Raw genomic sequence first — 72,089 nt, forward strand, 5'->3', positions numbered from 1 at the left:
GTCAATGAAAGAGATGGTTCCTTTGTGATAATGAATATTAGCTTGATTCTTATGGAGCCAATCCATTCCAAGGATTCCATCATAGACTCCCAAGGGTAGGACTCTGAACTGGCACTTTGTTATGTTTCCATTTAGACTTAACTGAATAAGGTCTCTCTCAAGGTGTGTTAAAAGAATCTTTCCACTGACCAATTCCACTTGCATAGGTTTCCCTGATTTTTGATTTAGGACTAGTTTACGCAGACATCCTGGGGAAATAAAAGAATGAGTACTACTTGAATCAATCAAAAGCTTGAATTACTTACCTTGGTACTCTGTTGGAGTCTGGAGGATTGAAAATTGATAGTTATTCCCCTGATGCTCTATTGCTGCATAGATCTTTCCTTTTTCTTAGAGAAGTTTGTAATTTGAAGAAAAATTCTAGGCGATGGGTTGTACCATTGACCAAGCTTTCGCCCACCATGACCCCCCCATCCAGAGATGTACCTAGATATTTATCAATGGTGAGGCTTTGGGGCGAGTGCCCTCTAGTGCATGAGTATGGATATGTATGCATGGAGCAGCTGCTACATTAATAAGAATAGTAAGCTATAAGCTTAACAATTATATAATGGCTATAAGATCATTGGAAAAGTGTTAATGCATGAGATGGCTTAATCTGTGATATGGCTTAACTCGTGAAAGTGTAGGTTTTTAAGCCGAGATTGTAAATTCGTGAAAGGGGTTAATCCATGAGAAGCTTAACCTATGAAAGTGCAGGGTCTTAAGCTGTGAGACTCTTAACCCGTGAGAGAAACCTGAACTCATGAGATTATAGGGTTTGACCTGTGAGATTCCAAGTTTTGACTCGTGAGATTGTAGGGTTTGACCCCGTGAAATTGTTGGTTTTGACCCATGAGATTGTAGGGTTTTGACCCACGAGATTGCAGGTTTTGACCCATGAGATTGCAGGTTTTGACTCGTGAGATTGCAAGGTTTTGACCCGTGAGATTGCAAGGTTTGACCTTGTGAAATTGCAAGTTTTGACCCGCGAGATTGCAAGGTTTTGACCCTCTGAGATTACAGGTTTTGACTTGTGAGATTGTAGGGTTTGACCCCATTGGTTTTTGATTTGGAATGATTCTATGGGTCAACTAGGGCATGACATATGAGCAATAGGTTCTTGTGCACTCATGCTTCACATCGAGAGGGGTGACAAGAGCATTGTGAGTTTGTATGTGATGTGCTCATAAGTCTCTGTTATGTAAACATGGGAATTGATTCTTGAATTTTTGGCTCAAATGTTGTCAAGGCAGTAGGTAAGATTGCTGGTTGGTTACCATTGTGGGGTTGTTTGAACACACAAGCTCTTGTGTAGGTGTTGAATGCATGAGAGTGGTTAACTGACTTGCTTGGTGTTACGTGGGCCTCCATTCTTGTCAAACTTTAGGTGAAGCTGTTGGGTTTGAAGTTTGTTTTGAGGCTTTCTTCAGTACATTGCTCAATTTTGGCAACCATATGATGGGATTACCATCATAGTATCCTTATTGTTGAAGCACATGCACCCATCTTTGATGAACATTATAAATTGGTGTGGTTGATGTGTTTGGTGATGAGGTTTTCTTCTATATGCAAGCTTAGGGGGCTTTGTGATGTGCATGGAAATCCAAGCATTGGTATTTCCTTGGTAGTACCCTTGTGCTTGTAGTAATCGCTTTGGTACTACCCACACTTGTTGACTTGGTGGAGTTCTTTAATAAGGAACTCGCATAGGTTTTTGTGGACGGTGTTGTGGAGTACTTTAATTTTTCCTTGGCCTCTGACTGCTACGTTAAGAAAGAGGCTTTGACTATCGAGGCACCCTAATTTGATTGGTGCCTTCATAGTAGCCTTGATCTACAAGTAGCTACTTCTCCGCCTACATCTTGATACCATTACGATACCTTGATTTTGGTTGTCTTGGTGGAGTTTTCTTTCCAACCATGAGAGAAAAGCATTCCTCCAAATGAGGTTTTAAGAGATTGTTTTAATTTTGTAAGTGAATTATCGAATTCCTCACGTGTTTTCTCAACCACATAATTTGTGCAATCTGTCTCAAATGATTGTAGTATGTCTTTCTCTTGAAAGGGAAAGCGGTACTCTTTTGAGCTTTGTATTTTGGTTGTTTTTTAAGGTTTGGTATTATTAGGCTCAATCACAACCGATGATTTTGTAAGACACTTGACCAATGTAAGCATGATCTCCTAAGCTTGCTTTTTGCATTCCACATATGTCATATGATCATGATTTTCCATTTGGGGTGGTTGGGTGTTTCTTCATTGGTTTACGAGGTGCACTGTGAGTGAAGAGTTAGAATTTGTTTCATCCTCACTTAGTGGTGGACGTACTAGAACTTATTTCATCTTCTAACTTTCTTTTGATCGTCAGGTTTTCTTTATGTTTTCCCATGGGACGAGATCGAATTTGCCTTTGGGTTTTTGTATCCTTTGTCCCACATATGGGTTTTGTGGTTTGTGTGGTGGCCTTTAAGGTGGATGCTTATACATCATTTGTAGCCTTTGGCTCTTTTGGGTTTATGTCCTCCACCATAGGCTCCTTTTACCTATCCTTTATTAAACCTTGGTTTTGATAGTTTGTTGTTCCTCGTTTTTCTTGAATTTTGAAGGTTTTGTTTTTTTTTTCTCTTGTAGGTTCAACTCTAGCTTTTATTTTTTGTTCTTCCTTCACCATAAGTGTAGCTTCTATGACTTAAACTTTGGATCATTAAGTTTAAATATGGCCCACCAATAGTCCAAACTCTACACTTGGCATAGTCTTTAACAGGTGCTCTTCCTTCACAATAAGTGGTGTAGCTTCTATGCATTTAAAATTTGGGTGAGAAATATTTCTCGAGCTGGCCACCAATGGCCCAAACTCTTATTAACGTGACATGATATTCAATATGTTCTCTTCACTAGGATGGCAATGTAATCTTCTTCTTCCAAGAGGGTTTTAATACTAGCTAAATGTTGCATGTTTCTCTTCATTTTATTAGCAAGTGTAAGAAAAGAAACTCTATTTGCTATTGTGCTAACTTCTTCTATACACATCAATGTGAGAGCTATGAGTGCCCCCCCCCTTTCCTTTTTGAATACCACTTACTTTTATGTCCAAACCAAAAATATATATTTTAAGGCTTATTTTGGAGTGTTTTCCCTTTGCGTGTCGGTTTGCTATTCGATGTGTGACTATGCCATGCATACTTGTAGTGTCACATTCTCGTACATTACAGATGTCCTTAGCTGCTACTGTGTAGACTCGATAACTTGTCAACAATGGGAAAGACTTGTCCATGAATTGATCTTGATCAAACCAAACTTACTCTTGGATTAGGTAGACCTTTCAAACTTTAGAAGATATTAGAGATATGTTTAGCTACCACACCACTTGTACTAGTTCAAAACAACATTCTTTGGTATTGAGACCTCATGTAAGCCTTCATCATCCCACCAAATCAAGTTCATCCTCATCTACTAGAGTGCTCTGTGATACTCTACAAAATTGCTTAAATAAAACACTAGATGCATCCTCCAATGGATTGGTAGATCTAGCTTAAAGACCACATCACTAAGCTTCTTAATAATCTTGGATTGGCCTTTCCTCTTTGGAGCTAGTTTGGAAGTAGCTTCCCCAAGCTATTTGAGCCTCTTCTTCATTATGATCAACTAAACACAATCTCTTTCTTTGAAGGTACTATCCTAATGATGTTTGTCACCCTCCAAACCCTGAACTACAAGGAATTTCAAGGTCTATGGTTCCATGGGGAAGTTTTGAGAGCTCACGTCATCATGTTAATCATCGGAGAACCACATGCCACCTTAAAAGGATAATTCTTGGTCTATGAATGCACTTAATCATTGGTGGCATGCTCCACCAATGGAAAGATCTCCTCCCAAAGAGTTTGATGCTCCTGAGAATAACACTGCAACATCATTACCATAGTATTTCTCATGCTCTCCATGTGGACATATATCTTGGAGTGAAAGGTGATATTAAAATATAAATTTATCCTTAAAATCCCATAGAACAAGGCCCTTGTCCACTATCTACCCACAAAATCCCCTCCAAGTCACATAGTTTAGATATATACATTACATGTATGACTAGCCTTATATACCACCCATTTTATTTGAAGGGTGGATATAACTACAATAGGCCCTCATAAGGACTCCCAATCACCTCTAAGGAGCAACCAAAATTATCCTGGAAATTCAACGTGCTCCTTGTTGTAGATACTCCCGCTTGATCATACAATCATGAGTGGCCTAGAATAATATCCACCTCATCCAAATGTGACACCTTGAATGTGCAACATTTCAAAAACTCCCCAAAAACCCACAGGAATCCTCTAAGGTCTTCACAACCCAAAATTTGTTCAATTACTTTTGCTTTCCTCTCATGGAAATGGCTAGGACTACACAATCTGTGTTCACTACCACACGATCTCTAATTATATCCTAAGGCTCCTTCAACAAAGAGTATGGACACCAAATGTACATGAATCATCCCTCGGCATATTGTTGTATCATGTCAGGCCAAGGACTACTTAGATGCTTCTAGACTGGGTAAGTGAAGAGAAGTTATGGTATTGCTGGGATGGTTAGGGGGACTAGATGGTGCTCGTGTCGTAGATATTAGTCTTCTCTTTGGACTTCTCCATTCCTTACCATCCTTCCTCCTTGTGTTATTAAGAGAATCCCTTCCAACATGCTTGGTGGAATCACAATTAAAGAATTTTCTAACAACTATCTTGATGCAACACTCTTTAGGGGGGGTGAGGGAAGTCACACTAAGGCTTCCCCACTTACCTTGTGCTTACGATTCTTGGACTTTGGATTGGCTACCCTAGTTGTTTCCTTCTTACCAATGTTAATGATTCCTAGACTTGGAAATCTCCTACGTGTTAAGGGTTTTATCAAGACAAACCGTATCTAAAAGTTCACGAGGCTACTGTGCATGAATGTTTACATGGAAAGATGGTTTTAATCCAATCCACAAATTTCTCCAACTTCTCTAACTGCCAAATAGTCCCTCAAGATTATGAGAAAACACTTCAAAAAATAAGCAAGATAGTCGGTTTATCAATTTGCCAGGTTTTATGTCATAAAATGCTCACATAATTTCCATGGTAATCTATAAGAATAAAGTCCAAAAGGCCACTTTGCAATCATCCAACAAGTCACGAACTCATGCCTAAGGTGTTCTTCCCCTCATACAAGACGGAACCCATCAAGGTTGTATGCATCAAAATTGGAGTTGGAAAAAAACTCAACCACCTTTTGATGATGCCAACATGGCAGCTATCTTGAGGTTTCAATTATTCAATGTGCTCAAATAAAGCCTTTAAGTATGTAGATGGACATGAAAATTGAAATTTGATTAAAAAAGTAAAACATGACTTATTTTTGAAGTCAACTTTCACATACAGCTGATTTTGACAATTCTGCTCGCGCGAGGGATTGTAGACCGCATATGTTTTGGTAATTTTAAGTACACACATGAGTAGTTTCTGATCACTGTGCACAAAGTTATACCTATTGGAGGTTTGCAATCCTAACAACAGATTTGAGAGGCTTTCCATATCTACAAATAACTCCTCCACAACTTCTAGAGAGTAGACATGAATTACCAATCAATCAAGACATCAACAAATATATTGAGAAATTACACAAACACTATTTTGATTATTTTGCTTTAAATTCTTTTGATATTAAATAAAGAAACTGATAAGTGTGTATACGAGAGAATCTGAGTCGATATAGGGCGTGCTTAATGATGAGTAATTCTTAAATTTCTTAATTATGCATGATTGCCTTAGTCTATACGACTCATAGAATAAAACTTTTGGTGGGATAAAGAATTAGAAGATAGAATATTTGACTAGTTTATGTCTAGATTTTAGGTATAACCTTCATTAGTGGCTATTTTGCGAAGAGTTTATCTTTTCGTGTATTTAGAATCAGATGTCGAGATAAACACAAATGTAAGATTCCTCCCCAGCCTCTCAAGATGTCCAGCATCTTCCCGTGTAATCAAATCCCTCTTCAGAAATATAAAAGATCTTATTTCTAAGTGTTTTAGCCTAGAGAGAGAAAATTATTCTAGAGAGAGAATATTCAAATTATGAATATTTTTGGATAGAAAAATAACTCATCCTATTAAAATAAGTTTCCCTGAAACAGAAATTCAAAAAGAATTTTCCAATGTACAATTGGAATTAATTGGAAATAGGTATAAAGGACCTTAGTCTAAGGGTCTAGATTTTCAGAAATTTTTGGATTATGGTCCAATTAAGGTTCCTATGGGCCAATAGCATCAATCCATGTGTAGGGAGGAGATAAATCCAATTTGTAAAAGAAGATACCCAAAAATGAGTAAATGCTCACATAAGATGAAGAGTTGAAAATGTACAAGGTTTATTAGTAAAAAAACTATGAGCAATATTAAAAATATGAGATATTTTGGGTATCCAAAAATGAGTAAATGCTCACATAAGATGAAGAGTTGAAAATGTACAAGGTTTATTAGTAAAAAACTATGAGCAATATTAAAATGATTCCATTATGACACATATGTAAGGAAGGGGAGTTCTTTAAAGGAGGTGCATATTTCACATAAGATGAAGAGTTGAAAATGTACAAGGTTTATTAGTAAAAAAACTATGAGCAATATTAAAATGATTCCATTATGACACATATGTAAGGAAGGGGAGTTCGTTAAAGGAGGTGCATATTTCACATAAGATGAAGAGTTGAAAATGTACAAGGTTTATTAGTAAAAAAACTATGAGCAATATTAAAATGATTCTATTATGACACATATGTAAGGAAGGGGAGTTCTTTAAAGGAGGTGCATATTTCACATGCTTGAATGAGTTTTAAACTCATAAAAATTGAGATATTTCATCTCTCCTCTCTCCTAATTCAAGTCTCGTTCCAAAAAGTTAGCTTAACTGACCTAAAAATGGTCAAAAATTGACCAAACTGATTTGGAAAATTCTAGAATCAGTTTGTTTGGTTAGGAGCTCAATTTTTCCTATAAATAGAAGCCTCCTCCTTGTTGAAAAATATATAGTGTTTATGCATCGTTACTCTACTCCACCTAAGCCAAGAACTGTGAATTCATTTAATAATTCACTAGTTTTTGGAGCTTCCCTCTTTCTTCAATCCCCATTAGTGGCTCCATCAACATACTTAACCAATTGATTGGTTGGGGGCCTCTACCGTGAACAAAGAATCAAGCAAGTTGTAAGGTAATTAGTGAATATTGATCTTTCTATGATTTCTCAATGTTTCTCTCTTCTCAACCCCTCTCAAGCTTGAGAAGCTTAATTGGTATGTTTTTTTAAAAATGCTATTGAAGTTTATTGGTGAATAGTAGTGAAGAGTTACATAATTTAATAAATGCTATTGAGATTAATTTTCATTTATGTTTAAATTCTAATGATTTTTATGTAAATTCTCTCTCTCACTCAAGAAATGGTCATACTCATGACCCATTCTCAAACCAAATCAAGCTTTTCATAAAGCTTTTCCTTAACCCAAGATTAAGCTATGCTTGAGGCCAAATTAATGGCTTTTTTCTATGCTTTTAGTTTATGTATATTGATGATCCAATCCATTATGGATTAATGATCCAATTAGAGATCATTTTAATTATTTCCTTAATAATAAGCTTTATCCCTTAGAAAAATTGAGATTTATCAGTCATAGCAGCGGAGCTATGGCAAAATTTTTATAAAAATTATGCATAAAATAATTTCATTCAAAGCATAAAAAGAGGACTTCCTACCATATTCTAGGAATTATCATCCTAGATTAATTGAAAAAAATTCATTATAATCATGGAGAAATTGAATTTTAATATCATGCATAAAGGATAAGTTTTTATATCAAAAGTGTTATTTTACCATTTTTATTTTATGCATAGAAGTATGCATAATGGTTAAAATTTTATATCAAAAGTGTTACTTTTACCATTTTTATTTTCATGCATAGAAGTATGCATAATGGATAAATTTTTATATCAAAAGTGTTATTTTATCAATTTTTATTTTCATGCATAGAAGTATGCATAATGGATAAATTTTTATATCAAAAGTGTTATTTTTATCAATTTTTATTTTCATGCATAGAAGTATGCATAAAGGATAAATTTTTATACCAAAAGTGTTATTTTTATCAATTTTTATTTTCATGCATAGAAGTATGCATAATGGATAAATTTTTATATCAAAAGTGTTATTTTTTATCAATTTTTATTTTCATGCATAGAAGTATGCATAAAGGATAAATTTTTATACCAAAAGTGTTATTTTTATCAATTTTTATTTTCATGCATAGAAGTATGCATAATGGATAAATTTTTATATCAAAAGTGTTATTTTTATCATTTTTTATTTTCATGCATATAAGTATGCATAAAGGATAAATTTTTATATCAAAAGTGTTATTTTTATCAATTTTTATTTTCATGCATAGAAGTATGCATAATGGATAAATTTTTATATCAAAAGTGTTATTTTTATCAATTTTTATTTTCATGCATATAAGTATGCATAAAGGATAAATTTTTATATCAAAAGTGTTATTTTTATCAATTTTTATTTTCATGCATAGAAGTATGCATAATGGATAAATTTTTATATTAAAAGTGTTATTTTTATCAAATTTTATTTTCATGCATAGAAGTATGCATAAAGGATAAATTTTTATATCAAAAGTGTTTTTTTATCAATTTTTATTTTCATGCATAGAAGTATGCATAATGGATAAATTTTTATATCAAAAGTGTTATTTTTATCAATTTTTATTTTCATGCATAAAAGTATGCATAAAGGATAAATTTTTATATCAAAAGTGTTATTTTTATTATTTTTATTTTCATGCATAGAAGTATGCATAAAGGATAAAATTTTATATCAAAAGTATTACTTTTATCATTTTTATTTCATGCATAGAAGTATGCATAATGGTTAAATTTTTATATCAAAAGTGTTACTTTTATCATTTTTATTTTCATACATAAGAGTATGTATAAAGATATATTTTTATTATAAAAGTGTTACTTTTATAAAAATTGATTTTAATGTATAGGGGTATTTAAAAAAAAGATAAATTTTAATCGGAGATCGACGTAAATGAATATTCCTCGAGAAATCCATGTTTTGAAATTGTAAATAAATATTCATTGTAGGAAATTTTAGAAAAAGAGAAACTAAGATAGTACCTTTCGAGAAGATAAATTTAGAGAGAACCTTTCAGACCTAAACTCGGACTCAGATTATTGATCAAGACCTAATTCCTTCGTGAGTTTCAATCAATGACGATGTGCCCAGTTCGGGGAAAATGTATTCAATCATCCATCGAATCAAAAACTAAGTTCAGACTTGTGACTTGATCTAAGAATCAAGTTAACAGAATTTGAAGAATTCTGTTTGGAATTGAAAATTGGATCTAGCGATTTATGATATACTCATGGTATTCAAACAAAAATCAAAACTATAAACTTGCATAGAAACCCTGCCTTCTTAAAAGACTGTCTTACGCCAGAATGCTGGAGGGAGCATTTGGCATATATGTTTATCTAAGGGAAGTTCGGTTGCAATAGCTGGCGGGGAGTGTTCGAGGGACAGCTCACGCGGCAAGGCTTGCCGAGGTCTTGACCAGCCTCGGTATGGTTAAAATGGTGCGCTTCCGGTACGATGAAAGAGGGCCGACGAAGCGGTCCCTGAGTGAAGTGCCAGGACACCTAAGGAGGATCCTGGAGGGTTCTGACCAGGTGATGCACGGGCTCGCGGTGCCGAGGACATCCATGCGTATGTCGAGGAAGATATTATATGATGGACCTATGTTTTTTTTTATAATCTATCACTGGATCTCGTTGTTGACTTGCTGGTCTCAACGGAGAGTCCAGAGTGATACTGTTTTGTTGAGAAACAAGGACTCAATGAAAATTTTGAAGTATGACATGTATAAATCGTAAATTGTTTATCAAGGATTGTTTTTATTAAAGTTTTAATAAAGAGGAGTGCGTGCGTATCTGTTTTCTAAAGCTAAAGTTAAAAAAGGCAATTCAATTATGGGTGGGTGAGTACTTATTTGGTTCCACCGATTCCAGTGGTAGGGTGGTGGCTAACCCATGGGCCGGATGGGGTTAGGCTGGAATCAGTGGAGTTTTAATAATCAAATTGCAAAATCTTAGGATTATGCTAAGATTCGAGTAGTTAAATAATCTCCTGATAAATTTTTCAATAAGTAGATCAACGGCTGTGCCTGACCTGGATCAGGAAAAAAGCGTTGAATTTACTAAAATGATCAAATTATATCAGTGATAGTTTCCTTCTATCTGGTTTATCCAGTTAAAGGATAACTTAGAATTGATCACGTTAGAAAAATTCGTTTAAAAAAAAAAATTCATAATGGCGGAATCGCCCCCGCGCTTTCCGGGCATGGGAATTTTTCCCGGTTTCGGTTTTTGGAGTGACCACCAGCCTAGTCTCGTGCCCGGACATTCGAGAGCGAGACCCCGAGTGAGAAACCCCGCCCCGCGCATGTGGGGGCTGCGTCCGTTGTTCGGCTACCGAGAGTCCGGCGCGCAGAGGGGGCGGAGGGATCCCAGAGTTGGTATCAGAGCAAAATTGAAAGCTAATAAAGATAATTAAATTCTTATCTGAAATTGGTAAAAAAAATTCAGAAACAGCATTTTCATAATGTATTTTCATTCCGTAAGTTTCTTTAATGAAGAAATTTTAATCAAAGAAATTGTTTTTATAGATGGAAGTTCCCCATTTATCTGGTATTCCCGACCTCACCCAGTCTCAAGATATGATTGCATTTGCCTTCGAGCATCTCATCTCTTCCGCTTCAACTCGAATAAGCCGAACAAGACTCGCGCGCCATTTCGAGGATTTATATTTTCCTACCCCAGCGGAGAGAATTCAGCATAAGTGGTTTGCAGGGCAATATGTCCACGCCTCTTGCGACCGCCGTGCAATGCTGTGGGAGAACCTCTCATTGGCTATGATCTTGTTAAAGTTGAAAATCGTACGTGGCGTCATTTTGTATCATTCAACGCCTCGAAATTTCAGGCTTGCATGCCAAGTCTACAGACTTCTTAGTTGTTTTATTCCTAAATGGAATATAATAGCTCCCTTGTCAGTAAGTGGACATTTGTATCAGGGCATGGCTATGGCCCAATACCGTCGTCATATGCGTTTCCTGAGGAGATTTTGAATTCTGGAGCCGAGCTGCTCTATGTACATAATGCAACTTTTATATAAATAAAAAAATGTTTTCCGGAAAAAAAAATTTCCTGTTGTATAAATGATCGTTTACAGCAGCGGACGATCTGCTGACAAAGAAAAATCTATTATCGGACATATGTCATAGATCTCCAATAAGATCTTGTCTTGTTTAAGAAATTGTTTTTTTTTAACTCTTAAGTCATAGGATCTTATGAATAATATCAAAATAAAAATTTATTAATATATAAATTTGGCAGAATCATGAGACGAGGAAACCGTGGTCGTCAGCCAGACCCTGTCTCTGAAGATGACGAGCTTGACCTTGATGTTCGCAAGGCTCTTCATAGGACTCAGCCAGGACCCTTCAAAGGAGAAGGGGAGAACTTGGGCGAGGCTGTGGAGAAATGGGTGGAAGCCATGGAAGAGTATTTTGACGTCACAGGATACAATCAGCGGAGCAAAATGGCTCTTGGCCGGCTGAAAATAGTGGAAACAGCCAGGGTAGCATGGAGGAACCACTGTGACACCAATCATCTGGACAGAAATACTCAATCCTGGAATGATCTAAAAACCTATCTAAGAAAGAGATTTTGCCCTCCTGGATTTTTAGAAACCAAAATGAACGAATTCTTAGAACTAAAGCAGGAGAGCAAAACCATCGAGGAATATCACCAGGCCTTTGCCCTTCTACTCAAATATTCACCACCTCTTGATGAAGAGCAACTCATGGCCAGGTTCATTCGAGGAATGAACGAACCCTTGGACACACTGGTCAAAAATGCCAAGCCAGTGTCCATGGCTGAAGCAGTAAGAATGGCAAAAGATTTTGCCAAAGCTTTTGTAGTAAAGGTCCCACCAAAACCTGCACCCTCTAACTTTAAGAGATTCCAAGCCCAGGGAAGTACTTCCAACTTTCCACCCCCAAAGAGGCAGCAAGGCCTGAATCAGAATCAGGATGCAGGAAGATTCAGAAGTGAAGGAAGACCCTTCCCCTAGAGTAATTTCTTAGGAACCTCACCACTTTCAAAAAATCAAAAGGATGAGCTCAGAACTGAAAATCGATGTTTTGGATGCCAGGGTTTTGGTCACCAGTTAAAAGACTGCCCGACTCCTACCATGTCAAGGGGACAGGGAAGTCAAGAACCCCGAATTCAGAGACCAACCCCTTGATTCCAGTCTAATCAGGGTCCGTCTCGCCCTAGCCAGGGAAACCCCAGAAGAATTCCAGCCCAGCCATCTGCCTCTATCCAGAGTAATCTCAGAACTCCTTCCCAGAATTGGAACAACAAAAGAGAAAGAGTTCTACCTCAGACTGCAACAGCCAGAGCAGTCACAATTTCAGATGTAGTAGAAGAGGAGAAAGGGCAGATCTATGCTGCAATTGAAAATCAAGGGCCTAACCAGCAGTTCTCAGTCATCCATACTCCAGCAGAGTATCAGGGTAAGTCTTTCAAGCTTTTGATTGATTCAGGCAGTTCTCATTCATTCATTTCCCCTGGATGCTTGCGTAAGCTAGTCTTAGAACAGAAATCAAGGAAACCTATGCAAGTTGAATTGGCCAGTGGGAAGACTCTTTTCACTCACCATGAGACAGATCTTATCCAGTTCAATCTAGATGGTAATGTAACCGACTGTCAATTCAAAGTCTTACCTCTAGGAGTTTTTGATGGAATCCTTGGAATGGATTGGCTCCACAAATATCAAGCTGACATACACTGTCACAATGGAACCATTTCCTTCCATGACCTTCACGGGAACAAAGTCCATGGAACTGGAGTTTCCGGATCCCCAAACCTTCAGTTAGTAAAAGCTTCCAGGTTACTGAAAGGACTTAGGAAGAAGCAGCAAATTTATGTTGTCAAAATGAACCCAGTAGACTCAAAACTTAAAGCTAAAGAACCAGAATGGTTAAGTGAATTTGATGATCTATTCCCAGCAGAGCTAACTGAAATGCCTCCAATTCGGGAATTAGATCATGTGATTGAATTGACCCCCGGAGCTCAACCAGTAGCCCTACGCTCTTACAAAATGCCAGTTCCTGAAGCCATCGAACTCAAGGAATAGCTTAGGCAGCTGTTAGAACAAGGGTTTGTAAGACCCAGTGTTTCGCCTTGGGGTGCGCCAGTTCTCTTTCAGAAAAAGAAAGATGGAACACTTAGACTCTGTGTGGACTACAGAGGTCTAAATCAGCTGACAGTTAAGAATAAGTATCCTATCCCGAGGATTGATGAGCTTTTGGACAGGCTAAATGGAGCCCAGATCTTCACAAAAATAGATCTCAAATCCGGGTATTACCAGATCAGGATCAATGATCCAGATATACCAAAAACAGCCATCAATACTCGCTATGGGCATTATGAATTTACTGTCATGCCGTTCGGATTAACTAATGCCCCAGCTACATTCAATCGCCTAATGCAGGACATCCTCAGAGAATACTTGGATGACTTTGTTCTAGTTTTCTTTGATGACATTCTGATTTACTCAAGAAATGCAGCCGACCATGAGACTCATGTCCGAAAAGTTCTTGAGGTTCTAAGGAAGCATCAACTCTTTGCCAAAAAGAGCAAATGCACTTTCTCTGCCGACCACGTTGAATACTTGGGTTTCCTAGTATCCAGAGATGGAATTTCTCCAGATTTCGCAAAAATCCAAGCTGTCATAGATTGGCCCGAACCAAAGACAGTGAAAGAAGTCAGAGGATTCTTGGGATTGACTGGTTTGTATAGAATTTTTATACCAAAATATGCTCTCATAGCTTCCCCCCTGACTAACCTTCTCAAAAAGAATATCCCATTTCAATGGTCTGCCAAGTGCCAAAGTGCTTTTGATAAGCTGAAGACCGCCTTGGTAACCAGTCCCATTCTGAAACTGCCAGATTTCTCTCTACCCTTTGAGGTAGTAACTGATGCAAGTGGTTTTGCCCTGGGAGGTGCACTCATGCAGGAAGGTCATGGAGTGGCCTATGAATCCCGAAAGCTCAGAACACATGAGAGGAATTATGCTGTCCACGACTTGGAATTGCTTTCAGTAGTCTATGCCTTAAAGTTGTGGAGACATTACCTACTGGGTAAAAGGTTTACTTTGATGACAGATCATCAGAGCTTAAAGTGGATCTTTACTCAGAAGGACCTCAACATGCGCCAAAGAAGGTGGATGCAGACCTTGCAGGAATTTGATTTTGAAATCAAGTACCGCCCAGGCAAAGAGAATGTGGTAGCAGATGCTCTCAGCAGAAAAACCTCCTTGCTTGCAATTACTGTAATATCAAATCCTTTGATTACTCAAGCAAGTGAGAAGATCATGCAAGATAGATTCTTTGGCCCTATTGCTACCCTACTTATGCAGGAAAGCAAAACTCCGCAAGAGTTGAACAGAGTTCAAGGGTACAGCCTAGATGATGGCATTATGTATTATAACCGCAGGTTATGCATTCCCAATGATGAGGGAACCAAGAACCAAATTTTGAATGAAGCCCACGACAGCCTTATTGCAGGACATCCAGGTTTCATTAAGACCTACATGTCCGTAAAGAAAAGTTTCTTTTGGCCTGGTTTGAAAAAGGATGTGATGAATCATGTACATCAATGTCTGACATGCCAAAAAGTCAAAGCTGAAAGAGTAAAAATGCCTGGGAAGTTACATCCATTGGACATCCCCCAGATGAAGTGGGAATGTATCAGTATGGACTTCATTACTGGATTACCTTCGGTGCAATCAGGTTACAACTCCATCTTCGTGGTAGTCGACAGACTAACCAAAGTTGCCCATCTGATTCCAGTAAAAGAAACCTACACTGCAGTGGATGTGGCCAGAATGTTCCTCAAAGAAATCTTCAGATTGCATGGCCTACCGAGGAGAATAGTAAGTGACCGAGATCCCAAATTTACTTCAAGGTTTTGGACTGCATTTTTTGAAGCAGTGGGAACTTTCTTGGATCTCAGCACAGCTTATCACCCTGAGACCGATGGTCAAACTGAAAGGGTAAACCAAGTAATTGAAGATATACTTCGGACATGCTGTGGTAGGGAACCCAAGAAGTGGCTAAGCTATCTGCATCTAGTCGAGTTCGCCTACAATGCTTCTTATCACCGAAGTATCGGGATGAGCCCTTTTAAAGCTCTGTATGGACAAGATTGCTTAACTCCATTAACTTGGTCTGACCCATTGATTAAGGTCGAGATGTCCAGACAGATGCTTGACGACATGGAGCAACAGATGCAGTCAATTCGTAAAGATATTCGGATAAGAAGAGGACAAATAGAGAATTCAAAGAAGCAGATATGGTCTTCATTCGAGTACGGCCCAAAAGAAGTTCCTTATCTCTTGGGAAGTACAAGAAGTTATCACCCAGATATTGTGGGCCATATCTGATTACAAAGAAAGTAGGTGACTTAGCCTACGAGCTTCTTCTGCCTCCTCATCTCAAAATTCATAATGTATTTCATGTAAGCCTTCTAAAGGAATATGTGCCAAACTCAAATCATATGCTTGATGATGAAATCCTAACCTCTTCAACCCAAGGACAGATGGAACTCCAACCAGAAAAAATTCTCGATGTTCGAGAAAAGCTTCTCAGGAACAGAATTCTCAGAGAATTATTAGTAAAATGGAAGTTCTATCCTTTTGAAGATGCCACCTGGGAGAATGAAGCCGATCTGTTGCGGGATTATCCCCAGTTTGCGAGATGAGGACATCTCGTGTTTTTCAAGTGGGAGAGAATGTAAGATTCCTCCCCAGCCTCTCAAGATGTCCAGCATCTTCCCGTGTAATCAAATCCCTCTTCAGAAATATAAAAGATCTTATTACTAAGTGTTTTAGCCTAGAGAGAGAAAATTATTCTAGAGAGAGAATATTCAGATTATGAATATTTTTGGATAGAAAAATAACTCATCCTATTAAAATAAGTTTCCCTGAAACAGAAATTCAAAAAGAATTTTCCAATGTACGATTGGAATTAATTGGAAATAGGTATAAAGGACCTTAGTCTAAGGGTCTAGATTTTCAGAAATTTTTGGATTATGGTCCAATTAAGGTTCCTATGGGCCAATAGCATCAATCCATGTGTAGGGAGGAGATAAATCCAATTTGTAAAAGAAGATACCCAAAAATGAGTAAATGCTCACATAAGATGAAGAGTTGAAAATGTACAAGGTTTATTAGTAAAAAAACTATGAGCAATATTAAAAATATGAGATATTTTGGGTATCCAAAAATGAGTAAATGCTCACATAAGATGAAGAGTTGAAAATGTACAAGGTTTATTAGTAAAAAACTATGAGCAATATTAAAATGATTCCATTATGACACATATGTAAGGAAGGGGAGTTCTTTAAAGGAGGTGCATATTTCACATAAGATGAAGAGTTGAAAATGTACAAGGTTTATTAGTAAAAAAACTATGAGCAATATTAAAATGATTCCATTATGACACATATGTAAGGAAGGGGAGTTCTTTAAAGGAGGTGCATATTTCACATGCTTGAATGAGTTTTAAACTCATAAAAATTGAGATATTTCATCTCTCCTCTCTCCTAATTCAAGTCTCGTTCCAAAAAGTTAGCTTAACTGACCTAAAAATGGTCAAAAATTGACCAAACTGATTTGGAAAATTCTAGAATCAGTTTGTTTGGTTAGGAGCTCAATTTTTCCTATAAATAGAAGCCTCCCCCTTGTTGAAAAATATATAGTGTTTATGCATCGTTACTCTACTCCACCTAAGCCAAGAACTATGAATTCATTTAATAATTCACTAGTTTTTGGAGCTTCCCTCTTTCTTCAATCCCCATTAGTGGCTCCATCAACATACTTAACCAATTGATTGGTTGGGGGCCTCTACCGTGAACAAAGAATCAAGCAAGTTGTAAGGTAATTAGTGAATATTGATCTTTCTATGATTTCTCAATGTTTCTCTCTTCTCAACCCCTCTCAAGCTTGAGAAGCTTAATTGGTATGTTTTTTTTAAAATGCTATTGAAGTTTATTGGTGAATAGTAGTGAAGAGTTACATAATTTAATAAATGCTATTGAGGTTAATTTTCATTTATGTTTAAATTCTAATGATTTTTATGTAAATTCTCTCTCTCACTCAAGAAATGGTCATACTCATGACCCATAAATTTTTATCAATTTTTATGTTCATGCATAGAAGTATGCATAATGGATAAATTTTTATATCAAAAGTGTTATTTTTATCAATTTTTATTTTCATGCATAGAAGTATGCATAAAGGATAATTTTTATACCAAAAGTGTTATTTTTATCAATTTTTATTTTCATGCATAGAAGTATGCATAATGGATAAATTTTTATATCAAAAGTGTTATTTTTTATCAATTTTTATTTTCATGCATAGAAGTATGCATAAAGGATAAATTTTTATACCAAAAGTGTTATTTTTATCAATTTTTATTTTCATGCATAGAAGTATGCATAATGGATAAATTTTTATATCAAAAGTGTTATTTTTATCATTTTTTATTTTCATGCATATAAGTATGCATAAAGGATAAATTTTTATATCAAAAGTGTTATTTTTATCAATTTTTATTTTCATGCATAGAAGTATGCATAATGGATAAATTTTTATATCAAAAGTGTTATTTTTATCAATTTTTATTTTCATGCATATAAGTATGCATAAAGGATAAATTTTTATATCAAAAGTGTTATTTTTATCAATTTTTATTTTCATGCATAGAAGTATGCATAATGGATAAATTTTTATATTAAAAGTGTTATTTTTATCAAATTTTATTTTCATGCATAGAAGTATGCATAAAGGATAAATTTTTATATCAAAAGTGTTTTTTTTATCAATTTTTATTTTCATGCATAGAAGTATACATAATGGATAAATTTTTATATCAAAAGTGTTATTTTTATCAATTTTTATTTTCATGCATAGAAGTATGCATAAAGGATAAATTTTTATATCAAAAGTGTTATTTTTATTATTTTTATTTTCATGCATAGAAGTATGCATAAAGGATAAAATTTTATATCAAAAGTATTACTTTTATCATTTTTATTTCATGCATAGAAGTATGCATAATGGTTAAATTTTTATATCAAAAGTGTTACTTTTATCATTTTTATTTTCATACATAAGAGTATGTATAAAGATATATTTTTATTATAAAAGTGTTACTTTTATAAAAATTGATTTTAATGTATAGAGGTATTAAAAAAAAAGGATAAATTTTAATCGGAGATCGACGTAAATGAATATTCCTTGAGAAATCCATGTTTTGAAATTGTAAATAAATATTCATGTAGGAAATTTTAGAAAAAGAGAAACTAAGATAGTGCCTTTCGAGAAGATAAATTTAGAGAGAACCTTTCAGACCTAAACTCAGACTCAGAATATTGATCAAGACCTAATTCCTTCGTGAGTTTCAATTAATGACGATGTGCCCAGTTCGGGGAAAATGTATTCAATCATCCATCGAATCAAAAACTAAGTTAAGACTTGTGACTTGATCTAAGAATCAAGTTAACAGAATTTGAAGAATTCTGTTTGGAATTGAAAATTGGATCTAGGGATTTATGATATACTCATGGTATTCAAACAAAAATCAAAACTATAAACTTGCATAGAAACCCTGCCTTCTTAAAAGACTGTCTTACGCCAGAATGCTGGAGGGAGCATTCGGCATATATGTTTACCTAAGGGAAGTTCGGTTGCAACAGCTGGCGAGGAGTGTTCGAGGGACAGCTCACGCGGCAAGGCTTGCCGAGGTCTTGACCAGCCTCGGTATGGTTAAAATGGTGCGCTTCCGGTACGATGGACGAGGGCCGACGAAGCGGTCCCTGAGTGAAGTGCCAGGACACCTAAGGAGGATCCTGGAGGGTTCTGACCAGGCGATGCACGGGCTCGCGGTGCCGAGGACATCCATGCGTATGTCGAGGAAGATATTATATGATGGACCTATGTTTTTTTTTATAATCTATCACCGGATCTCGTTGTTGACTTGCTGGTCTCAACGGAGAGTCCAGAGTGATACTGTTTTGTTGAGAAACAAGGACTCAATGAAAATTTTGAAGTATGACATGTATTAATCGTAAATTGTTTATCAAGGATTGTTTTTATTAAAGTTTTAATAAAGAGGAGTGCGTGCGTATCTGTTTTCTAAAGCTAAAGTTAAGAAAGGCAATTCAATTATGGGTGGGTGAGTACTTATTTGGTTCCACCGATTCCAGTGGTAGGGTGGTGGCTAACCCATGGGCCGGATGGGGTTAGGCTGGAATCAGTGGAGTTTTAATAATCAAATTGCAAAATCTTAGGATTACGCTAAGATTTGAGTAGTTAAATAATCTCCTGATAAATTTTTCAATAAGTAGATCAACGGCTGTGCCTGACCTGGATCAGGAAAAAAGCGTTGAATTTACTAAAATGATCAAATTATATCAGTGATAGTTTCCTTCTATCTGGTTTATCCAGTTAAAGGATAACTTAGAATTGATCATGTTAGAAAAATTCGTTTTAAAAAAAAAATTCATAATGGCGGAAACGCCCCCGCGCTTTCCGGGCATGGGAATTTTTCCCGGTTTCGGTTTTTGGAGTGACCACCAGCCTAGTCTCGTCCCCGGACATTCGAGAGCGAGACCCCGAGTGAGAAACCCCGCCCCGCGCATGTGGGGGCTGCTTCCGCTGTTCGGCTACCGAGAGTCCGGTGCGCGGAGGGGGCGGAGGGATCCCACAACAAATTTTTTAGAGGACAAGAAACTCAACAAGAGTGTATGAGAATCCAGAAAACCAAATCCCTTTTATTTTTAAGTTATTCGAGTGTAAAGTGGGACACTTGGCTATTTTTTACAGTTTTATGTTGAAAACACAACTTTGGCCATTATGAATACTCTCAAAGAGACCTTTGAAGTCATTTTTAGAGAACCATCATCACTGAGAGAAGATTACCAAAAACCGAGCACGGAAAAACCGAGCGAGGACCCAAACCGAGCGAGGACCCAAACCGAGCGGCAAGAGACCGAGCAAGCTGTTTTGACAGTGTCATTTAGAACTCGTAGTCATATCTTAAAGTTTTAGATTCTCAAAGAAAGTGCATACACAAGCCTAGTAATGGAATTCTCCCTCACAAGAACAACACAACAACAACTTACAACACAGCAACAACTTATTGACATTAGCAAAAGAAACTTATATTGTCTCAATCAAGAAAGCGCAAACATAATTCAAAATGCAACTCTGTTTTAATGAACCGAAAAAGGTATGACAACATATAACCATCTATAAGACACTAGAAGAAGAAATTACAGATGTCCCAAAAGTTACTGACTTATCTATGACGCAAACCTAATTTCTTGCTTTACATAATTTCTTGCTTGCCTGCAATTTTCGCATTTTCGCAATGGATCAAAAAATCCAACCAAATGCCAAACATCCCTTATATGTTCCTTCTATATAACACTAGTAGAAGGAATATTGCGGTGTCCCGAGACTGCTTGACTAAGCTCTAACTTTGTAATTGCAGCTTGGTGCATAAATTTGTGTATTGTAGGTTGCAAACCAAACACCCTAATGAACACAAAATATATATGCTCTAATGGCAGGTACGACTCTTTTTTCAGATCCCTCAAAGCAAACTCTGGACAAGAGCACCTTGGAAATTCGCATACATTAACCGCAAAGGAGATTCCAGATTTCTTTGAATCAGTTGTTGAAATCCAAAAAATGTGTGACTCTGCTTGACTGACAACTGTCTCATGCACTACCTCTCCTTCCATTATAAGTACTCTGTTAATGCAATCTTGGCTTGCCTTGCTTATCGTCTCCTTCCATCTTACAATGCGGCCATCACCTTTGCTCGTTGGGTGAACATTGCATGGTGTTGTCTGAATAGTGGAAACACTGTGTTTTACACCCTCCAAAATAAAATCCGCATTGATGAGTTTGGTTGTCTCTTCCGCAGACAAACATGTGCCTCTAGCAACCTTCCAAAGAAGAGGAGCTGACCCACAAGACTTCTGAATCTGCTCATCCACTCTAGCTAGATGAATTACACTCGATGGAGAAAAGTAGAACATCTGCCAACTCACCTTATCCTTATACTGTCGACATCCGTTGAAGCAAGGTGCAGGAATACCCTTCAGTGGCTCTTCCTTCTTGTCAAGAACAAAAGCTCCACAGCGTTTGGCTCTCCCTTCCAAAATACCCCAGCATGTAGATTGACATTTGGGTGGTGTTCTCCGGATAGCCCATTCTTTCACATCAACCTCACTCTCTTTTGGGGTCCCATGAATGCACGAAGCACCCCCTTTTGGTCTCGGAGCATGAATAGTAACGTTCTCATATTATGGCCAATGACTATCTGTATCAAGTATAATTTTTGCATCCATTTTTCTTCTCTTGCGCATCACACTTTTCAGGATTGTCCTCTGAACATCTAGAGCAACAATATCTTGTTCCTCCAACACTGTTGATGCAAGGTCCACAATTTTTTTTTTCGCTCGAACCCCTTCGTCTCCAGACATAAATCTTTTCTTAATTTGATTTAAACGCGGCCCAGACCCCTCATGTCTTCTTGTCAAGTAGGGCTTATAATGGGCACTTTGCAAGACTAACATGGCAAGGTCAGCTGAAGCAGAGAACAAGCTAACTTGTTGAGCGTATCCCAAAGCTACTCGCATGGATGCATGCTTAGACTCTGAGAGATTAACTGTAGGCACAAATGGACCTCCACCCCCTTGTGTCAATACCCATTTTGCCCAGTGAAATCCCCGCACCTCCCACCAAGATAACCATGTCTCTAATGAATGTAGCTCTCTCTCATGCGCATGTCCCAAACTCGAAAATGTAACAAGTTTGTCCTTTGCTGATGCGGCTGACACTTCACTTGGTGCATCTCTCCACCGTCGATACAAATCCTTATGCTCTTCTTGAAATTGTGGTTTGATACAAACGAGCGTTCTTTGAACATCATCACATTCCTTTTACCTTTATTCAAAATAGTACGCACTGTAAGCCAATTTGCTTGTGCCTCATCAGCCATGAAACTTGCAAACTCTGCACTCTCAAATCCACATTGTTGTAACCTTTCATTCATCAAAGTCCAAAATAAAACCTGTGCATTTGTATTCTCCACCTTGAACTCACCTACTGCAATTGTAAGCAATTCTCTGACAAAAGGGTAGCGGGCCTCATTTGATTAACCAAGTCAATCCCACTTCCAGGACCCACAGAGGACATCTTATATACATGAGGCTCCACATTGCTTGCCAGCTGGTTTGGAAATAAGAGGCTATAAAAGAAAGGGTATCGCCTATTTGTTTTCTCCTTAAGATATAGTAATGCTTCGAGCCCAAGAACCGATCCCTTCACATTTTGACAGGAAATATCCATGGATCTCTGAATCCTAATAAAATACCAAAAGTCAACCATTGCAACATGTGAGTTTCAAAAAAATGTAAACAAAGTTTAGACCTAACCTTTTTCTTTGTACAAGAGGTGTAACTCTTTCCAGAAGCTGCTCAACCCCCAAATCTCCCATATCAGGAGTGATATCAGTGTCATCAAAGAGCATGTCCATAATTATATCTTGAGCTACACCTGTCTCAACCTTTTTACACTTTGCATAAAGGTCATGGGAAGCTCTATCTTGCACCAAAGTATACACAAAAGTCTCATTTGTTTTCGACACCCCAATTGCCACTGGATGCGTATGACTACCTTGATGTATGACACATCTTGTTGTAGTAGTTCTATCTATAGGGTAGCAATAATAAATAGAAGACTCACACATAGCCAAGCATTTCGGTAAAGTAGAGCAATGTCGACAAACTAAAGTGCTGGTTTCAGAACTTAAAAACCCAATTCTGGGCACCTGTTTAAGTTTTCCCTTCCATTGAGATTGATTGCTTCCCTTCATCCGCTCATAATATGGGCACTCCACATTACAACATCTTAGATGGCCCCCACAAGAACTACGCCTAACAACACCATCAAAACATTCCTTTGTACATGTGTTATACTCCACCCACACATGACCATCATTTCTTTGCTCCATCCCAGCCATTGGCTTACCTTGTGGTGCAATAGGGAGCTCAAAAACAATATCCCCATCGTACTATGGTGGAAGTTCATCAACTTTCCTAACTTCAGATGCATTCATTAAAGCATTGAGAAGAGTGTCATTAACAGGCAATCGTCTAATCAGAGACAAGATACTGAGAACTTTATTTTCTATGGGTGTCCCTAAACTAGATAGATAGGGTTCAAGGATTGATGGAGTTCCCAAACAGGAAAAAGAGGGATTTTTTATTGATGAGAATATATGCCCACCATCATCTCTACCATGTACAACATCCTTGGAATGTAGAGATAAAGTAGACACAGTGCATTCCCTTGGCATTGTTGCAGCATATTCTCATAAAACTGAGGGGTCGTCTCCCGCCAACACCTCTTCGCTCTGCTCTTCTTCTTTTGCCTCCGCCAAGCCTCTTCTTGCTCTTTTCTCAGCTGCACAGCCTGATTGTTTCCCTCTTCCTTTGTGTTCGCACCCCGGTTGTTGCTGCAGTGCTGCTCGACAAAACTGGCATTTACATGTAATTTTACCAGCTGGATTTCAGAAAAACCGGCTTCCTCTTCCGCGAACCCCTTCTGCACGGCCGTGGCCCCTTCTTCTGCACTGTCGCGGCCCCTTCTTCTCCGTGTTATGCACTCCCCTTAGCTCCTTCCCACCAAGGGCAAGAAAGCCCATACGCTGGCATATGGGCTTTCTTGCCCTTGGTGGCAAGGGGCTAAGGTCTCATGACAGCAGACTCGCCTACCAACTTCCGGCACACGACTCACACATTGTCATCGTTTCTCTCTCCATGCGGCTGCTGGTGGCGCTATTTGTGGGTGCAGTTTCTTGATGTATGGTGCTTCCGCTAGTTGCCTTGCCGGTTGCACAGTAGACGAGTTGCCGGTGGTTGTAACCTTCTCTCCTTGCTGGCTACACATTTGACGACTTGGCTGTGGTTGACTTCTTGGGCAGTGCGTGGGGGTAAGAACTCTCTCCTTCAAACCTTGTATATGCGCCCCCCACCTTCCCTCCTTGCCAGCTGGCAGTAGACGATGAGAGAGAGAGAGAGAGAGAGAGAGATCTCTTCTAGTGTATGCGCCCCACCGTTCCAACAACGAGATGGAGAGAGATATCCCCTCAATCTTCCATAGTCAAGGCTGCTTTCTGCTCCTCCACCCTTGCCACCAAGGGCAAGAAAGCCCATACGCCAGCGTATGGGCTTTCTTGCCCTTGGTGGGAAGGAGCTAAGACCCTGTGCTTGGTTTGAGAGTTGCATACCCATATAGAGTTGGATTGGATCAATGATTTCTCATTCCACTAGTGAGAACTACTTATAATTGGATAGTGCTTGTGTTTCTTATCTCTAGCAAGAAATAACCCATAGAGGCTACATCTACTTACGTTTATAGGGTAACCTTCTCTACTATAGTAGATTGTGTATGGACATGCATGCTACTTCATGATCTCCTACTAGCTCAAGACACTCCTATGACTATCTACATTGATAGTCAAATAGCACTTGTAGTTGCAAAAGCCCCAGTATTTCATGCTCAAACTAAATGCATAGTAATGCATTATCACTATGTGTGAGAGATGATTCTAGCAAGGGAGATACATTTAGCATATTGTCCAACACAAGATAATGTGTCAAACATCTTTACAGAAGTCTTACCTTGATCCAAGTTTGAAGCTTTCAACAAAGATTTAGGGCATGGTTTCCTTATTGCCACCAAGGGCAAGAAAGCCCACACGCCAGCATATGGGCTTTCTTGCCCATGGTGGCAAGTTGCTAAGGCCACAGACAATGAGACCTTAGCCCCTTGCCACAAAGGGCAAGAAAGCCCATACGCCAGCGTATGGGCTTTCTTGCCCTTGGTGGCAAGAAGCTAAGGCCACAGACAATGAGACCTTAGCCCCTTGCCACCAAGGGCAAGAAAGCCCATATGCCAGCGTATGGGCTTTCTTGCCCTTGGTGGTGGGAAGGAGCTAAGGCCACAGACAATGTTATGATAGAAGGGTTCAATCTTATGATAGGGATAGAAGTGAGTAGAGGAGTTTAGGATGCTTGCCACAATGACTATGATCTTGATTACCTCATGGCCATTTTGTGGCCATGATCCTAATTTTTTGACACTAATATAATCTTATGTGAAATGTTAGGGAATAATCATGCCTCCACGAAAGAGAAAAAGAGCAAAAAAACATAGGGAGTTCGGGTCTCTTACAGTAAGATTTTACATTCAATTGTTGCAGCTTTGATTTCTTAATATTTCAGTGTGAACTAATGATTTATATTTCAGCCAACGAGCAAGGAGAAAGTAGTGTGTGCATCTAGTCCTACAGCAGATGAGAGTGGCAGCGATGATTTCTCTCCTATCCAGGTTCTTGTTTGTATGCTTTTTCTAGGGAATATTTTATGTTGCTTATATTGAGTTTGCCAGTTTCTAAGTTCTATGTTTCAAATGTTGTTTGTTTTGTGTTTGATTAATGTCTTCCTAGGTTTTTAAAAGAAGACAAAAAGAACAAGTATTGTCTCAACCGCTAGCAGCCCTATGCACTCCATGTGTAGTGAGAAGAGCAAGGGGAAATTGAGGTGGTGGAAATTATGAAAGGTGGAGATGTATTGGCTAAATGTAGGGTTTTAGATGTTTCAAGGTGCCCACCCATTCCCCTTTGTAGGATGTTTCCATACCCTAGGGTTCGAGGTTTGAGAAGTGACACTTCACTACTCAAAATAGCGTGAGGGTGAAACTTACTATCCAGAGAAGGGTCTTTTTATTGGACTCTCTGTTGTCTCCCCTTTGGGTGTTGCAATTCCGGTGACAAGTGAGATGAGGGCTTCATGGGGGATGCCCACTGGCGGGCTATAGATAAAGAGTTTGAGAATGAGTTGAGAACCAAGAAGGGGTTGTCTTTTCTTTCCCATAAAATGTTCTATGTGTGGGAGAGGAACCATCGCACAGTGGCTTGGATGGAGCTCATTACAAAGAAATATAAAGATGATAAAGAATGGCATTTGAGGGTCTTTAGCACTGTTGTTGATCCAACTAGACTCAGTGAAGTCTCCTTGCTTGCTGGCTTTCTTCGCATGAATGAGTAAGTTCCTCTCAAAACACAATGCGCATGTGATCCTTCTCATTAAATGCATATGTATTAAATTTTTATTTTTTTTGGAAGCTTGAATGAGCATGCAGTCATAGTCACAAATCTGAAGGATACATTGGTCAATGCTGCAAATATTTGTGAGTGTGACATTAAATCCTATTTGCGAGAGCAACCTGCTAATGTGGCGAAAACCTTGGAAGCCAAAAAGAAGCTTGAATCAAAGACTTTACCCCCATGGTATCCACTAGCTAGAGAGGATTTATTCTTAGGATTGATGAACTTCTAGATCAGTTAAGTGGGACACAAATGTTCACAAAGATAGATATCAAATCCGGGTACTACCAGATCAGAATCAAGGAGCAAGACATCCCAAAGACATCATTCAATATTTGCTATCGGCATTATGAGTTCAGAGTCATGCCGTTTGGATTGACTAATGTACCAGCGACATTTAATCGTCTTATGTAGGATATTCTCAGAGAATACTTGGATGATTTTGTTCTTGTCTTCTTTGATGATATCTTGGTATACTCAAAGAATGGTGCAGATCATGAAGATCATGTGCGCAAGGTCCTGGAAATCCTAAGGAAACACTAACTCTTTGCAAAAAAAAAGCAAGTGTTCTTTCTCTGTTTACCAGGTGGATTATTTGGGATTCATAGTATCAAAGGATGGGATTTCTCCTGACCCCGCAAAGATCCAAGCAGTCGTAGAATGGCCAAAACCCAAGACGATAAAGGAAGTCAGAGGATTCCTAGGATTAACCGGATGGTATAGGATCTTTATACCCATGTATGCTCAGATAGCATCCCCTTTAGCTAGCCTTCTCAAGAAGAGTACACTTTTTCAATGGACTGCAATGTGTCAAAGTGCCTTTGTTGATAAGCTGAAGACAGCCTTAGTAACCAACCCCATCCTTAAGTTACTAGATTTTACCAAACCCTTTGAGGTAGTTACTGATGCCAGTGGGTTTGCCTTAGGCGGTGCTCTTATGCAGGAAGGTCATGCAATGGTCTATGAATCCAAGAAACTCTAAACACATGAGAGAAATTATGCTGTCCATGACTTCGAGTTACTCTCACTAGTTTATGCTCTGCAGTTGTGGAGAAATTATCTCTTGGGACAAAGGTTCACCTTTATGATAGATCATCAAAGTTTGAAGTGGATCTTCACCCAAAGGGATCTCAACATGCGTCAAAGGAGATGGATGCAGACCCTACAGGAATTCGATTTTGAAATCAAGTATCGGTTGGGGAAAGAAAATGTGGTCACAAATGCGCTCAGCAAAAAAGCCTCCTTGCTTGCAATTACAGTGGTGTCAAATCCATTGATCAGTGAAGCAAAGACTCCTCAGGAAATGAGTTGAGTTCTTGGGTACAAATTGGATGAAGGATGCATGTATTATAATAATCGGCTATGTATCCCCAATGATGAGGGAATAAACAAGAGAATTCTGAGAGAAGCCCATGATAGCCTGATAGCTGGACATCCAAGTTTTATAAAAACCTATATGTCTATGAAGAAAAGTTTCTTCTAGCCAGGACTTAAAAAGGATGTACTTGATCATGTGCGGAAATGCTTAATGTATCAAAGAGTCAAGGCAGAGAGAGTGAAGATGCCAGGAAAACTGCAGCCTCTAGACATTCCACAGATGAAGTGGGAATGTATCAGTATGGACCTTGTCACTATATTACCTTCAGTGCAATCAGGTTACAACTCCATTTTTGTGGTAGTTGACAGACTAACCAAAGTTACCCATCTGATTCTAGTGAAAGAAACATACACTACAGTGGATGTTGCCAGAGTTTTCCTTAAAGAGAACTTCAGATTGCATGGCTTACTCAGGAGGATAGTAAGTGACAGAGATCCCAAATTCACATCGAAATTCTGAACTGCATTCTTCGAAGTAGTAGGAACTTTCTTGGATCTCAGCACAGCCTATCACCCTAAAACAAATGGCCAGATTGAAAGAGTAAACTAGGTAATAGAAGATATCCTTCAATCATGCTGCGGTAGGGAACCCAAAAAGTGGTTAAGCCATTTGCATCTGGTCAAATTTTCTTACAGCGCTTCTTATCATCGAAGAATTGGGATAAGTCCTTTCAAAGCTTTGTATGGACAAGATTGCCTTACACCGTTGACTTGGTTTGACCCATTGATCAGAGTTGAAATGTCTAGACAAATGCTTGATGACATGGACCAGCAAATGCAATCAATCTGTAAAGATATAAAGACCGCCCAAGATAGGCAAAAGCACTATGTAGATAAAAAAGATTAGAGAGAGAGTTTGAAGAATCAGATATGATCTTCATTCAAGTACGACCAAAAAGAAGTTCCTTATCCTTAGGGAAGTACAAGAAGCTCTCTCCCAGATACTCTGGGCCATATGCTCTCATAAAGAAAGTGGGCGATCTAGCCTATAAACTTCTTCTACCTCCCCATCTCAAGGTACATAATGTATTCCATGTCAGTTTGCTTAAGAAATATGTACCCAGCAGCCCAAGTCACTTGCTTGATGATGAACAATTGATCTCTTTGACTCTCAAGGGACCAGATGGTACTCCAACCCTGAGGAAATCCTTAACGTTTGGGAGAAGATTCTCAGGAGCAGAGTCCTCAGTAGTAAAGTGGAAGTTCTTCCCTCTAGAAGATGCCACCTGGGAGAAAGAAGAAGAGTTGGCGAAAGATTACCCCCATTTTGCGAGATGAGGACATCTCGTGTTTTTCAAGTGGGAGAGGATGTAAGATTCCTCCTCAGCCTAAATAATGAAAAGGCTCTACTTCAATCCCTTGTAATCATTCCCTGTTTCTAAATACAAGAAAATATTATTTTTACCTAGTGAGATAAAAATTTCTAGAGAGTGGTAATTCAATATTGAGATATTTTTGGATATATAAATTCTACAAATATCAAAAATATGTTTTCTTGAAATAGAATATCAAAATAAATTTTCCAAGGTGCATTAGGAATCAATTAAAATGATTTAAAAGACCTTAGCCTAAGAGTCAAGATTTTCTGAAATTTTTGGATTATGTCCAATTAAGGTTCCTATGGACCAATAAGAGTATGCTACTCATGATGTCACAATAAATGAAAACTGCCCTATCCATGGGCTCACCCATATCACCAAGTAGCTTCTAAAACCAAGCTACCTCACAAGCTACCATAGTAGCACCCCTATGCTCTGCCTCTGTACTCAACAAGGCAACTGTTGGCTACTTCTTACTACTCCAACTCACAACAACACTCCCAAATGAGAACATAAAACCATTAGTAGATCTCCTTTCTGTAACACTATTTGCCCAATCAATCAGCATCTCTATATACATGTAGCTGTATCTCTATACTAGCCTCATAGAAAAGTCTATAATATTGTGGACTTTATGTACCTCAGAATCCATCTAGTCGCATCCAAGTGTGGCTTCCTAGGGGCTTGCATAAAGTGGCTCACAAGTCCAACAACATAACTCAAGTCTGGCCTAGTAATGGTCATGTAGATCAAGCTACCCACTATGCGTCTGTATGTAGTGGGGTTCTCCAAAAGCTCACCTATATTTGCAGAAAGCTTTACATTCTGCTCTAATGGCACTGCAATAGGCTTATAGCCTATTATCTTAAACAACATGCCCAAGCCATATTGCCTATGCGAATAACAAAATGCCATGAGGTGATCTCACCACCTTTATGCCTAAAAAATATCACAGCTCACCCAAACCCTTCATCTCAAACTTTTGCTTCAAAAGCCTCCTAACATCATGTTCAGTTGCAATGGGTGTCTTGTTCATACTATACATAGCGGTTGTTACTGCTTCTACCCAAAAATAATGTGGCATATTCTTTTCAGCCATCCCCATCAAGGCACATGCCACTTCTATAATGTGCTTGTTTTTTCTTTCTGCAACACCATTCTGTTGTTGTTGCAAAGTGTACCTGCATGTAAAATATCTCTTGATTCCGTGCTTCCTTAGGAAATCGTTGAACTTATTGGAGAAATATTCTCCCCCACCATCTGATCTCAGGCATTTGATTCACATGCCTTTTTCTTTCTCTACCAAGGCTTTAAATCTATGAAAGTGAGAAAACACCTCACTTTTCTTCTTCATGAAGTAATTCCACACTTTCCTACTATGGTCATCAATACGTGTAACATAACACCTGCAACCTATAATTGTTGCAGTCTTGGTCAGTCCCCATACATCTAAATGTATTACATCTAATGGCCTTGCACACTGACATGCTTTTTATGTGGGAAAGCATGTTTGGCCTGCTTCACATACTTTGTGCATACCATCAACCTTAAACTTTGGCAAACCTACAAGAATATTTTGGGCTTGCATAGACTTCAGTCACTGTACATTCACATGACCAATGCCCTTGTGCCATATATCAACACCTGTAATGACACCTGCTCCATGTGCAAACATGGCTGCCTTTACTTTAGGCATATTCACATCTAAAGTAAAAATCCTATCGGATGCGTATATCATCACACATGTTTCTACATAACCTAGGTTTTTCATTTTTTGCATGTCTCTAAACTACTCAGCATGACTAGTCATGTGGTTAGAGGTGCCAAAATCCACATACAATGTATCTTGAGATCTTGACACATCTCCTCTTATGGAATTGAGCATGGTGGTACATCACAAATAGCTGCTCACTTTTGTCATCTCCTCCATGTTTAGTAGATGATGCATAGTTGCCTTGCTACAACTTTCCACTTTTAATGTCATTCTGCTTTTTATAGCAGCCCTTTGCCATGTGCCCTAGTTTGCAACAATAATAGCACTCTACGTTATTTGCATTCTTATTTCTTTGCCAACCACTTCAGCCTCTTTGGCGCCCCGTGCCTCTAGACTAGCCTCTTCCACCTATGTATGATTGTTGCTAATGAATCATTGCATATTGTTGTCTAGAATTCTGATTTCCTTGTCAGCCACCACCTTGGCCTCAACCACAACCTCTACCTTTGCCTCTACCTGAAGTAGAGTAAAAGGCATGTTTCGATATGTTCTTGCTTTGTGAACCTAGTTACTTTTCCTCTATTATCAGCATAGACACCAAGTCCTCCGTGGGGCTGCAACGGAGGTCTTGAATGGCTTGTACTCTTTGCCAAGCCCATTTAAACAGACACTCACCAAATCATCACCATCCACTGATACATTGATGTATCCAAGGGTTTCAACAATGCCCTTGATCTTTAAAGCATACTCATTGATAGACATGCTTTGCTTTAGCTACAATTTCCTTGCATTTGTGTTGGTCTGGAACATCTGCACCAGGTTCTACTATACCTGAAGTGTTGGCATCTTGTATATGTCCTATCATTGTGTCTATGACACTAATTGAAAGCCAATACATTACTTTCCTTGCAGCCTGGTTCCAATCCTTGAATGCCTTTATGTCTGCTTGAGTGGCATCTCTTCAGACAACTCAGGAGACTTTCCTTGCGTACTAGTTTCAATCCTTGAATGTCTTTATGTCTGCTGGAGTTTCATTCTCTTCAGACAACTCAGGAGGCTCCTCATTGTCTGCTTTGACATAGTCCCAAAATCCTTTACCCATAAGAAAATTGGCCATTCTGAACTTCCAGGCATGGAAGTTGTTCTTGTCCATCTTCTCACTCACAATCTGATTGATTCCATCACTAAACATGTTTTCTTGCAACAATCAAAAATCTACATAGAAAATTTTTGTATGCAACCTGTAACATAATAGTATCTTATGTGACTACTATAGCAGGGGTATTTCAGCACAACCTGTAGGGGGTCACCAGATCTGACCAGAGTACATGTAAATACACCCAATGTCAACAATACATGTGCAAACACTGTCTACACTCCCAAAAGTTTAGTACCTCCAAGCCTGTGAGACGAGGACAGCTCCTCAATAGCGATGTGTAGCTTCTGGAGCTACCAAGGGGTGTTGTATACCTAAACCAAGAAGGGAAAGAGATGATGATGACCTTACCCCCGTGTACTGCTTCCTTGCTTGCTTGTTCTTGCCCCTTGCTTTCCTCCTTGGCTCTCACACAAACTAGAGCTCTGATACCATAAAGATAATGTGAGGGAGAGAGAGAGAGCTTGTGTAAGATTCCTCCCTCCGGCTTTTGAGATGTGCAGGTGTAAAAACCTCCCCTTCTAATCTTATAATTATTCCCCTCTCTGAAATAAAAGAAAGATCCTGTTTTGGCCTAGAGAGAGAAAATGTCTAGAGGGAGGTAATTCAAAATTGAGATATTTTGGGATTAAAAAATCCTCCTAGTGTCTAAAATGGTTTCCCCTGAAACAGATATTCAAAAAGAAATTTCAAATGTGCAATTGGAATAATTGAAATCAGGTAAAAAGGACCTTAGCCTGAGGGTCCAGATTTTCTGAAATTATTGAATTAAGGTTCTTATGGACCAATTAGATTATTCCAAATGTAGGGGGGAGGAGATAAATTGAAGAATAAAAGAAAATTTCCCCAAAAATAAGTAAATACTCACATAAGATGAAGAGTTGACTAAGGACAAGGTTATTAGTTAAAAAAGAAGAGATATTTAGAAGAAATGATGCATTTTTGACACCTCAGTGTGGGGGAATTTCCCTCATGAAGGAGGCGCCTATTTCACATGTGTGGTTGAGTTTTAAACTCACAAATAATGAGATATTTTCATCTCTCCTGCTTCAACTAGATCCAAGAAGTAAGCTAAACTGACCTAAAAATTGACCAAACTGATCTGGAAAATTCTAGAATCAGTTTGCTTGGTTAGAGGCTCACTTTTTCCTATAAATGAAGCCTCCCTCTTTGTAAATGGTTAATAGTGTTTTATGCACTGTTACTCCACTCCTCCCTAGAGCCAAAAACAGTGAATTTATTGATAATTCATTAGTTTTTGACCATTTCCTCTTCAAAAGAATTGGTGGCCACTCTTGTTGCAAACAAGAGTAGATCCCTCAAACTATCAAGCCAAAGGAAAGCTCACAAAAATTCATGTAAGCTAGAAATCCTACTTTTTCTTTATTCCATTTAATGGTTTTCTAATTTTTATTTTCTTTAAAATGAAAAATGATGCTATGCCTTGATGGAAAGGCTTTCCTCCTCTCTTCATTCTTGAATTCAGCCTTTCTTTATCCTAGATGTGTAATCAAATTGTTAGAATTAAACTTTTCATATTGTTTCTCTTTAAAAAGTGGAATTTGATTAGTTTAGAATGCTTTAAACCAATTGGGATAATTCCTAGTAACGTGAGAATGAAAAAAATTGAAAAATGGTCAGCCATACAAAAGAAGGTTATGGCAAAATTTTCTTAAATTTTGTGAAATAAATTTTTTCTTTTATTATTCAAAAAGAGTAACCCCCCACCGCTTGTGTATTCTAAAAGTGTTATTTTTATTCAATGCATAGAAAAATGCATATTAGAAATATTTTTATAATAAAAGTGTTATTTTCATTAGAATTAATTTCTATGCATAGAAAGATGCATATTGGTAATATTTTGATTATAAAAGTGTTACTTTTAGCAAAATTAATTTTTATGCATAAATAGATGCATAAAAGATTTTTTTATTATAAAAGTGTTACTTTCATTAACATTGAGTTTATGCCTAAATAGATGCATAAAAGAATTTTTTTAATAAAAGCGTTACTTTCATCAAATTTTGATTTTATGCACAGAAAGATACATAAAGAAATTTATTTTTATTTCAAAAGAGTTATTCTCATTAATTCTGACTTTATGCACAAAAAGATGTATAAAGAAATTTATTTTTATTTCAAAAGAGTTATTCTCATTAAATTATATTTTATGCACAAAAAGATGCATAAAGAATTTTTTTTAATTTCAAAAGACTTATTCTCATTAATTTTGATTTTATGTACTGAAAGATGCATAAAGAAATTTATTTTTGTTTCATTCATTTTGATTTTATGCACTGAAAGATGCATAAAGAAATTTATTTTTGTTTCAAAAGAGTTATTCTCATTAATTTTGATTTCATGCACTGAAAGATGCATAAAGAAATTTTTTTTGTTTCAAAAGAGTTATTCTCATTAATTTTGATTTTATGCACTGAAAGATGTATAAAGAAATTTATTTTTGTTTCAAAACAGTTATTCTCATTATTTTTATTTTATGCACTACAAGATGCATAAAGAAATTTATTTCTCTTTCAAAACAGTTATTCTCATTATTTTTATTTTATGCATTGAAAGATGCATAAAGAATTTTTTTTATTTCAAAACAGTTATTCTCATTAATTTTGATTTTATGCATAGAAAGATGCATAAAGAAATTTATTTTTATTTCAATAGAGTTTATCTCATTAATTTTGATTTTATGCATAGAAAGATGCATAAAAGAATTTATTTTTATTTCAAAAGAGTTATGCTCATTAATTTTGATTTTATGCATAGAAAGATGCATAAAGAAATTTATTTTTATTTCAAAAGAGTTATGCTCATTAATTTTGATTTTATGCATAGAAAGATGCATAAAGAAATTTATTTTTATTTCAAAAGAGTTATTCTCATTAAAATTGAATTTATGCATAAAAGATTTATTTTTATTTTGAAAGTGTTATTCTCCTTAAAATTGAATTTATGCATAAATAGATGCATAAACGGATTTTTATAAAAGTGTTATTTTCCACCAAAGTTGTTCTTATGCATAAACGGATTTTTATAAAAGTGTTATTTCCCATTGAAGTTGTTCTTATGCATAAATAGATGCGTAAAAAATCTTTATATCAAAAATAAGAATTCTCTTACATTCTATAAATAGATGTGATATGAATCAGATAGATGAGAATGAAAAGAGGATAGTTTTATAAAAGTGTTATTTCCCACTGAAGTTGTTCTTATGCATAAATAGATGCGTAAAGAATCTTTATATCAAAAAAAAGAATTCTCTTACATTCTATAAATAGATGTGATATGAATTAGATGGATGAGAATGAATAGAGGATGGATGTGATGAGAATAGATGTGATGAGAATGAAAGGTAGATAGATGTGATGATATGTGATGCGAATCAGATAGATGGGAATGAATGGATGGATGGATGTGATGAGAATAGAAGTGATGAGAATGAGAGGTAAATAGATGTGATGAGATGGGATGCGAATCAGATAGATGGGAATGAATGGATGGATGGATGTGATGAGAATAGAAGTGATGATAATGAGAGGTAAAATAGATGTGATGAGATGGGATGCGAATCAAATAGATGGGAATGAATGGATGGATGGATGTGATGAGAATAGAAGTGATGAGAATGAGAGGTAAATAGATGTGATGATATGTGATGCAAATCTGATAGATGGGAATGAATGGATGGATGGATGCGATGAGAATAGGAGTGACGAGAATGTGAGGTGAATAGATGTGATGAGATGTAATGCGAATCAGATAGATGGAAAAGAATGGATGGATGAATGTGATGAGAATAGAAATGAGAATAAAAGGTAAATAGATGTGATGATATGTGATGCGAATTAGATAAATGTGAATGAATAGATGAGATGTGATGTCATGTGAATCAGGATGTAAATGAACGATATAGGATGTGAATGAATGTGATAACATGTGAAACGAGATGTGAAAGAATGATAAGGGACGTGAATGAATGTGTTAGCATGTGAGTCAGGATGTAAATGAATGATATAGGATGTGAATGAATGTGATAACATGTGAATCGGGATGTGGATGAATGATAAGGGACGTGAATGAATGCGTTAGCATGTGCATTAGGAACTCAATGGAGTCTTTTTGGGCCCTTTAATTTGCCATGAGGTTATGGAAACGTTTAACTTTTTGACAAATAGGAGCCCGCCATGTAAGCAAAAACCAATGGTTTGTAAGAGAGGTGTAAGAGTGGTCAAAGGGTGCACTTTTTTCCCCAAAAGGGGGGGGGACAATTTTACAATTTTCGGACCTCCATAACTTCTACATACAAGCTCCGATTTGAGTGGAGATTACAGATCCGCGATCTACGCATCAAGAGCTTTCCATAGATATGTTACATGATATGGTTTTATCCGCTAGATTTTAAATTCCATTTTTCCCCCAAAATTCAAATTCGAATAAAGTAGCCGTTTTGAAGCTTCAAATTAGAAAACGTTTCTTCTTAAGAGAAAAGGTTTGACTCCCTTAAACTGCCAAATAAAAGGGCCCAAGAAGACTCCATTGAGTTCCTAATGGAATCAGGATGTGAATGAATGAGATGTGATGTGAAATGGATGTGATAAGATGCGATATAAACTGGATAGATGTTAATGTATGTGAAGTGATGAGATATATGGGTAGATGCAAGTAGATGTGATCTGATGAGGATAAATGAGGAAATAAGTGATGAGATAGAAAAAGATGTGATTAGATGAGAATGGGAATACTTATGAAATGAATGTGGATTGATGTGGATTGATGTGTGGGTAATGTGGACTCAGGGGGGTCACTATATGTAAATCCTCTATATCACGTGCGTTCAAGGCCTATTTAAAAAGTCCCTTATCTGTGAATTTTTTAGTGAATATAATGTATTCTTTTTCTATTCAAATCTGTAATTTTTTTTAAAATACAATAAATAAATCCCCTCTGTAAATATATTTCTGTAAGTTTTAAATATTTCAAATGTCCTTCTGTTGAACCCACGTGATACTTACATACTTATACGAGTGACCCCCCCGAGAATGTGGATTGATGTGGATGGATGAGTGGATAATGTGGATTGATGTGAATGATGTGGATGGATGTATGGATGATGTGGATTGATGTGTGGGTAATGGGGATTGATGTATGGATTGATGTGGGTGGATGTATGGAAGATGTGGATGGATGTGTGGATAATGTGGAGTGATGTGGATGGATGCGTGGATAATGTGGAGTGATGTGGATGGATGTGTGGATAATGTGGATTGATGTAGATGGATGAGTGGATAATGTGGATTGATGTGGATGATGTGGATGGATGTATGGATGATGTGGATTGATGTGTGGGTAATGTGGATTGACGTATGGATTGATGTGGATGGATGTATGGAAGATGTGGATGGATGTGTGGATAATGTGTATTGATGTGGATGGATGTATGGATGATGTGGATTGACGTGTGGATTGATGTGGATGGATGTATGGATGATATGGATTGGTGTGGATGATACGATTGGATGTGATTTGATGTGGGAATGATGTGATGTGATAGGGATCGATGAAAAAAAATCATGGGAAGATGAGAAAAGATGGGGACTAATGTGAAAGGATGTGGAATCATGAGAAAAAATGGAAATATTGTTGGAAGTGTATTTGTATGTGAAATCTGTTTTTAAATGACTGTTTTACGTCAAGAATGCTCGGGAAGCATTTTGACTATCTTGTGAATGAGGTCATGGAGACATATCTATTAAAGTTGCAACTGCTAGACGGAGAGTCGGAGGACATCTCGCATAGCAACGTCGGCCCAGCCTCGGTTTGATTTAAATGGTGAGCTTCCGGTACAGTGAATGAGGGACCAAGGAAGCGGCCTATGAGTGAAGCGCTAGGTGAACTGCGAAGGATCCTAGCATTAGGACCTCAATGGAAGGGTTCTTGGGCCCTTTTATTTGGCAGTTTAAGGGAGTCAAACCTTTTCTCTTAAGAAGAAACGTTTTCTAATTAGAAGCTTCAAAACGGCTACTTTATTCGAATTTGAATTTTGGGAAAAAAATGGAATTTAAAATCTAGCGGATAAAACCATATCATGTAACATATCTATGGAAAGCTCTTGATGCGTAGATCACGGATCTGTAATCTCCGCTCAAATCGGAGCTTGTATGTAGAAGTTATGGAGGTCCGAAAATTGTAAAATTACCCTCCCTCCCTTTTTGGGGAAAAAAGTGCACCCTTTGACCACTCTTACACCTCTCTTAAAAACCCAACATTTCAGTCCACATGGCAACCCCCCATTTGGCTATTCCTTAATCACCTTGATTAGGGTGGGACAAATTAAAGGGCCCAAGAAGACCCCATTCACTTCCTAATTGAGGGTGCTAACCATACGGTGCTCGGGCTCTGGGTCACCGAAGATACCCACACGTACGTCGGGGAAGATATTGGAACAAGGAGTAAGAGTTATTTTTTGAATTCGAGCATGGATCTGGTTGGTTGACCTTGCTGGTCCTCAACGGATGAGTCCATGGCTCTTTTATATAGATCCGTTGGTTGATCTTGCTGATCTTTCAACAGAGATTCCATTTTGAAATGTGAATATATTGCCGGTTACTATGAGCTAGGAACTATTAAGAAGGCCCCTGAGTGAACAGGTGGTGAGCGTTCTAGTTGCCAATGATGCCATAGGTACACCGATGAAGGAATGAGTGGAAATAAGGATTCAACCAAAGATTTTGAGAGGATTTTGATCAGTGACATAATGGTTTTATTAAATGATTGTTTTAAAGATAGCTGATGCTGAGAAAAAGGTAATTTCATATTGGGTGTGTAAGTCGTGTGACTAGTTTTAAGTTTGCATGAATATCGGGCTAGGGGGCCTGGGAACTCTTTTCCCTGGTACGTGAGACAAAACCTAACCAAATTCTTAATTGGATCCTATCACTATAGTGGTTGGGTGGTTGGCTAACCCACGGGACTGGATGGGGTTAGGCTAGACTGATGGATCCTTAAATTGAGACTCAATTCTATTATGGTACGATAGATGAAGTAAATCCCGGATTAAAATTGTTCTATGGAAAAGAATCAACGGCTGTGCCTCTCAATGAGGAAAAAAGCATTGGTCTCTATGATCCAAGTGCAAGCTTTTCCTTGATCTGATTTGGGACTTACGAGTTCGATCAGATCAGTTCAATTAGTTAAGGCTTTTGACTACGTTAGAGAAAAGTTATCCTGGAGGAATTGCCCGTGCTTTCTAGGCAAGGGAAGTTTTTTCGGGAACGGTTTTGGAAGAACCGATGGATTCTAGTCTCTTGTCCGAATATCCGTGGGTGAGGCCTCGAGTGTGAGACCCTACCCCACGCAGCAAGAAGTGCTACTTCCACTGCTAGAACCCTTGAAATCGTTGTGTGGTGGGGATAGGGACCTCACAGCTTGAGTTCCTTGTAAGCAAAACACACACACACACACACACACACACACACAAGAGAGTGCAAGACACAAGAGAGAGATGGATGACTGAATTTTCTTATATCTTCTTCTCTTCTCTACAACCATAATCTCAGCAACCATGCTAATGGCATAAGTGTTTAAGCTGTCACTCAGGTGGGTCATCAATGTCCTCCGTAGCACTAGTTGAGCTCAATATCTCAAAACAATGTTGCCAAATCCATCCCCGCCAAAAAGTCCTCTGGATCCTCTCTAGCATGCCCATAGAACATCGGATATGAAAGTATAGCTACCATCTACTCTATTGATAACTCTCTAGACATATAAAAAACCATCTCCAGACTCAATGAGGGGGCCACCAAAACAATGATGTGTCCAAAAGAACCTACCCATATAGCCCGTCTGAAGCACACCACCATGAGAAGGAACTATCGCCAACACCACAACAACAAAAGAAGGAAACAGTACACCCCCAAAGCTGATGTCCCCTAATCCTTAGATGACTTAATGGTACACCTCAACAATCCTCAACCTCCATGTCTAGCCAACTGCTTACTTCAATTATCCTCTTAGGTTAGTAGTGACCCCTCCAACACCTCTAATGTCAGACCCCTCTGCTCCCTTTGCGCACCGGATTCCCGGGTAGCTCCCTCTTGCGCGTGGCAGGGTTTCCCACTCGGGGCCTCGCCCTCGAATGTTCAGACACGAGACTAATCTGGTGGTCATTCCGAAAACCGAAATCGAGAAAATTTCCCATGCCTGAAAAACGGGGATGACTCCACCTTTTTGATTTTCTTAACAAATTTTCTAACGGGGTCAAGAGACTAAACTATCCTTCACCTGAATAATCAAGATAGAAGGAAAAACTATCACTCACATAATTTGATCATCTGAGGAAATCAACGCTTTTTTCCTAACCAAAATCAGTCATAACCGTTGATCTACTCATTTGGGAAATTCTTCAGGGTTTTATTTAACTACTCGAATTCTAAGCATAATCCTATTATTTCAATTTAATTATTAAAACTCTACTGATTCAGTCCATCCGACCCATGGGTTAGCCACCACCAACCACTCGAATTGGTAGAGCCAGACAATTACTCACTCATCCACCCATAATTGAATGCCTTTCTGAACTTTTGCTTTAGAATACAGATACGCACACACTCCTGTTTAAAACTTTAACATAAAAATAATCCATTGACAAATAGTTATTGGTTATAGATATCATAACTCAAAATTTCCATCCAGTCCCTTACCACTCTGGACTCTCTGTTGAGACCCACTGGTCAACAAGGAGATCCACTAATATTACAATAATCATTTCGTCCATCAAACGTATCTTCCATGACATACGCATGGGTGTCCTAGGCAACACCACGAGCCTGTGCATCGCCTAGTCAGAACCCTCCAGGATCCTCCTTAGGTGTCTTGGCACTTCACTCAGGGACCGCTTCGTCGGCCCTCGCCCATCATACCGGAAGCACACCATTTTTCAACCATACTGAGGCTGGTAAAGACCTGGGCAGGTTTTTGCCCCGTGACCCGTCCTTTGAACACTCCCTGCCAGCTGTTGCAACCAAACTTCCCTTAGAAAAACATAAATACCAAATTCTCCCTCCAGCATTCTGGCATAAGACAATCCTTTAAGAAAACAGGGTTTCTACGCAAGTTTTCAGCTTGATTTTCTTTTGAATACAAGGAATATTTCTCGAGTCAGTATCCCAAAACTCTTGATCGGCATTCAGAATTTCTACCAGAATTCCTCGAATTCTGTAACCTTGATCCACAGATCAATTTGAAGGGTCTCAAACTTAGTTTCAGATTTGGCGGGAGTTTTAAGAGTATTTTCCTAAAAGTGGTCACACCTTCTTTCCTTGAAACAGGCGAAAGGTTTTGGTCTTGGTCATAGTTTGATTCACGATTCGAGTCTGATAAGATTTTTCCTGAACTTAACTTTCTCGAAAAGGTTTTGTATTTCAATTACCATTTTATCGAATTTCTTTCTTTAAAAATACACTTAACTGATTTCTAAAGTAGTTATGAATTCCAATGAAGAATAAAATGATCATTAATCCGAATATTTTGATCTCGATAGATTTCTTGAATTTTCCATTTACAAACCGTGTGAATATAAAACGAAAGAATTTAAGTCAATATTAGGTAATTTGGAAAAAATCTCACATTTTAGGAATCAATTACTCCATATAGTTTTGGACATATCTTTAACATACTAACTCCAAATTTGTCGGAGATCATAGATTTAGATTCTACTCTTCAAGATGATATGTCACATGAGGGGGTTTGGCAAACTTTTGGACAAGTTCACCATGCTCCCATTTTTCAAATGGGAATGGGATTTTTTCCAAATTATCTAATATGGTGTTATTTTCTCTCTTAAAGTATTTAATTACTCATTTACTAAATACTCATAGAATTTAAACATAGAAATTAAGCGAATTTAGATTTTGATTTAAAATTTCTTTATGCATCTATTTATGCATAAAAATCAATTCTAATGAAAGTAACACTTTTATAATGAAAAAAAATTCCTTTATGCATAAAAATCAATTCTGATGAAAGTAACACTTTTATATAATAAAAAAATTTCCTTTATGCATAAAAATCAATTCTGATGAAAGCAATACTTTTATTAAAAAAATTTCTTTATGCATCTTTCTATGCATAAAAATCAATTCTGATGACAGTAAAACTTTTATAATGAAAAAATTTTCTTTATGCATCTTTCCAAGCATAGAAATTAAATTCAATGAAAATAACACTTTTATAATAAAAATTTCCATTATGCATCTTTCTAAGCATAGAAATTAAATTCAATGAAAATAACACTTTTATAATAAAAATTCCCATTATGCATCTTTCTATGCATAGAAATTAAATTCAGTGAAAATAACACTTTTGTAATAAAAATTCCCATTATGCATCTTTCTAAGCATAGAAATTAAATTCAATGAAAATAACAATTTTATAATAAAAATTTCTATTATGCATCTTTCTATGCATAGAAATTAAATTCAATGAAAATAACACTTTTATAATAGAAATTTCCATTATGCATCTTTCTAAGCATAGAAATTAAATTCAATGAAAATAACACCTTTATAATAGAAATTTCCATTATGCATCTTTCTAAGCATAGAAATTAAATTCAATGAAAATAGCACTTTTATAATAGAAATTTCCATTATGCATCTTTCTAAGCATAGAAATTAATATCAATGAAAATAGCACTTTTATAATAAAAATTTCCATTATGCATCGTTCTAAGCATAGAAATTAAATTCAATGAAAATAACACTTTTATAATAAAAATTTCCATTATGCATCGTTCTCTGCATAGAAATTAAACTCAATGAAAATAACACTTTTATAATAAAAATTTCCATTATGCATCTTTCTATGCATAGAAATTAATTTTAATAATTAATATCAGTGATATCCATGCATAATCATAGGTGAATATGTACATGGAGTAAATTAGAATATTTCTTTTAGAATGCACAAACGGTGGGAACTACTCTTTTAGAATAACATAAAAATAAACTTCCTTTTTCACAAAATTTAAGAAAATTTTATCATAACCTCCTTTGTATGGCTGACCATTATTAAATTTTTAACATGCTATTTTTAATTTATATTAACCCCAATTAGATATAAAGGACTCTAATCTACACAATTTTCAATTTTCAAGAGATAAACAATAAGAAAAGTTTAATCAATCTATTTGTTAATCATTCCAGGATAAAGAAAGGCTAAATTATAAAGAGGAGAAGGGGTGGCCTTTCCATCAAGGCATAGCATCAGATTTTAATCTAATCAACTATAAAAAAATATGAAAATCAGAAAACCATAGATTTGAAATTAAAAAGTAGAAATTTTAGCTTACATGGAGTTTGTAAGCTTTCCTTTAGCTTGAGGGATTGAGGGTTCTACTCTTGTTTGGATCAAGAGTGGCCACCAATTACTTTGGAGAGGATTAAGTCAAAAACAATTGAATTATCAAGAAAATTCAATGTAATTGGCTCTGGGTAGGAGTAGAGTAACAGTGCATAAACACTATTAAGCTTTTACAAAAGTGGGAGGCTTCTATTTATAGGAAAAAGTGAGCCTCTAGCCAAGCAAAGTGATTCTAGAATTTTCCAGATCAGTTTGGTCAATTTTTGATCATTTTTGGGTCAGTTCAGCTTACTTTTGGGATCCAGTTTTGAAATAGGAGAGAGGAGAGATGAAATATCTATTTTATTGATTTAAAAGTGGGAATCAATGAAGAGAAAAAGGTGCCTACTTCATGGGGGGAGATCCCCACTCTAAGGTGTCAAAAATCAGTTTTTTAACTATTTTCCTCCTTGGTCCTTAGTCCACTCTTCATCTTATGTGAACATTCACTCATTTTTGGGGGGTTTTTCTTTTATTCTTCAATTTATCTCCTCCCTACATTTGGATTAATCTTATTGGTCCATAGGAACCTTAATCTAAATTTTTAGAAAATCTGGACCCTTAGGCTAATGTCTTTTGTGTAGATTATAAATTATTTCTAATGCACCTTAGGAATTTCTTTTTGAACTTATGTTTCGGGGGAGTTTATTCTAATAACAAGGGATTTTTTTCCATCAAAAAATATCTAAAAATTAAATCATCTCTCTCTATAATATTTTCTCTCTCTAGGTTAAAACACGTAGAAACAAAATCTTTTATTATTCTGAAGAGGGGATTGATTACAGGGGAAGAAACTGGACATTTTGAGGGGCTAGGGAGGAATCTTACATTCCCTTCCACTTGAAAAACGTGAGATGTCCTCATCTTGCAAAATGGGAGTAATCCCGCATCAGTTCGGCTTCTTTCTCCCAAGTGGCGTCTTCAAAAGAATAGAACTTCCATTTGACTAGAATTTCTCTCAGAATTCTATTATTGAGAACCTTCTCTTGAGCATCAAGGTTTTCTTCAAGTTGGAGTTCCATTTGCCCTTGGGTTGAAGAAGTTAAGAGTTCATCATTGAGAACATGATTCGGGCTTGGTACATACTTATCAAGTAGGCTGACATGAAATACATTATGTACCTTGAGATGAGGAGGCAGAAGAAGTTCGTATGCTAAGTCACCTACTTTCTTTGTAATCAGATATGGCCCACAATATCTCGGGGATAACTTCTTGTACTTCCCAAGAGATAGAGAACTTCTTTTGGGGCGTACTTGAATGAAGACCATATCTGCTTCTTCGAATTTTCTGTCTCACCTCTTCTTATCTGCATACTACTTTTGTCTATCCTGGGGAGGCTTTTATATCTTTGCGGATTGACTGCATTTGCTACTCCATGTTGTCAAGCATCTGTCTGGACATGTTGACCCTAATCAAATGGGTCAGACCAAGTTAATGGTGTTAAGCAGTCTTGTCCACATAGAGCTTTGAAAGGGCTCATCTTGATACTTTGGTGATAAGAAGCATTGTAGGTGAATTCAACTAGGTGCAGATAGCTTAGCCACTTCTTAGGTTCCCTACCACAGCATGACTAAAGTATATCTTCGATTACTTGGTTCACCCTTTCTGTTTGACCATCGGTCTCGGGGTGGTAAGCTGTCCTGAGATCCAAGAAAGTTCCTATTGCTTCGAAGAATGCAGTCCAGAATCTTGACGTGAACTTGGTTTCTAGGAAGCCCGGAGGACAAAACCTCTTCCTAAGGTAAGCTTTAAGATCTGACCAGATCTCGGTATTTCAATTGAGACGGTTTGTCTCGCAATGGTTCCTCCATGCAACCTTGGCCGTTTCCACAATTTTTAATTTGGCGAGAGCCATCTTGCTTCTCTCGTTATAGCCGGTTACATCATCATCATCAAAGTACTCATCCAATACCTCTGTCCATTTTTCTACGACTTCTCCTAACTGTTCCCCTTCACCCTTGAAGGGACCAGGCTGGGATGTTTGCAGGGCTTTACGAACCCTCCCGGATCTAACTCTTCATCATGGAGCGATACTGCGATGGAGACATGCCATGATATACACGATTCATCACTGATAAAGGTGTTGTAATTCTACTCCTAGGAAGAAAGCGGCTAAGAAGTCTTAAAATATGACAAGAAATTCTAAAATTCCGGGGTGAATGATTATAGAGTTGTACATAATTACAACTCCTAGGCTCTAGCCTTATCAAGATCATGGCTAGCGAGATATTCTATCTCAGTCTCCGACGACGTTGATTAGCGTTGACGTTAATACATCGCCCTCCAGAGAACCACATATACTGACGTCGCTCTATTGGATCAAGAAAGTACAGATCCTCAAAGTGACGTCGCTCTATTGGATCAAGAAAGTACAAATCCTCAAAGTGACGAGTGAATCTCACTCTGCTTACTCGGGTTGTAGCGGAGTTGATGAGATTTTTGAATGCAAAGGCGATCCTATCCTTACTCTGGGAGAGTCCAGGAATGTTAGACAGATTTGGGATATCCATCTAAAAATCCAATTCATTTTATGAGTTTTCAGTTTTTGAAGTTCATTTCAAATAACAAGTGAAGACATTATTTCTTAGATTTACTTTAAAATTTTAAGCAATTTCTGCTCCTGTTTTGTAAGTTTACAACAGTGCTCTAATACCAACTGTGAGACCTCTCTGTCCCCTCAGTGCATCGGATTCTCGGTTGCTAGCAGCGGAAGTAGCTCCCTCTTGCATGGGGCACCCACTCAGGGCCTTGCCCTCGAATGCCCTGACACAAGACTAAGCTGGTGGTCATTTTGAAAACCAAAACTAGGAAGATTTTCCATGCCCAAAAAATGGGGACGATTCCACCTTTCTTATTTTCTTAACGAATTTTCTAACAGGGTCAAGAGACTAAACTATCCTTCACTTGAATAAACTAGATAGAAGGAAAAACTATCACTAACATAATTTGATCATCTGAGGAAATCAATGCTTTTTTTCTAACCAAAATCAGGCACAGCCGTTGATCTACTCATTTGAGAAATTCTTTAGGGTTTTATTTAACTACTCGAATTCTAAGCATAATCCTATTATTTCAATTTAATTATTAAAACTCTACTGATTCCAGCCTAACCCCATCCGGCCCATGGGTTAGCCACCACCTAACCATTGGAATTGAAAGAACCAGACAATTACTCACCCACCCATAATTGAATAACTTTCTTAACTTTTGCTTTAGAATACAGATACGCACACACTCCTCTTTAAAACTTTAACATAAAAATAATCCATTGATAAACTGTTATTGGTTACAAATATCATAACTCAAAATTTCCATCCAGTCCCTTGTTTCTTAAACATAGTATCACTCTAGACTCTCTATTAAGACCCACTGGTCAGCAAAACGAGATCCAGTAATATTTCAATAATCATTTCGTCCATCATGCATATCTTCCACGATATATGCATGGGTGTCCTAGGCACCGCAAGCCCGTGCATCGCCTGGTCAGAACCCTCTAGGATCCTCCTTAGGTGTCCTAGCACTTCACTCAGGGACCGCTTCGTGTCTACGAGCGACGTCCCTTGATGACTTCCCGCTAGCTGTTCCAAAAACAAACCTCCTCTTAGAAAAATATAAGCCAAATGCTTCCTCCAGCATTGTGGCATAAAACAGTCCTTTGAATGAAAAAACAGAGGTTCCAATGCAAGTAAAATTCCAATTTGAGATCAGTTCCAAAAACCCTTTTTCCATAATTCCCAGTTTCATAATGAGGATTCTTGATCTCTCATGAGGGTAATCTATGTTAAGAAAACGTGGTGCTTATGCTAGATCAAGTTGAGTGGAGGAGAGAGACCCAAAAGATACAAGAAAAAATCTTGTTTATTAAGTTGTTGATGCATACCACTTGGCCTTTGCCCCCAGAAATGCCTTCTAGCTTTGCCTTTAAATAGGTGAGCTAGTGGATCATAAGTCCATTCACACACACACCCTTCTCCTACCCTTTTACATGACCTTAGTCTTTTAATACCCCCCCTCAATACCAACTATGAAAAAATTTAGAATAGGTGGTATTGGACATAGGTTGCCTTTATAACATTAGGCGTACAAGGTTAGGAATTATATAGGTGTTGTTACATTTGAGATTTAAAACAATTTCTCAATGGAGTTAGAGGCTGATGCAAAGTTAGCCTCTGACTCTTTGTTAGCCTCTGACTCTTTAATAGGACATTTAGAAGTGATATTCCCCATTTGTTTACACTTGTTACATTTCATCTTGTTGGGATATTTGATCCAGCAATTATTTGCCAAATGACCCACCTTTTTGCAATGGACACGCCTTACTTTGCTCACTTGATGTGATAAAGCTTGTTCGATATTCAATGGAGTCGATGTATTTGAAGATTCAGCTCCTCCCTTTGGCCTCTTTTCTACATCAAGACAAGATTGAATGACTCCTTCAAGTGTGGGATTATGTATGTTCTTCAGGGTGGTGACTAAGGTGGGATACACCTTCTTGACTACTTTTAACAAAACAGCAATTGCATCATCTTCATCCATTCTCGCATTCACTGATGCAAGTTGAGCCATAAGGCCCTTCAAATGAGAGATAAAGGCTCTAATGCCATCTCCCTCTTTGAGCTCCAAGCTGAAAAATTCAATTTTAAGTGAGATCTTGGAATTCTTACCATGAGCTCCATAGTGCTTGTCAAGCTCATCCCATTTCTCCTTTGCAGTTGGAAGCTGGTCCACATGGTGAATAAGAGCCTCATCAAGATGGAGCATGATGATGGCTTGTGCCCTCTCATCATCTTCAATATCTTCAGCCTTCGTTTGATGAATAACCTTAGTGTCAGAGATGAATGGCCAAAAAGCTTTGGACATCATCTTGTACTTGACAAGAGCTTGCCAAGTGTGGAAGCCCTCTCCTGTGAGAACTTCTTAATTTGGGTGTTTTCCTTTGACATTGGGTATTGAAGGGGGATTACAAGAGTGTAATGGGCTGATTTATGAAGAAGAAAACCAGAAAATTTGTGATGTTTTGGCTTAACTACAAAGAGAATGGCTTATAAGAGTGCAACAATCCTTAATCAAGCCAAGGATGTTGCATAAAAAGAGATTAAGATGATGAAGCTTATGATTTAGCACTTAGGGTTTGTGCCCAACCACTAACTCTGATGGAGATGAGCTTCATTAGTGTCAAAGAACACTTTCTTTGGTGATTAAGATTCACCATTAGTGTTTAGCAACACTAATGAGTGTTTAGCAACACTATTAGTGCTTAAGGGCACATTTTTAGCGTCTAATGACACTTGCATTGGTGATTAGATTCACCATTAGTGTTTAAGAACACTCTTAGTGCTTATAAACACTCTTGTAAGATTCCTCCCCCAACCCCTTTTTGATGTCTAGTATATTCCCTTGTAATCAATTCCTTTTCTGAAATATAAGAGATCTTGTTTGTGGCTGTTTTAACCTAGAGAGAGAAAATATGCTAGAGAGAGAATATTCAGATTATGAATATTTTTGGATAGAAAATTAACTCATCTTATTAAAATAAGTTCCCCTGAAATAGAAATTCAAAAAGAATTTTCCAATGTGCAATTGGAATTAAATGGAAATAAGTATAAAGAACCTTAGTCTAAGGGTCTAGATTTTCAGAAATTTTTAGATTATGGTCCAATTAAGGTTCCTATGGGCCAATAGCATCAATCCATGTGTAGGGAGGAGATAAATCCAATTTGTAAAAGAAGATACCCAAAAATGAGTAAATGCTCACATAAGATGAAGAGTTGAAAATGTACAAGGTTTATTAGTAAATAAACACATATGTAAGGAAGGGGAGTTCTTTAAAGGAGGTGCATATTTCACATAAGATGAAGAGTTGAAAATGTACAAGGTTTATTAGTAAATAAACACATATGTAAGGAAGGGGAGTTCTTTAAAGGAGGTGCATATTTCACATAAGATGAAGAGTTGAAAATGTACAAGGCTTATTAGTAAAAAAACTATGACACATATGTAAGGAAGAGGAGTTCTTTAAAGGAGGTGCATATTTCACATAAGATGAAGAGTTGAAAATGTACAAGGTTTATTAGTAAAAAACTATGAGCAATAAAATTTTGACACATATGTAAGGAAGGGGAATTCTTTAAAGGAGGTGCATATTTCACATGCTTGAATGAGTTTTAAACTCAAAAATAATGTGATATTTTTATCTCTCATCTCTCTTGAACCAAACCAAATCAAAATGGAACCAAACCGAATCAAAAAGTAACCAAACTAGGTCCAAATCTAGTCCAAATTCAACCAAACTGACTTGGAAAATTCTAGAATCAGTTTGTTTGGTTAGGAGCTCAAATTTTCCTATAAATAGAAGCCTCCCCTTGTTGAAAAAAATATAATGTCTTATGCATTGTTACTCTACTCCACCTAAGCCAAAATATAGAGTCTTATGCTTTGTTACTCTACTCCACCTAAGCCAAAATATAGAATCTTATGCCTTGTTACTCTACTCCATCTAAGCCAAAATATATAGTGTCTTATGCTATGTTACTCCACCTAAGCCAAGAACTGTGAATTCTTTAATAATTCACTAGTTTTTGACACTTCTCTCTTTCTTCAATCCCCATTGGTGGCTCCATCAACCTACTAAACCAATTGATTGGTTGGGGGCCTCTACCGTGAATAAAGAATCAAGCAAATCATAAGGTAAGTATATTAAATTTTGATCTTTCTATGATTTCTCAATGATTCTCTCTTCTCAACCCCTCTCAAGCTTGAGAAGTTTAATTGGTATGGTTTTTTTAAATGCTATTGAAGTTAATTGGTGAATAGTAGTGAAGAGTTACATAATTTAATAAATGCTATAGAAGTTAATTTCCACTTATATTTAAATTCTAATGGTTTTTATAATTTCTCTCTCTCACTCAAGAAATGGTCATACTCATGATCCATTCTCAATCCAAATGAAGCTTTTCATAAAGCTTTTCCTTAATCCAAGATTAAGCTATGCTTGAGGCCAAATTAATGGCTTTTGCTATGCTTTTAGGTTATGCACATTGATGATTCAATCCATTATGGATTGATGACCCAATTAGAGACCATTCTAATTGTTTTCTTAATGATCCAATTAGAGACCATTATGGATTGATGATCCAATTAGAGACCATTCTAATTATTTTCTTAATGATCCAATTAGAGGCCATTATGGATTGATGAGACCATTCTAATTATTTCTTTAATAATGAGCTTTATCCCTTAGAAAAAAATTGAGATTTATCAGTCATAGTAGCGGAGCTATGGCAAAATTTTTATAGAAATTACGCATAAAATAAATTCATCCAAAGTATAAAAAGAGGAATTCCTACCATATTCTAGGAACTATCATCCTAGATTAATTAAAAGAATCTTATTATGCATGGAGATGTGGATGCTGCATGTAGATGTAGATGTATGGATGTGAGTGTGAATGTGGAGGTGGATGTATGCATAGGATGTGGATGTATGCATGTAGAAATAGATGTGTAGATGAGGATGTAAATGGAGATGTGGATGGATGCATGTAGATGTAGAGGTATAGATGTAGATGTGGATGGAGATGTGGATGTATACATGTAGATGTAGATGTATAGATGTAGATGTGGATGTGGAGGTGGATGGATGCATGTAGATGTAGATGTATAGATGTAGATGGGAATGGAGATATGGATGTATGCATGTAGATGTAGTTGTGAATGGAGATGTATATGTATACATGTAGATGTAGATGTATAGATGTAGATGTGGATGTGGATGGGGATGTATGCATGTAGATGTAGGTGTATAGACGTAGATGTGGATGTAGAGGTGGATGTATGCATGTAGATGTAGGTGTATAGACGTAGATGTGGATGTAGAGGTGGATGTATGCATGTAGATGTAGATGTATAGATGTGGATGTGAATGTGGAGTGGATGTATGCATGTAGATGTAGACGTATGGAGGTGAATGTGAATGTGGATGTGGATGTATGCATAGGGATGTAGATGTATGCATGTAGATGTGAATGTACGCATGTAGTTGTGGATGTATGGATGTGAATATACGATTGTGATGTGAGGGAATCTGAAGTGATGAGATAGAAATGATGTGATGGGATGAGTATACATATAAATGGAATATGGAATAAGTAATGTAGATTGAGGAGGGATAATGTGGAAAAATGGAAGTTAAAATAGAAATTGTATTGTAAACTATTTGTAAATGCTGTCTGTAAATGATTGTTTTATGTCAAGAATGCTGGGGGGAGCATTTTGACCGTCTTGTGATTAAGGTCGTGATGAGAAAGTTGCAACTGCTGACGGGGAGTCAATGAAGGACGTCTCGCGTAGCAAGGTCGGCCGAGGTCTTGACCAGCCTCGGTGCGATTAAAATGGTGAGCTTCCGGTACGGTGGATGAGGGGCCAAGGAAGCGGCCTATGCGTGAAGCGCTAGGTTACCTGCGAAGGATCCTAGAGGGTGCTGACCATACGGTGCTCGGGCTCTGGGTTGCCTAGGATACCCACGCGTGCGTCGAGGAAGATATTGGAACAGAGTTGGAGTGTTTTCTGAAATCGAGCATGGATCTGGTTGATTGACCTTGCTGGTCTTCAATGGATGAGTCCATGGCTCCTTATATGGATCTGTTGGTTGATCTTGCTGATCTTCAACGAGAGTCCATCTTGTTAAGTGATTATATTTGCCAAGTATTATGGGCTAAGAACTATCGAAACGGCTCCTGAGCGTTCTAGTTGCCAATGATGCCATAGATACTCTGATGAAGGAATGATGGGAAATTAAGAATCAATTGGATAAATTGGAAGATGGTGATCAATGATACTATGGTTTTATTAAAGGATTGTTTTAAACTGGTTGAATCTGGTTGAAAAAGGGCAATTTCATATTGGGTGTGTGAGTGGTGTGACTAGTTTTATTTTGCATGAACATCCGGCTAGGGGGCCTTGGAACTCTTTTCCTTGGTACCCGGGACAAAACCTAACCAAATTTTTAATTGGATCCCATCACTACAGTGGTTGGGCGGTTGGCTAACCCATGGGATTGGATGGGGTTAGGCTGGACTGATGGATCCGTAAATCGAGACTCAAACTTTTGTTTTTACGATAGAAAAAAAAATAAATCCCGGACAGAAACTGTTCTATGGATAGGAATCAACGGCTGTGCCTCTTGAATGGGGAAAAAAGCGTTGATCCCAATGATCCAAGTGCAAGTTTCTTCCTTGAACTGACTAAGTATCTTATAGATGTAATCGGATCATCTCGATCAGAAATGATCTTGACTACGTTAGAGTAAAAAGTTATCCTGGTGGAATCGCCCGTGCTTTCCGGTAGAGGAAGTTTTTCCGGGTTCGGTTTTGGAACAACCGACGGATTAGTCTCTTATCCGGATATCCGTGGGCGAGGCCCCGAGTGTGGGACCCCTGTCCCGCGCGAGAAGCGCTACTTCCGCTGCCAGTACCCTGAATCCGTTGCTCGGTGGGAACAGGGATCTTACAGTTGGTATCAGAGCATTTGGTTAATAAAGATCAACTGAGAAGACAAATATGTCAAAAAATTATCAAGAAACACCAAAAGGTTATAATTGTGTGATATAATTCATACAATTTGATATTCAAACTGAAATTCATAATTTGGTAATCGGTTCTTCAGATGGAAGTACCGCAATTATATAGAATCCCTGACTTGCTTGAGGCCTAGACATGATAGTATTTACCTTATAATTCCAAGGACCGTGACTACCCGTATATACCGAGAGTATACTGCAGCTCTTTACTGACAGTATATACGAGTAAATCTAAGACTTGAAATTATAACCGTTAATGCTATCCAGATGATGATTTTGCATGTGATTGATATGATTTTTAATTCTGTTTGAGAATGGATGAATTGATTTGGATTCTGATTGAAAATGCTGATTGAAAATGCTGATTGAAAAATGTTGATTTTTAAAAAATTAGTTGAAATATAATGAAACCACAATGAGGGGGAATGGGACGAATCCCTGTGATGATATTCATAACTAGAATGATGATAACGAATTCAGCAAATCACTATGAGATTAGTGGGTTGTGCTGTCAGATTGCTACTGTTAATACTTGACCGGTAGATCGAGTTAAGGGATGTCAAATTGAGAACTTGCTTGACTGAAATTTCCGTGGAGGAATGTTCCGAAGGAAACTTTTGGGTCTAATGGACCATTATCATGTTAAAGATATGAATGACATGATCTGAATGAATTGTTATTTAATGATGAGTTCTATATAAGGGATATTTATCCCAGTGTTCTGTTGGGTTGACCAGAATATAAGGAACCCCAGAATAAAATTGGATCTTAAGAAAAAGAGCTGTCCCCTACCTTGCGAGATGAGGACATCTCGCACTTTTTAAGTGGGGTAGAATGTAAGATTCCTCCCCAACATTCGAAGCATACAGGGGTAAGAATCTTCCTTTCTGATCTTATAATTATTCCCTCTCTAAAATAAAAGAAAGTTTCTGTTTAAAAAAGGAAGACCCTTTCCCTAGAATACTTCTCAGGAGTCCCACCTGTTTTAAGGCTTTAGAACAATGAGTCCAGAAGTGAGAATCGGTGTTTTGGATACCAAGGTTTTGGTTTTCATTCGAGTACGGCCCAAAAGAAGTTCTTTATCTTTTGGGGAGTATAAGAAGTTATTTCCCAGATATTGTGACCCTTATATCTGAATTCAATGAAAGTAGGTGACTTAGCCTACAAGCTTCTTTTATCTCCTCATCTCAAAATTCTTAATACCTTCTATAGAAAAATGTGTCAAACACAAATCATGGAAAGACGGTAAAACTTCAGTGGCAAGTTACCGTGTGGCTTCTAGGTTACGCTAGCTCCTTCCTTTATATAAGTCGTAACTTTTACTTGTCACTCACAGTAATCTTACTCCCATCAATCTCCTTTCTTTCTTAATCTCCTTCATGGCTTGGCAACAGGAATTAGTTTTATCCCTGATGATTTCTCACCTTCAAGACGCAAGAGAGTCTGTGAAGAAAGACTTTATAGAACAGTATGAGCGCTCACTTTTTCCTCACCTAGGAACTTCTGTAGCGCAGACCAAATGGCGGACCTATCAAAACATAACTAGGGTAACACCCTGGGGTCAGCAACACTTTCGTAACAATGTCCGCTTGGCCATGGTTATTGAAGCTTTGGGTTTGGGTCCCCGATACTACTGTGTCATGAGATCAAGGCATCTTGGGTTTTCTGAGCGGGTCTTCTTACTGGCATGTTTCCTTCCTCATGAGAAGATATGCCTTTACCCCGTTTTTGGCTTGCCTCTCAGAGGTCCTTTTGTTAGATCACCTCATACCACTGAGATAGGTGCGGCAATAACCAGCAGAATCATTCCCATAGATGAGTTACCCTATACTTGTGCAGCTTGTGAGGACTGCTTTTGTGACCACATGATGGACGGGCTTATGGAAGTGTAAAGAGTTCTTCTATCTTACTGTATAAGTTCCGAGAATGAATAAAGTTTAAATCTTGTTCTTATTTTGAATCTTGCTCTCTTTAAGACTTTTCTTGGTGGTTAATCTTGATTAAAATTTTCCTCTAAGTCTCATATTCGTTCACCTTGCGAAATTATCCCAAGTTGCGAGATGAGGACATCTCGCGTTTTTTAAGTGGGGTAGAATGTAAGATTCCTCCCCCAACCCCTTTTTGATGTCTAGTATATTCCCTTGTAATCAATTCCTTTTCTGAAATATAAGAGATCTTGTTTGTGGCTGTTTTAACCTAGAGAGAGAAAATATGCTAGAGAGAGAATATTCAGATTATGAATATTTTTGGATAGAAAATTAACTCATCTTATTAAAATAAGTTCCCCTGAAATAGAAATTCAAAAAGAATTTTCCAATGTGCAATTGGAATTAAATGGAAATAAGTATAAAGAACCTTAGTCTAAGGGTCTAGATTTTCAGAAATTTTTAGATTATGGTCCAATTAAGGTTCCTATGGGCCAATAGCATCAATCCATGTGTAGGAAGGAGATAAATCCAATTTGTAAAAGAAGATACCCAAAAATGAGTAAATGCTCACATAAGATGAAGAGTTGAAAATGTACAAGGTTTATTAGTAAATAAACACATATGTAAGGAAGGGGAGTTCTTTAAAGGAGGTGCATATTTCACATAAGATGAAGAGTTGAAAATGTACAAGGTTTATTAGTAAATAAACACATATGTAAGGAAGGGGAGTTCTTTAAAGGAGGTGCATATTTCACATAAGATGAAGAGTTGAAAATGTACAAGGCTTATTAGTAAAAAAACTATGACACATATGTAAGGAAGAGGAGTTCTTTAAAGGAGGTGCATATTTCACATAAGATGAAGAGTTGAAAATGTACAAGGTTTATTAGTAAAAAACTATGAGCAATAAAATTTTGACACATATGTAAGGAAGGGGAATTCTTTAAAGGAGGTGCATATTTCACATGCTTGAATGAGTTTTAAACTCAAAAATAATGTGATATTTTTATCTCTCATCTCTCTTGAACCAAACCAAATCAAAATGGAACCAAACCGAATCAAAAAGTAACCAAACTAGGTCCAAATCTAGTCCAAATTCAACCAAACTGACTTGGAAAATTCTAGAATCAGTTTGTTTGGTTAGGAGCTCAAATTTTCCTATAAATAGAAGCCTCCCCTTGTTGAAAAAAATATAATGTCTTATGCATTGTTACTCTACTCCACCTAAGCCAAAATATAGAGTCTTATGCTTTGTTACTCTACTCCACCTAAGCCAAAATATAGAATCTTATGCCTTGTTACTCTACTCCATCTAAGCCAAAATATATAGTGTCTTATGCTATGTTACTCCACCTAAGCCAAGAACTGTGAATTCTTTAATAATTCACTAGTTTTTGACACTTCTCTCTTTCTTCAATCCCCATTGGTGGCTCCATCAACCTACTAAACCAATTGATTGGTTGGGGGCCTCTACCGTGAATAAAGAATCAAGCAAATCATAAGGTAAGTATATTAAATTTTGATCTTTCTATGATTTCTCAATGATTCTCTCTTCTCAACCCCTCTCAAGCTTGAGAAGTTTAATTGGTATGGTTTTTTTAAATGCTATTGAAGTTAATTGGTGAATAGTAGTGAAGAGTTACATAATTTAATAAATGCTATAGAAGTTAATTTCCACTTATATTTAAATTCTAATGGTTTTTATAATTTCTCTCTCTCACTCAAGAAATGGTCATACTCATGATCCATTCTCAATCCAAATGAAGCTTTTCATAAAGCTTTTCCTTAATCCAAGATTAAGCTATGCTTGAGGCCAAATTAATGGCTTTTGCTATGCTTTTAGGTTATGCACATTGATGATTCAATCCATTATGGATTGATGACCCAATTAGAGACCATTCTAATTGTTTTCTTAATGATCCAATTAGAGACCATTATGGATTGATGATCCAATTAGAGACCATTCTAATTATTTTCTTAATGATCCAATTAGAGGCCATTATGGATTGATGAGACCATTCTAATTATTTCTTTAATAATGAGCTTTATCCCTTAGAAAAAAATTGAGATTTATCAGTCATAGTAGCGGAGCTATGGCAAAATTTTTATAGAAATTACGCATAAAATAAATTCATCCAAAGTATAAAAAGAGGAATTCCTACCATATTCTAGGAACTATCATCCTAGATTAATTAAAAGAATCTTATTATGCATGGAGATGTGGATGCTGCATGTAGATGTAGATGTATGGATGTGAGTGTGAATGTGGAGGTGGATGTATGCATAGGATGTGGATGTATGCATGTAGAAATAGATGTGTAGATGAGGATGTAAATGGAGATGTGGATGGATGCATGTAGATGTAGAGGTATAGATGTAGATGTGGATGGAGATGTGGATGTATACATGTAGATGTAGATGTATAGATGTAGATGTGGATGTGGAGGTGGATGGATGCATGTAGATGTAGATGTATAGATGTAGATGGGAATGGAGATATGGATGTATGCATGTAGATGTAGTTGTGAATGGAGATGTATATGTATACATGTAGATGTAGATGTATAGATGTAGATGTGGATGTGGATGGGGATGTATGCATGTAGATGTAGGTGTATAGACGTAGATGTGGATGTAGAGGTGGATGTATGCATGTAGATGTAGGTGTATAGACGTAGATGTGGATGTAGAGGTGGATGTATGCATGTAGATGTAGATGTATAGATGTGGATGTGAATGTGGAGTGGATGTATGCATGTAGATGTAGATGTATGGAGGTGAATGTGAATGTGGATGTGGATGTATGCATAGGGATGTAGATGTATGCATGTAGATGTGAATGTACGCATATAGTTGTGGATGTATGGATGTGAATATACGATTGTGATGTGAGGGAATCTGAAGTGATGAGATAGAAATGATGTGATGGGATGAGTATACATATAAATGGAATATGGAATAAGTAATGTAGATTGAGGAGGGATAATGTGGAAAAATGGAAGTTAAAATAGAAATTGTATTGTAAACTGTTTGTAAATGCTGTCTGTAAATGATTGTTTTATGTCAAGAATGCTGGGGGGAGCATTTTGACCGTCTTGTGATTAAGGTCGTGATGAGAAAGTTGCAACTGCTGACGGGGAGTCAATGAAGGACGTCTCGCGTAGCAAGGTCGGCCGAGGTCTTGACCAGCCTCGGTGCGATTAAAATGGTGAGCTTCCGGTACGGTGGATGAGGGGCCAAGGAAGCGGCCTATGCGTGAAGCGCTAGGTTACCTGCGAAGGATCCTAGAGGGTGCTGACCATACGGTGCTCGGGCTCTGGGTTGCCTAGGATACCCACGCGTGCGTCGAGGAAGATATTGGAACAGAGTTGGAGTGTTTTCTGAAATCGAGCATGGATCTGGTTGATTGACCTTGCTGGTCTTCAATGGATGAGTCCATGGCTCCTTATATGGATCTGTTGGTTGATCTTGCTGATCTTCAACGAGAGTCCATCTTGTTAAGTGATTATATTTGCCAAGTATTATGGGCTAAGAACTATCGAAACGGCTCCTGAGCGTTCTAGTTGCCAATGATGCCATAGATACTCTGATGAAGGAATGATGGGAAATTAAGAATCAATTGGATAAATTGGAAGATGGTGATCAATGATACTATGGTTTTATTAAAGGATTGTTTTAAACTGGTTGAATCTGGTTGAAAAAGGGCAATTTCATATTGGGTGTGTGAGTGGTGTGACTAGTTTTATTTTGCATGAACATCCGGCTAGGGGGCCTTGGAACTCTTTTCCTTGGTACCCGGGACAAAACCTAACCAAATTTTTAATTGGATCCCATCACTACAGTGGTTGGGCGGTTGGCTAACCCATGGGATTGGATGGGGTTAGGCTGGACTGATGGATCCGTAAATCGAGACTCAAACTTTTGTTTTTACGATAGAAAAAAAAATAAATCCCGGACAGAAACTGTTCTATGGATAGGAATCAACGGCTGTGCCTCTTGAATGGGGAAAAAAGCGTTGATCCCAATGATCCAAGTGCAAGTTTCTTCCTTGAACTGACTAAGTATCTTATAGATGTAATCGGATCATCTCGATCAGAAATGATCTTGACTACGTTAGAGTAAAAAGTTATCCTGGTGGAATCGCCCGTGCTTTCCGGTAGAGGAAGTTTTTCCGGGTTCGGTTTTGGAACAACCGACGGATTAGTCTCTTATCCGGATATCCGTGGGCGAGGCCCCGAGTGTGGGACCCCTGTCCCGCGCGAGAAGCGCTACTTCCGCTGCCAGTACCCTGAATCCGTTGCTCGGTGGGAACAGGGATCTTACAACTCTAAAATGGCTCCCCTTTGCTGGATTAGTTACATCATTAGTGTTAATTAACACTATTAGTGTTTATGAACACTATTAGTGTTTATGAACACTATTATCAAGCTTGTGAAGAAGCTTTCATGGAAAAAACAGGAGCAGCCTGGTCTTTTGCTTCTAGTGCGCACGACGAGCAACCATTGAGGCTGATTTCTTAGTTGTAGAACCTTGAGGCTTAGGGCTTCAAAATCCCTAAGCTAATGTGACTTATAGTTGCACACAGCAGGTGTATAGCTGTACAAACTCCAGTGCAATGCAGAACTGTGCACCGGCCTACTCAGAACACAATGGCGCAGCTAAGAGAGGAAAAAACCTTCAATTGACTGTACATTCCTGAGCGCTCGATGATGTGCTTCATCTTCCTAGTTAAACGAAAGCCAAGACATGGCCTCTACAAGTAGCTGGAAGGCCTCCATTGGCTGGGGCTTCATCTCCACAAGTAGTAAGTTATGGATAACCTAGTCTACACCACACAAAATGTGACCTAATCTACCCAAGCTTTAGATACCATGTTAAGAAAATGTGGTGCTTATGCTAGATCAAGTTGAGTGGAGGAGAGAGACCCAAAAAAAACAAGAAAAAATCTTGTTTATTAAGTTGCTTATGCATACAACTTGGCCTTTGTCCACACAAATGCCTTCTATCTTTGCCTTTAAATAGGTGAGCTAGTGGACCATAAGTCCATTCACACACACACCCTTCTCCTATCCTTTTACATGACCTTAGTCTTTTAATAGTATACCCATCATTTTGTCCATTTTCCAACTAGATTCTTGGTGAGTTTGGTCAAGGAGAAACTACTTTAGTTCCGGTAGTCTATTCTTTGTATTTAGAAACTGGAATTGGTCACGACGTTTTTGTCTGATTCAAATCGAGAGGACAATTGGGTTTACTGTCCGTCCCTCTTGTAGACTAACCAAACTCATTCGGTTTAGTTCTACAAGGATTCCCTTCAACTAAACATCTAGATTGGGTAAATATCAATTTAGTTATTTCACTAATTAAAATATCCAAAGATATTCCTTCTCCCACATAATTTCTCAACCTTAATTCATTAGGTAGAATTATGATGGAAATTCATCTTTTGACACTAAAATTTAATTCAAATCCATCTTTTCTTAGATATCATAGAAATTCTCCTTTTTACCAAATATCAATACCTATTTTTTTGAATAAACTTGAAATCCCTCTTTTTCTCATTTTAATGACTGCAATCCAGTTATCATGGGAATTCCTCTTTTACCACCATAAATTAAATCTCTCTAAAATTCTTCTTAAAAAAATTACATAAAAATATCCATTAATTTTGTTAAGCTAAAAATTCCACTTTTCTCATTTAAATATTTGAATTCCAATATGGTGGGAGTTCCTCTTTCATCATTTAAATTTATCTATGCAAAAAGATAAATTTAGCTTAATTTCTTTCTTAAATTTAAATAAAATCTTCATTAATTCCTTTACACTAAGAATTCCACTTTCCTCATTTAAATATTTGAATTCCAATATGATGGGAATTCCTCTTTCATCATTTAAATTTATCTATGTAAAAAGATAAAATTAACTAAATTTTCTCTTAAAATTTAAATAAAAATCTCCATTAAAATTTTTTACACTAAGAATTCTACTTTTCTCATTTAAATATTTGAATTCCAATATGGTGGAAATTCCTCTTTCATCATTTAAATTTATCTATGCAAAAAATAAATTTAACTAAAATTCTTCTTTAATTTTTTAAATAAAATAAACATTATTTTAGCATTCTAATTTTTTCTCTTATCTCATTGGAATACATGGATTTCCATTGTCATGGGGATTACTCTTTCATTCAATTAATCTAGGATGATTAATCCTAGAATATGGTAGGAAGTCCTCTTTTCATATTATAAATAAAAATGATTTATGTGTTAATTTTTCAAAAGTTTTACTGCCATAGCTAAGCTGTTATTACTGATAATTCTCAAAAATTAGAAATCATAAAGTTTAGTAATATTCCTATGATTAGAATAACCATTAATTGGATCAATATCCAATTATGGACTTGATTCTTAATTCTTCCATAAATTAAATACCATAAAGGTATTAAAAAGCCACTTAATTGGCCAATTAGACAAGCATAGAAATTACTTTTAGATTAGAGAATTGCTTCATGAGAAGCTTCATTTGAATTGAGAATAGGTCATAGGAATGACCATTCTTTGGGGGAGAGAGAGAAATGCTTTAAAAACATTATAATTTAAGCATAAATGGAAATTTATGTGTTTTTTCATTACAATACATTAAATAACTTCAATTGTATTCAAAAGCCATTCAAATTAATGCTTCTCAAGCTTTAGAGGGGTTGACAAGAGAAACATTTGGAGATTTAAGAAAAAAAAGACAATAACCCACACTTTACCTCCTAGATTGCTTGATTCTTTGATCAAAGTAGAGGCCCCCAACCAATCAATTGGTTTGGTATGTTGATGAAGTCTCCAAGGAAGATTGAAGAGAGAGAGAAGCTCTAATCTCTTCAACTTGTAGAGGGTTTTTAGAGCATAATAGAAAATAAGCTTATTTTAGAGTGATACTGGCATAGTTTAGTTCACATATGAGAATACAAAGCAATGAGGGTCTATTTATAGGTGAGGGAGGCCACTAACTGAGTCCAACTGAGTTCTAGAATTTTCCAGTTTGAGTTTGGCTGAATTTGGACAAGATTTGGACCAATTTGGCTCCCTTTTTGATTGGGTTTGATCTAGGAGAGAGGAGAGATAAAAATATCCTATTATTTTGTAGTTTAAAACTCATCCACACATGTGAAATAGGCACCTCCTTGAAGGGCCCCCTTTTCCTTACCAATGTGTCAAAAATGAATAATTACTCTAAAATATCTCATTTTTTTATTAATACTTCATGATTTTTAACTAATAAATCTAGTACTTAATCAACTGTTCATCTTATGTGGGCATTTACTCATTTTTGGGTATTTTCTTTTATTCTTTCGATTTATCTTGTCCCAACACTTGGATTAATCTTATTGGTCCATAGGAACCTTAATTGGACCATAATCAGAAAATCTAGACCCTTAGGCTAAGGTCTTTTAAATCATTTTTAATTAATTCCAATTGCACCTTGGAAAATCTATTTTGATTTTTTGTTTCAGGGAAACATTTTTTTTATATTTGTAGAATTGTTTTATCCAAAAATATCCCAATATTCATTTACCACTCTCTAGAAATTTTTATCTCACTAGGAAAAACAAGGAAAAATAATATTTTCTTGTATTCAGAAACATAGAATGATTACAAGGGATTGAAGTAGAGGCTTGATCAATATGCAGGCTGAGGAGGAATCTTACATCCTCTCCCACTTGAAAAACGTGAGATGTCCTCCTCTCACAAAGTGGGGGTAATCCTTCGCCAACTCTTCTTCTTTCTCCCAGGTGTGGCGTTTTCTAGAGGGAAGAACTTCCACTTTACTAAGAATTCTATGAGGACTCTGCTCTTGAGAATCTTCTCCCGAACGTCAAGGATTTCCTCAGGTTGGAGTACCATATGTCCTTGAGTGGGAGATATCAATTGTTCATCATCAAGCACATGACTCGGGCTAGGTACATATTTCTTAAGCAAATTGACATGGAATACATCATGTACCTTGAGATGGAGAGGCTAAATCTCCTACTTTCCTTATGACAGCATACGGCCCACAGTATTTGGGAGAGCTTCTTGTACTTCCCTAAGGATAAGGAACTTCTTTTTGGCCGTACTCGAATGAAGACCATATCTGATTCTTCAAACTCTCTCTCAGATCTCTTTTTATCTGCATACTGCTTCTGCCTGTCTTGGGCTGCCTTCATATCTTTACGGATTGATTGCATCTGTTGGTCCATGTCGTCAAGCATTTATCTGGACATTTCGACTCTGATCAATGGGTCAGACCAAGTCAACGGTGTAAGGCAATCTTGTCCATACAAAGCTTTGAAAGGACTCATTCCAATGCTCGGATGATAAGAAGCATTGTAAGCAAATTTGACTAGATGCAGATGACTTAACCACTTCTTGGGTTCCCTACTACAGCACGACCGAAAGATATCTTCCATTACTTGATTCACCCTTTCCGTCTGGCCATCTGTTTTGGGGTGATAGGCTTTGATGATCTGTCATCAAGGTGAACCTTTGTCCCAAAAGATAATGTCTCCTTAACTTCAAAGCATACATTATTGAGAGTAACTCGAAGTCATGGATGACATAATTCCTCTCATGTGTTCTGAGTTTTCTCGATTCATAGGCCACTGCATGACCTTCCTGCATTAGAGCACCGCCTAAGGCAAATCCACTGGCATCAGTAAAACTACCTCAAAGGGTTTGGTAAAATCTCACAATTTAAGGACAAGGTTGGTTACTAAGGTTGTCTTCAGCTTGTCAAAGGCACTCTGACACACATTGCAGTCCACTGAAAAAGTGTACTCTTCTTGAGAAGGTTAGTTAAAGGGGATGCTATCTGAGCATACCTAGGTATAAAAATCCTGTACCATCCAGTTAACCCTAGGAATCTTCTGACTTCCTTTACCGACTTTCGTTCTGGCCATTCAACTACTGGTTGGATCTTTGCGGGGTCAAGAGAAATCCCATCCTTTGACACTATGAATCCCAAGTATTCCACCTATCAACAGAGAAAGAACACTTGCTCTTCTTTGCAAAGAGTTGGTGTTTCCTTAGGATTTCCAAGACCTTGTGCACATGATCTACTGCATTCTTCGAGTATACTAAGATATCGTCAAAGAAGACAAGAACAAAATCATCCAAGTATTCTCTGAGAATATCCTAGATGATTGAATGTCGCTGGGACATTAGTAAATCCAAATGGCATGATTGTGAACTCATAAGGCCCATAGCGAGTAGTGAATGCTGTCTTTGGGATGTCCTCCTCCTTCATTCTGATCTGGTAGTACCCGGATTTGAGATCTATCTTTGTGAACATTTGGGTACCACTTAACCGATCCAGAAGTTCACAATCCTAGGAATAGGATGCTTATTCTTAATTGTTACTTGATTCAATCCTCTGTAGTCAATGCAGAGTCTTAATGTTCCATCTTTCTTCTTTTGAAAGAGAACAGGCGCACCCCAAGGTGAGACACTGGGTCTGATGAATCCCTACTCTAAGAGTTATCTTAACTATTCCTTAAGTTCTATGGCTTTGGGGACAAGCATTTTGTATGCACGCTGGGCTACTAGTTGAGCTCCGGGAGTTAATTCGATTTCATGATTTACTTTACGAGACGGAGGCATCTCAGTCAGCTCTTCAGGAAATACATATGCATACTCACTTAACCACTCTGATTCTTTAGCCTTGCATTTTAAGTCTACTAGATTCATTTTAATGACATACATAGCTTGCCTCTTTCTGAGCCCTTTTAATAATTTGGAAGCCTTGACTAATTATAGCACTGGGGATTCCGAAATTCCAATTCCTTAAACTTTATTCTCGTGAAGGTCAAGGAAAGAGATGGTTCCTTTGTGACAATGAATGTCAATGTGATTCTTTTGGAGCCAATCCATTCCAAGGATTCCATCATATATTCCCAGGGGTAGAACTCTGAACTTGCACTCTATTACATTACCATCTAGGCTAAATTGAATAAGGTCAGTCTCAAGGTGAGTGAAAAGAATCTTCCCACTGGTGGATAATTCCACTTGCAAAGGTTTCCCTGATTTTTGATTTAGGACTAATTTACGTAGACATCCTGGGGAAATAAAAGAATGAGTACTGCCTGAATCAATCAAAAGCTTGAATTGCTTACCCTGGTACTCTGCTGGAGTCTAGAGGACTGAGAATTGATGGTTATTCCCCTGATGCTCAATTGCTACATAGATTTGTCCTTTCTCTTCCTCCACTTCTTCAACTATGGTGACTGCTCTGGCTGCTGTGCAGTCTGAGGTGAAACTCTCTCTCTTTGGTTATTCCAATTCTGGGAGGGATTTCAAAGATTGCTTTGCATGGAGGCTGCAGGCTGAGCTGGCACTCTTCTTGGGTTACCCCCCTAATTTTGGCGTGGGGGCCCTTGATTGGACTGATATGAAGGAGTCTGTCTCGGTACTCTGGGACCCGGGCTTCCTTGGCCCATAGAAGGAGATGGGCAATCCTTGAGCTGGTGGCCAAGCCCTTAACATCTGAAGCATTCTGTTCTCGCTTCGAAGCATTCTAGAGAGAGCCGGAGTTTCTGAGAATATACTTCGGGGGAAAGGTCTTCCTTCATTTCTGAAGCTTTCCGTCTCCACATTCTGGTTAGGACCTTGATGTCTCTGTTGTTGGAGGCAGAAAGTTGAAAGAACTTCCCGGTGTCTGAAATCTTTTAAAGGATGAGGGAGCTCGCCTTGGTGGGACTTTTAATGAAGGCTTTGGCAAAGTCCTTCGCCATTCTGAGAGCTTCAGCCATGGACACTGGCTTGGCATTCTTGACCAGTGTGTCCAAGGGTTTGTTCATTCCTTGAATGAACCTGGCCATGAGTTGCTCTTCATCTAGAGGTGGTGAATATTTGAGTAGAAGAGCGAAGGCCTGGTGATATTCCTTGATGGTTTTGCTCCCTTGCTTTAGCTCTAAGAATTCGTTCATTTTGGTTTCCAAAAACCCGAGGGAACAAAATCTCTTTCTTAAAAGGTTGTAAGGTCGTTCCAGGATTGAGTATTCATGTTGAGAGACGGTTGGTGTCATAATGGTTCCTCCATGCCACCTTGGCTATTTCCACTATTTTCAGCCTGGCAAGAGCCATTTTGCTTTCTTCATTGTGGCCTGTGACATCAAAATATTCTTCCATGGCTTCCACCCATTTCTCCACAGCCTTGCCCAGGTTCTCCCCTTCTCCTTTGAAGGGTCGTGGCTAAGTTCTATGAAGAGCCTTGCGAACATCAGGGTCAAGCTCATCATTATTCATGAGAGAGAGGGTCTGGCTAACGACCACGGTTTCCTCATCTCATGATTCTGCCAAAAATGATATATTATTAAATTTCTATTTTGATATCGTCCACAAGATCCTAAGACTTAGGAGATTCAAAAAACAATTTCCTAATCAAGATAAATGATCTTATTGGAGATCTATGACATATGTTCGGTAACAGATTTTTCTTTATAAGTTCGTCCATAAACAATCACTTATACAATAGGGAGTATGGAACTTCCATCTATAAAAACCATTTCTTTGATTAAAAATTCTTCATTAATGAAGCTTACATAATGAAAATACAATATGAAAATGATTTTTGTGAGTTTTCATTTATCAATTTTAGATAAGAATTTGTTTATCCTTATTAGCTTTCAATAAAGCTGTGATACCAGCTGTGAGATCCTCCGCCCGCTCCCTGCGCGGCTCCTGCTGGCAGCGGAAGTGGCATTGGCCTCCCGCGCGGGGCGGGGATCCACACTCGGGGCCTCACCCGTGGATGTCTGGGAGATGAGAGGCTAGCCCGGGAGGTCCCTCCGAGACCTCGGCCTAGAAGACTCCCCTTGCCCGAAAGGCACGGGTGATTCTGCCATGGGAAAAATCTTCTAACAGGGAAATTACTCTAACAAGTCAAAGTCATAACTAGCTAAACTGATCTAGCCAAACCTGAAGTCACATGGTCAGATCAAGAAGATACTTGCACTTGGTCCATGGAATCACCACTTTTTTCCTCATTTATGAGGCACAACCAATGATCCCCTCCCACACAGAACAAGGTCTTCTCAGGATTTAAAACTAAATAACGTAACTAATTGTATCTAGTTATTTTACCCCTTGGGTTAGCCAACCACCCAACCACTATATTGGTGGGATTCTTTTATAAAGATTTAGTTGTGTTTTTGCCCGGGTACCAAGGAAAAGAATTCCCAGGCCCCCTAGTAGCCGGCGGGCGTGGGACAAGAGACTAATCCGTCGTTTTTTCCAAAACCGAACCCGAAAAAACTTCCTTCACCCGGAAAGTATGGGCGATTCCACCAGGATAACTCTTTACTCTAACGTAGTCAAGACCATTATTGAACAAGCTGATCCGCCGACTGCACCTATAAAGATACTCGGTCAGATCAGGGAAGAAACTTGCACTTGGATTATTGGGATCAACGCTTTTTTCCCCATTAAGAGGCACAGCCGTTGATTCCTATCCATAGAACAAATACTATCCGGGATTTACTTTATGTATCGTAAACAGAAATTGAGTCTCGATTTACGGATTCATCAGTCCAGCCTAACCCCATCCAGTCCCATGGGTTAGCCAACCGCCCAACCACTGTAGTGATGGGATCCAATTAAGAATTTGGTTAGGTTTTGTCCCGGGTACCAAGGAGAAGAGTTCCAAGGCCCCCTAGTCGGAAGTTCATGCAAACATAAAACTAGTCACACCACTTACACACCCAATATGAAATTGCCTTTTTCTTAGCATCAGCTAACTTTAAAACAATCCTTTAATGAAACCATTATGTCACTGATGACAATCCTCATAGTCTCTGGTTGAATCCTTATTTCCAGTCATTCATTCATCGGTATACTTATGGCATCATTGGCAACCAGAACGCTCACCACCTGCTCACTCAGGGGCCTTTTCCATAGTTCCTAGCTCATAGTAACCGGCCATATATTCATATAACAGAATGGAATCTCCATGGAAGATCAGCAAGATCAACCCACAGATCCATATAAAAGAGCCATGGACTCATCCGTTGAGAACCAGCAAGGTCAATCAACCAGATCCATGCCCGGTTTCAGAAAACAATTCTTATTCTTTATTCCAATATCTTCCACGACGCACGTGTGGGTATCTTCGGCGACCCAGAGCCCGAGCACCATATGGTCAGCACCCTCTAGGATCCTTCACAGGTGACCTAGCGCTTCACTCATAGGCCGCTTCCTTGGTCCCTCATCCACCGTACCGGAAGCTCACCATTTAAATCGAACCGAGGCTGGTCAAGACCTCGGTCGACCTTGCTATGCGAGACGTCCTCCATTGACTCTCCGTCAGCATTTGCAACTTTAACAGTTAGGTCTTCATGACCTTAATCCACAAGACGGTCAAAATGCTTTCCCAGCATTCTTGACACAAAATAGTCACAAAATACAATTTCTAAATTGAACTCTCGTCTTTCCACATTATCCCTCCTTAGTCCACATTACTTATTCCACATTCCATTCAATGTGTACTCATTCTCATCCATTTCCTCATATCGATGACACATTAATTCATATACACATTCACATTCACATCCATACATCCACATCTACATGCATACATCCATTTTTACATCCTCATTTATACATCCACATCCCATATCCACATTCATACATACACATCCATATCCACATCCATACATCCACATCCACATCCACAATCACATCCATAGATCCACATTTACATGCTTACCTCCATTTTCACATCCTCATTTATACATCCACATCCCATATCCACATTCATACATACACATCCATAACCACATCCATACATCCACATCCACATCCACATTCACATCCATACATCCACATTTACATGCTTACCTCCATTTTCACATCCTCATTTATACATCCACATCCCATATCCACATTCATACATACACATCCATATCCACATCCATACATCCACATCCACATGCATACATCCACTATCACGTCCTCATTCATACATCCACATCCACATACATACATACATCCATATCCACATTCCCATTCACATCTATACATCCACATCTACATCCACATACATACATACATCCACATCCACATTCCACATTCACATCTATACATCCATATCTACATCCACATTCACATACATCCACATCCACATTCCCATTCACATCTATACATCCACATCTACATCCACATTCACATCTATGCATATACATCTTCATGCATACATCTATTTTCACATTCATACATTCACACTCCCATCTCCACATCCACACATCCACATACATACATCCACACATCCACATACATACATCCATTTCCACATTCCCATTCATATAGCCCCATATGCCTTCACATCTAATCTTTTACATCACATCCATTCTCGCCCTATCACAACCCATATATACATCTTATCCTATCACATACACTTCTTACCTCATCCCATACACATCTTATCACATCTTAATTCATCTTATCACCTCCTAACTTATTTCATAAGCATCTTATCACCTCTTATCACATCTTATACACCGCTTATCACATCCTATTACATCTCATATCTATTTATAGAATACAAGAGAATTCTTATATTTGATATAAGATTTCTTTACACATTTATTTATGCATAAATTCTATTTAAGGAGATTAATACTTTCGAAGTAAAAATCAATCTTTTATGAATCTTCCTATGCATAAATTTATTTTAAATGAAAATGACAGTTTTGACTTAAATTTTAATATTTTATGCATTTTCCTATGCATAAATTCAATTTAGATGAGAATGACACTTTTAAATTTAAAATCAATCTTTTATGCATCTTCTTATGCATAAATTCAATTTGGTAGGAATTACACTTTTAGAATAAAAGAATTTCTCTTATGCATCTAAGTTATGCATAGAATCCATTTATGATGAAAATCACACTTTTAGTATAAAAAGAATATCTTTTATGCATACCTCTATGCATGAAATCTAATATGATAAAAGTAACACTTTTACAATAAAATAATCAACTTTTATGCATACCTCTATGCATGAAATTCAAATATGATAAAAGTAACACTTTTATAATAAAATAATCAACTTTTATGCATACCTCTATGCATGAAATCCAAATATGATAAAAGTAACACTTTTATAATAAAATAATCAACTTTTATGCATACCTCTATGCATGAAATTCAATTATGATAAAAGTAACACTTTTACAATAAAATAATCATCTTTTATGCATACCTCTATGCATGAAATCCAATTATGCTAAAAGTAACACTTTTGTAATAAAATAATCATCTTTTATGCATACCTCTATGCATGAATTTCAATTATGCTAAAAGTAACACTTTTGTAATAAAATAATCATCTTTTAAGCATACCTCTATGCATGAAATTCAAATATGATAAAAGTAACACTTTTATGTTAAAATAATAATCTTTTATGCATACCTCTATGCATGAAATCTAATTATGATAAAAGTAACACTTTTATGTTAAAATAATAATCTTTTATGCATACCTCTATGCATGAAATCTAATTATGATAAAAGTAACACTTTTATGTTAAAATAATAATCTTTTATGCATACCTCTATGCATGAAAATCAATTATGTATAATATAAAAATTAATTTCTCTATGATTACATGAATATCTTTTAATTAATCTAGGATGATAATTCCTAGAATATGGTAGGAAGTCCTCTTTTCATGCTTTGAATGAAATTATTTTATGCGTATTTTTATAAAAATTTTGCCATAGCTCCGCTGCTATGACTGATAAATCTCAAATTTTCTAAGGGATAAAGCTTATCATTAAGGAAATAAATAGAATGATCCCTAATTGGATCATTAATCCATAATGGATTGAATCATCAATATTCATGAAATACATAAACTAAAAGCATAGAAAAAAGCCATTAATTTGGCCTCAAGCATAGATTAATCTTGAATTAAGGAAAAGCTTTATGAAAAGCTTCATTTGGATTGAGAATGGGTCATGAGTATGACCATTTCTTGAGTGAGAGAGAGAAATTACATAAAAACCATTAGAATTAAGCATAAATAGAAATTTATGTAATTCTTAACTATCATTAATCAATTAACTTCAATAGCATTCATCAAATTATGTAACTCTTCACTACCATTCATTAATGAACTTCAATAGCATTCAAAAACCATTCCAATTAAGCTTCTCAAGCTTGAGAGGAGTTGAGAAGAGAGAAACATTGAGAAATTATAGAAAATGATCAAAATTCACTAATTACCTTACAAATTGCTTGATTCTTTGTTCACGGTAGAGGCCCCCAACCAATCAATTGGTTAAGTATGTTGATGGAGCCACCAATGGGGATTGAAGAAAGAGGGAAGCTCCAAAAACTAGTGAATTATTAATGAATTCACAGTTCTTGGCTTAGGTGGAGTAGAGTAACGATGCATAAACACTATATATTTTTCAACAAGGGGGAGGCTTCTATTTATAGAAAAAATTGACCTCCTAACCAAACAAACTAATTCTAGAATTTTCTAAATCAGTTTGGTCAATATTTGACCATTTTTAGGTCAGTTAAGCTAACTTTTTGGAATTAGACTTGAATGAGGAGAGAGGAGAGATAAAATATCTCAATTTTTATGAGTTTAAAACTCATTCAAGCATGTGAAATATGCACCTCCTTTAAAGAACTCCCCTTCCTTACATATGTGTCAAAATGGAATCATTATACCCAAAATATCTCATATTTTTAATATTGCTCATAGTTTTTTACTAATAAACCTTGTACATTTTCAACTCTTCATCTTATGTGAAATATGCACCTCCTTTAAAGAACTCCCCTTCCTTACATATGTGTCAAAATGGAATCATTATACCCAAAATATCTCATATTTTTAATATTGCTCATAGTTTTTTTACTAATAAACCTTGTACATTTTCAACTCTTCATCTTATGTGAGCATTTACTCATTTTTGGATACCCAAAATATCTCATATTTTTAATATTGCTCATAGTTTTTCACTAATAAACCTTGTACATTTTCAACTCTTCATCTTATGTGAGCATTTACTCATTTTTGGGTATGTTCTTTTACAAATTGGATTTATCTCCTCCCTACACATGGATTGATGCTATTGGCCCATAGGAACCTTAATTGGACCATAATCCAAAAATTTCTGAAAATCT

Source organism: Cibotium barometz, chromosome 22 (assembly GCF_041138505.1).
Source record: "Cibotium barometz isolate CiBa-2024 chromosome 22, ASM4113850v1, whole genome shotgun sequence".
Taxonomy (NCBI): Eukaryota; Viridiplantae; Streptophyta; class Polypodiopsida; order Cyatheales; family Cibotiaceae; genus Cibotium; species Cibotium barometz.